This window comes from Neofelis nebulosa, chromosome 3, assembly GCF_028018385.1.
Source record: "Neofelis nebulosa isolate mNeoNeb1 chromosome 3, mNeoNeb1.pri, whole genome shotgun sequence".
In the NCBI taxonomy this organism is placed as follows: Eukaryota; Metazoa; Chordata; class Mammalia; order Carnivora; family Felidae; genus Neofelis; species Neofelis nebulosa.
Window position 1 is genome coordinate 62,133,948 of NC_080784.1, and position 72,089 is coordinate 62,206,036.

The window sequence follows — 72,089 nt, forward strand, 5'->3', positions numbered from 1 at the left end:
CCTCTAAGTAAAAATTCATATCCCATTTGGGAAATATTATTGGATGACTTGAACTGGAATTGTGTTATAAATACCAATATAATTTCTATATTGTATTCCTAGAAATGAAGAAACAGTTTAAAATTCAGAGTCAGTCTGAAAATTTTATTTTCTATGTTCACTTGTTATTCTAAACTCTTCCTCATCTTTAAAAATATAAGCATTACAAGAAGTCAGATTCACTTACTTCACCTCTCTCAACTAACTATATCAAAGGGTAGTAGAAGGTAGCCAAAAAAAAGAATAACTGTTTGAGAATTTATAAACTGGAACAAAATTATATTCCAGTGTTAGATTCCACAATCTAAACTCAAAATGAGACCGTTCACAATTATTACTAATAGTTAATGTTAATAATTAAACTTAACGCTTAAAAACCCAACAACATTAATGTTGGAAAGGATTTAAAAGAACTGAAACTGTCACACTTTGCATTAAGTATGCAGATCTATGATCACTTTGTAAAACTATTTGCATTACCCGTTAAAGGTAAACATATATCTACTTATGTCAAGGCAAAACCATTGCAAAAATTGTGAGTGTATTTCCACAGAAAACATGTGCATAAAAATATTCATAGCAGCTTTATTTATAATAGCACCAAACTGGATACTATTCAAACATCCATCAACTGTAGAAAACATAAATAAATTATAGAATATTAATACTAACACTGCTAGCAATAAAATGGACTTCTGTGAAACACATGCATACATTTTATAAACATAATGTTGAGCCAAGAAACCAAACACCAAAGAATAAATACTAGATATATATTCTGCTTCTACTGAGGATGGAAACTAAAAGAGGAAGGAGGAGGAGGAAGAGGAGGAGGAGAGTACAGCACTCAACCTAACAATGAGAAGAATCTTACTACAAAATTAGAACTTTAATTGAAACCATCAGAGATCTGGGTTTGCAAAGCAACCAAGTAACCAAAGTTCAAAAGAAAGATAGACATCTCCAAGAGATTTGAAACATGTAGTCTGGTACATGTGTGGCAGAACACAGAATAATAGGCACCAACTACCCCACAAGTAAGTAAGAAAAAATTAGCTAAACATTTAAAAATATGCTAAAAGCCAAATGGGCTAGTATGACAGTGTGGAACTTGTGGGAACCTATTCAGAAATAAAACTTTCATGGTTGTTCTCAGTGGTTCTGTAAATAGCCCTACTCTTCTGAGACAGAGAAATGTAGATGATGTAAAGATAGGAAATATTGCTTTTATTTTCCCTGAGAGTATTTTACTCTTCATATACCATTAAAATTAAGCCAGTAGCCATTTTTCTAGTTTATTGTCCTCATCCAAAAGGATAATAAAACATCTCATATATCTCAGAAAGACAAATGTTTACAACCTGGACTGGGTCACTAGGTTAAGCCACAAGGTGCCAGAAAGACTGAAGTGCTTGCTCCCTAGGTATTTACCTTTCAAATAGTATGTAGTATAAAGCTCCGAGATATTTTTCCATTATGAAAGCTGGAGATATCTGGAGCTTATCTGGCTCATGAACAAAATGTATTTACATTCCATAGGTAAGAGTAAGAATCCAAGATTCCATTTCATCCTGAAGAAGTAAAAATTCTCCCTTTTGGGGAGGAAAAAGGGACTTCTGTCTCTTATTGCATGTAAATAGAGACAGTCTGTCATTCTCCACCTTTCACATGTGGAGTGTTTGGATAGTCATGAGGAGGGAAACTACCCATTTGACTTTTATTTCATCACACCAAGGGTAACAATTACATAAAGAAGGACTGGTTCACTTATTTATTGTAAGATAATAAGAAACGGGTGTCTGAACAGAACATCATGTGTTCACATTCAGGGAAATATTAATAAAGATGAAAATTTCAAACTCAATAGAACTCCAAACACAAGGATAGTTCACCCTCACCCATAGGCTATTTTCCATGAAACTCCTTAAGGTGCTCAGAAAAAAGATTGGAGGCAGTGTAAGACACTAGAAAGAGCCTTCCTTTATGATGCTGGTGTACAGAAGATTAGAAGCTGCTGGTTGAAAGACATCTGAACTCATCCTTCACACAAAGCAAAAGCCGTAAAGTATTGGGGAACTGACAGCAAGCCCTCTCACTCTCAAAGGAAAAGATTGATTCCAGCTGCCAGAGTGTAGAAGGGGATAGGGGAATAAAAAGAACTCTGCCCAAAGGATGGGGAGAGGGGTAAAGGGCATAGTCTCAGACACAGTATCTTAAACCAATACCATTAAAAATCTGTCACTATTGTGGGAGATGTGAGAAACTTTCTCCTGAACAATAAAAAGATAAAAGTCAGGGGAAAAAGGCAATATTTGGCTACCATAGTAAGTAGGGCAGAAACAATGAATAAGCCCTATCCCCAAAGGTCCAGACATTCAAATCCCCCTTAAGACTGTGGCTAGATTAGTAAAACAACCATATCTGTGACCCATGACAAATTTAGTAATCATTCAAATGACAAGGAATGCCTTTTTTTTTTTCCAGAGGGGCAAGAGCATCCAGAGAGACTCATTTTATGGTAAAAACATATAGACATAAATGAAAACTAACTATAAAACATGCATACTGATAAATATACCCCAACATCCCAGCCTCCATTCCAAACTCAAGGCAATGACACCCAATATCATTAGCAAAATGTCAAGCACAGATACAGAATAACATAATTTCAGCTAAACTCCAGACCAGACTGATAAAACCACCACAGTGACTAAATGAAAGAAGTGTGCCCATTTTCAGGCATATATAATTTACTTAAGTCTCTACTACAAGTGATATTGAGGATTTAATAAGAAATTAAATACACACAAAAAATCAGGGTTAAAAAAATGTTGAGAACCAAAATAATAAACATAATAAGAAACAGAAATGACCCAGGTGCAGAGATTATTAGAAAAGGTCTTTAAAATAATGGTGATTAATAGGTTAATATAAACAACATGAATAAATAGTTTCAGGAGAGATGGAAATGATGAATTATGCTAAAATGTCAAATGAAATACTAAAATTTAATAAAGTATCAGAAATAAATCATTCTTTTTATGAGATCATAAATAGACTTAAGACAGCTAAAAAATAAATGGATTTGGAGATTTTAATACAATTTATCAAGACTAAAAAACATAAGAAAACAAAGCAAACAAAAGTTTAAAACACATGCAAGAACTGTGGGGCAATAGCCAATGATCTAATATATATGCAATTGGAGATCCAGAGGAAGAGAGTAAAGGTGACAGAGAAAAAAAATTGAATAGATAATGGCCAAGAATTTTTTTAAAAAATGATGAAAGACATCAAACTCTCAAAACTCAAGAGTACTACAAAAATGGTAAATGCAACAACACAGCTATAAACACATTATATTCAAACTGCTGAAAATCAAAAGTAGAGAAAATTTTGAAGGCCACCATAGAAAAAAGACACATTGCACATAGAAAAACAAAGATACAAATTACAGTAGAGTGGAGGGTAGCCAAGACGGCAGAGTAAGAGGACCCTAAGCTCACCTCTTCATATGGACACAACTAGATAATACTCACATCAGTGTAAATAACCCCCCAAAATGACTCAAGCCTGGCAGAACAAATTCCACAACTAAATATAGAGAAGAGGTCACGTTGAAGAGGGTAGGAAGGATGGAGACACAGTGGGGAATAAAACTATGGTATTCTGCAGGGTGGAGAGGGAGGGAGCTGCAAGTGAAGATAAGGGCAAGAGACAGACTATCACACCAGGGAGTCCACATGCGGAAGATGGGTCCCCATAACATTTGGCTTTGAAAACTAGAGGGACCGAATTTTGTGAGTGCTTACAACCAGCAAGACTTAAAGCCTGGAACTTAAAAAAAAAACAGAGGGTTCAGCTCTGGGATAGCCCAGAGAGCAAGACGAAGCTAAGTCCCCATCCTTAAAATAACAGCATGATAAATAGCTCAAGGATGTATAGCAACAGTTTGGAAAATGCAGGTGAACATGGGAGGGAGATTTATTTATGCACCACAGAGCATGTCCCAGGGACACAGTTATTGAAGGGACCTCCCTAGGAACAAAGGAGCTGGCAGATGCTGTCTCCCTCCCTGTCTGTCAGCATAAACACACAGCCACCTGCTGGATCCAGGGTGTTGCCCACATTCACTACCCAACTTGCTTACACCAAGTGTGCCTCATTGCACTTTGGCAGATCTACCCTTTCCCAATCACATTTGCCTCAGTCCAGGTGCATCTGTTCCTCTCCCCCAGAATACCAGCACAGATCTTTCCAACTCATGCATTTTTGTGGGACCTTGGTCCTAGCAGCAGTGGTCATGGGTCCTGTAGAATCCTGAGGTACACCTTGTTAAAATTGCACATCCCATCCATGCAGCCCTGGTTCTAGCAGAGGCATAGACAGGTCATATTTTGTAAGCACACTGTGCACACACCCTAGGTGAGGATAAAACACTGCCCACAAATGGCAAAGAGAACCTCTGCAGATGACTTATGGGAAGAGTGGCCAGGACTCTCAACAGCAATGCACACACAACACACATAGAAGACACCCCTGAAGGGTGAGGTTCAGGTGAACAGGAGATACTACACTGCAGGGCAGTACAAGAACTTCTTTATGAGCCCATTACTTTCAAGAACAGGAGATGTAGCTGAACTTTTTCTTTCTTTCTTTCTTTCTTTCTTTCTTTCTTTCTTTCTTTCTTTCTTTCTTTCTTTTCCTTCCTTCCTTCCTTCCTTCCTTCCTTCCTTCCTTCCTTCTTTCCTTCCTTCCTTCCTTTTGATAATTTGAGAGAGAGAGACACTGGAAGGGGGGGAGAGAGAGAGAGAGAGAGAGAGAGAGAGAGAGAGAGAGAGAGAGAATATTAAGCAGGCTCCACACTCAGCACAGAGCCCAATGCAAGGCTTGATCCCACAACCTTGGGATCATGGCCTTAGCTAAAATCAAGAGTTGGACGCTCAGAGTGCCTGGGTGTCTCAGTCGGTTAAGTGTCCGACTTCAGCTCAGGTCATGATCTCGTAGTTCGTAAGTTCAAGCCCCGCGTCGGGCTCTGTGCTGACAGCTCAGAGCCTGGAGCCTGCCACAGATTCTCTGTCTCCCTCTCTCTTTTCCCCTCCCCCTTTGCCCTTCACCCACTCTCTCTCTCTCTGTCTCTCTCTGTCTCTCTCTCAAAAATAAAGATTAAAAAAATTAACAACAACAACAACAACAACAACAACAACAAAAAACAGTTGGATGCTCAACCAACTGAGGCACCCGGATTCCCCATAGCTGACTTTCCTAATGTACAGAAACATACAAAATGAAGAGACAGAGGAATCTGCTTAAATGAAAGAACAGAACAAAACCACAGAAAGACACCTAAGTGAAATGGATACAAGTAATATGCATGATACAGAATTTAAGTAATCATCAGAAAGATACTCAATGGACATAAGAAGAGTGGAGGACCTCAGTAAGACCCTTAACAAAGAGATAGAAAACATAAAAAAGAAACAATCAGAAAAGAACACAATGAGTAAAATTAAAAATATATGGAATAGCATAAATAGCTGGCTAGAGGAAGCAGAGGAATGAATTAGCAACGTGCAGGACAGAGTAATGGAAAGTAATCAAGCTGAGAAGTTGAGAGAAAAAATATGCAAAATGAGAATAGACTCAGAAAACTCAATAACTCCATCAAGCATGACAACATTTGCATTATAGGGATTCCAGAAGAAGAGAGAAAAGGGGGCAGAAATTTTACTTGAAGAAGTAATAAGTAAAAACTTCATGAATCTGGGGAAGGAAACAGATAGCCAGATTCAGCAAGCACAGAGATCCCCCAACAAAATCAACCCAAGGAAGTCCACATCTACATATAGCAATTAAAAAGTAGTGACAAAGAGAGAATTTTAAAAGCAGCAAAAAAAGACAGCTACACACAAGGGAAAGCCCATAAGGCTATCTGTGAATTTTTCAGCAGAAACTTGGCAGGCCAGAAGTGAGTGGCATAATACATTCAAAGTGCTGAAAGAAAAAAATCTGCAACCAAGAATATTCTATCCAGAAATGCTATCATTTAGAATAGGAGGAGAGAAAAAGAGTTTCTCAGAAAAACAAAAGCTAAAGGAATTCATGACCACTAAACCAGAACTATAAGAAATGTTAAAAAGGACTCTTTGAATGGAAAGGAAAGAACGTAAGCAAAAGTAAGGAAAGTAGGAAGCACAAAAGCAGTACAATTAAGTGCATAGATAAAAATCAGTCAAAGGATTCACAAATAAAAGAATGTAAAGTATGATACCATATCAAAAACCTCAAAAAGAGGAGTAGTGAAGAATGGGCTCAATTGCAATAAAAGGAGACAGAGTATAAGAGCAAAATTAAAAAAAAACATAAAATAGAAACAACTAGCATGATGACAAATATAAATATACCTATATCAATAATTAGATTAAACATAAATGTCTGAAAATCTCCAGGTATAAATGGTCTAAAATACAGAAATTGTCTGATTCAATTCAAAATCAGGATCTAACTCTATGCTATCTGCATGAAATATTCTGGATATCAAGATATAGGCACATTTTAAAAGTAAATATATGCATAAGATGCACTATGCAAACACTAATCAAAATAAAGCTGACATAGATATATTGTCTAATAAAGTGCACTTCAGAATAAGAAATATTGCCAGGGATAGGCACAGACATTATTAATGATAAAGTGGTGAGTTCATTGAGAAGACATGACAATTTTCAATGTGTATGCACCTAACAGCAGAGCTTTAAAATACATGAAACACAAAATGATGGAACTGAAAGAAGTATAGTTGAAAAGTCAATATTCTGCTCTCATTAACCAACAGAATAAATAGATAATGTTGGGTATAGATAGTCCTCGACTTATGGTGGTCTGACTCAACAATGTTTTAATTTTACAATGGTGTGAAATAAACACATATTTAGTAGACATCATATTTTGAATTTTGAATTTTGATATTTTCCAAGGCTAATGATATGCAGATCATACTCTCACGATGCTGGGCAGTATCAGTGAGTAGCAACTCCCACTGATTATGAGCGTAAACAACTGATAAAAACATTTTTTATCCATATGACAATTCTGTTTTTTCACTTTCAGTATTATATTTAATAAAGTACATGAAATATTCAATACTTTATTGTGACACACCTCAATAATAAGATGACAAATAATGCAATAAAAATGAACAAATATTTGAATAATACTTTATTAAAAAAACATATAGAGACAGCAAGTAAGGGTGTAAAAATGTCCTCAACATCATTAGTCATTCAGGAAAATATAATTAAAATCACAGTGATATACCATTACATGCTGGTAAAGATGCAGAGCAAGTGTGACCCTCAAGAATTATTGGTGAAAAAATGCAAAAGTTATTATTATTTGGAAATCAATCTTATAATTTCTAATATAGCTAAACATATTTATCATATTAACTAGCAATCTTTCTTGTATACCTTTTTTTTTTTTACCCAGGAGAAATAAAAGTACATATTTCTGTAGTTAAATATCTAATCCCTGAAGAAATTCTTAGTTTTGAAGAAATCCTGTTTTTTGTAATTTTTTACTATATGTTGTGTTAATATTAACTACCCATTTTTTTTCAACATTTATTTATTTTTGAGAGACAGAGACAGAAGATGAGCGGGGAGTGGCAGAGAGAGAGAGGGAGACAGAATCCAAAGCAGGCTCCAGGCTCTGAGCCGTCAGCACAGAGCCCCACACAGGGCTCGAATTCACAAACCTTGAGATCATGACTTGACCCCAAGTCAGACATTTAACTGACTGAGCCACCCAGGCACCCCTTAACTACTCATGGTCTTAAAATCATGATAGGTTTCTTTTCTTGTGTGGATTAGACAATTATGTAACTTCTGAGTTGGACAATAATTTTTTCAAAGAGGGCAAAATATTTGTTTATTTACATGTAGATATGTTTATGGAGGAAATGACAGTAAAAATTAAACTTTCATTTATAAGCCTGAACTTCACCAAAACTTCCCTATAACTCAACATGCCATTAATAGTTTGTTCTTTCTCGTTAAGGAGTAAATAGAGTTAGCAAATTCTTATGATTATATTTTGTTTAAGAAAGCAAAACTAAAATTTCTAAGCATCTCTTTGGTAAGACTATGTATATATATACATATATATGTGTATATATATGTATATATGTATATAAATATATATACATATACTCAGACAAATATATATATATATATATATATATATACACATATATATCTATCATGATTACCAATTTACTGTGGAAAATATGGTTTTTATTGAGTGTGCTTGTTTACTATGTAATATTGCTATTAAAATATAGAAACTTGATTAAAACTGCCAAAAAAAGTGGTAACATAACTAAAACTGTGTATTACAAATGGCTCATTTTCTCTGCTCTGTGACACACACACACACACACACACACACCACATACCAAACAACCAACAGTCCACTTTAGAGGCAATAGCCATATTCTTGCCTAAAGAGTGGACTGTAACTTGTGAATAAAGTAGATTTGAGGAAAAAGCTTGCACTCAAATTAATGATGTTAATTCAATAATATCTAAATTTATTTATTCATCTATGTAAAAAATATTTATAGAATGCTTACTGTGTTCCAATGTTTTGAGAAGTAAATAAGTAAAGTAATTTCAGATGGTGCTAATTTCTATGATAGAAATAGAGAAAGGTAAGAGTATAGAAAATGACAGAACAACTCACTGAGAGGAGTTTTTAAAACAAAGAGATGAGTGATGAGAAGAAGCAGTGTTTATCTCATCAATATTTTTAGTGGAAATTGGTTGACTATATTCAACTAAATATCACAAATTTAGGGGCACCTGGGTGGCTCAGTCGGTTAAGCTTCCGACTTCAGCTCAGGTCATGATCTCATGGTTCGTGAGTTTGAGCCCTGCATCAAGCTCTGTGCCGACAGCTCAGAGCCTGGAGTCTGCCTCAGATTCTGTTGTCTCCCTCTCTCTCTGCCCCTCCCACACTTGCACTCTGTCTCTCTCTCTCTCAAAAATAAACATTCTAAAAACTAAAAAATATATATCACAAATTTAACATGTCCAAAGACAAAATCTTTACCCTGCAAAACTTTCATTGTCAATTACCTCCAACTGCTCTCAATTCATGGCATCATTATGATGCGATTTCACATTATTAAGCCATTAATCTGACAACTATTAGGTAAAAATAGCATCATGGGTACAAAATAGGGTAAGATAAGCAGTAGTGTCTGTGGGGTAATTTAAATATGAAATCAAAGGCCAAGTGTAGTGATAATTGTTTAAGAAAACCATATATTAATTGTCTCTAATATTATTTTGCTTATGGTTAATTCATACTCTCTGAAGGGAAACTAATGAAGTAAGAGACATGTTAGTGTAATGCCCCCGATTTCGAATCCGAAAGACCACCAAGGAGCCAATACCGATGCAAACGGATGAGGGTTTATTTGCAAGCTCGAGCTTGGGCCCAAGTATACCCAACACAGCAGAGCAGGGACTTGGACCCCTAGGTTAAGAAGCATAGCAGTTTTATAGGGGCCAGTGGCCAGTGAGATTGTAACACACACAGAAAGTTGCATAGTCATGTCAGTCCACACGCAGGTGGCCAATTGAATTACAATTTACCCTATAGTAACTGTTTGAACTAGCCTATCACTCTGGTCAGAATTGGCGCGCAAGTTTGGCGGGCAAAAGGCGGGGTTTACATTCTTTGGCGGTTAGGGGTTCCGCATTCCTAAATGAGCCAGTTTCCAGTAAGGGTGTGCTCAGCGGCTTGACTAGGGTGGGGGAGTGTCTTAAGCAATAAGTAGATCATGTGGGGGTTATACGTGAGATGGTGAGTGTAGCACAAAATGGAGTTAGTCTTGCTCTACCTGTCCAGGGGTAGGGGATTTTTGTTAAATTCCTTGGGTCCCACAGTTAGGAGTAACTCTAGATTTGTAATTGCAATTAAAATCTTTAGATTTGTAATTATCTTTTAAGCCTTTAGAATTTATATGACCATTGCTCTCTAAAAATGCCTTATACTCAAAATTTAGGTGTGTAAATTTAAATGACATTCTGAAATGAACTTTTTTAAAAAGACTGAATCTAAGATTCAATTAAAGTTAAAATGTTTATTTACATGTATAACAAATTTGCAATACCTATTCACCTGATCTAATGAAATAGCTATTACTTTGATAAAAATGTGTTAATAGAAAATTATATCACTTGCTTTAATGTTTACTTAGAACTAAAACATCTAGTTTACTTAGAACTAACCTCTCCAAAAGCATGTCCATTTTAGTATTGCAATCATTTTAATCTTTATCTTTTCAGAAACCTGATTGCACATCTGTGCAATATGTTAGGTTAGACTTAACTTTCATTTACCAACGTGTCTATCGGCGAAATGCAAGAATATTTATCTCTTTGCCCCATACTTTAGAATTTTAATAAATGATTGCACCACGATTTGAGGGTTTAACTTGTTAAGTACATGCATGCACACACGCACATAAATGGATTCTGAGTCACATGTAGAAATGTTTCTATAAATATGCTTGAGGACATTTTGGTTTTCTACAATCTGTTATAATTAAAACACATTGAATGTTAACATAATTGTTGTGGCATATGTTTTTGGGCTACCTTAATCAAGAATTCCAAAATTGGCCCAAGTCTTAAGTAATAGTCAAGCTCCATGAGATCAGAATTAAACTCAGGATACCAAAGCCAATCACCTGAAAATGGTCTTCATGAGTCAAGCCCAACTGATATTTCATGGATTTTTTTTTATTGCTGCAAATGTTTAATAATGCACTACTTTCTAGATAGCATGGCTCTGTGTCCTGTTAAGGCTATCAAGGGATACAATTACCTTAAAAAAATAGTCTTGCTTGATAGCGTGTTTTTACACATAAGCAACATCACTGGATTCAATCAGACTAAATCAACATACTCCACATAGAGAAATATCCATAATATGAAATCAATGGTCAATGCTATATTCTCTATTGGGGGAGAGGAGCCTTGTTGAACCCATGACTGAACACTCTTCCCATGCATTTGAGCCAAGGGTAGATTCTTCAGAGGGTCTAACTTTTAGGCAGTGATTTTCATAACATATTTTTTCACAGTTCTATGAAAAACAACTCAGATTACATGGAGACTGAAAAAAAGAGGGAGAGATAATGGAGGAAATTAAAACAACCCATTTCTAACTATTTTGCATGGTCCTTAAATTACTCATAAATAATAAATTACAAGCTTAGAAAATTGCTTCAATCCTTTCTAGAGTATAAATATCCAAGAGAAACATTACAAATGTTAGGTTGGAAAATAAGCATAAGGCAGTTTTCCACTTAACATTGGATTTTATTGATCCAAACAAAGATTCAAGAAGATAGATTGAGTAAAGGCAGAGGAGAAGATAACTAAGAAATGAGGCAATCTTAAAAAATCTGAAAATTAGTTATTTTGAAATGGGAAAAATACAAGTAATAACGATGGACATTCTGGAATGTTTCAGGCACTTTAAATGGTTTTAATAATAAGGGCAGAAAAGAACTCTTCTACCCTTAGATGAAAAAAAAAGTCTTGCTAATAGTAGGTTTAATTATAATTTTCATGGTGGTTTCACAAAACCTGATCTTAGGACATGGCACTTATGCCATGATAGGAGAAGTTCTGAAAACAATTCTTAAATTAAAATGGTACCAATTCATCCTGGGAAAATTCTACAATATTAGGAAGTAAAATAAGAACAAAGGAAACTAATTTGCTATTCACACACATATATAGCTTAATTATTAGGTAATATAAGGTCCATGTGTACTAGAAAAGGAAGCAAGAATACAAACTATAGGAGATTTGGGAAAACCTTGGAATTTGTCTTGGTGTTAAATGGGTTTGTTTTCCATATTCTTTCTTATTTGTTTTTTGTTTGTTTATTTGTTTTTTTTTGTTTTTTTTAATTATCAATATTAGATATCCACACCTTTAGCAAGGAATGAAATTCCAGTAGAGACATCTAAGAGGAGACATACTGGAGTATTCCTACCCTAAGGCATTGATTAAGTGGGCTCAGAAGAAAGAAATATTCAGAGTCCAGGAAAATATATTTCTAGGTGGTAATATATTACATACAGTTTTTATACCTAATATGTGAACTGTATATAGTTCAATGTGGTATTTATTATATTAATATGCTTTGAAAGTCACCATAAATTGAAGTAGTCCAATTTATGTTCACTAAATGATGTCGCATAAGCAGTATCTACTTTTAATTACATACTAGCCACTTATATGTCAAACTTATCTTCTATGTTCAATGGAGCTAAATGGCCACTCAAGATTTTAGACTAAGTTAATAGTTATTATTTGACTGGGAATGTCAGAGTCAGATAAATTCTTTACATCTGATTACGGCTTCCTCCATTATTGACAAGAGAGATTAAGCTGAATCATACATTAAATCTTATTTCTACTTCTTTTTCTTCCATTTTGCTCATGAACACCTTGTCAGAGATTGAGACAGAGACCAAAATCTCTTTTGTCACTTTATCTCAAGCTTAGCTTTTCATGGTCAAATTGAAGTAGTGTATCTGGTAGTAAAGAGCTCTGTCACAAGAGAGCTAATAGGTCATCAATAAGAAAGACAAGTAACCTGGATTCAAAATCTGGATTCAAAGAGGATTAGAATGGATTATGCTAAGTGAAATTAAGTCGATCAGAGAAAGACAAATACCATATGATTTCACTCATGTGTAGAATTTAAGAAACAAAATAGATGAACATATGGAAAGGCAGAAAAAAAAAGAGAAGGAAAGAAACCACAAAAGACTCTTACTAGTAGAGAAAAAAACTGAGGGTTGAAGGAGGGAGGTTTGTGGGAGATGGGTTAGATGGGTGATGGGTATTAAGGAGGGCGCTTTGTAATGAGCACTAGGTGTTGTATGTAAATAATGAGTTACTGACTTTCTACTCCTGAAGCCAATATTGCATCGTATGTTAACTAACTAAATTTTAAATTAAAAAAAAAGAGCACCTGTGTGTGTTTGGAAATAGGAACTAGACCAATCAGATATTAAAACATACTATAACACCCTATAATTAAAACAGTGTGGTATTGACTGAAAAAAAATTTTAAAAACACCAAAATGATGGTAATATACTATATAATGTAAATTACATCTGAAATTGGAAGCAAAAATTACTTTCAAATAGATAATACATTGAAATATATAAAATTTATCCAATATCTGAGAATGTATTCCAAATGAATAATAGATCTATATGTTTAAAATGGAAACATCCAAGTATGTATTAAGCAGTGGTTTCAATTTTATTGAGGTTTTGACTATTTTTTTTTTTAGAATCTCTTCACCATGAACTGGTTAGAATTGACCAAAAGAAAATGTAAGGCAATATCCAGAAAGATAGGTGGTCTCACTTTGTAACTAAATATGATCGACTTATTTCATTATTAGCCTCCAAACTCCGACTTGTCCATACATGTAGTATTTCAAGAGGACTCAGTGGTGACTTTAAAAATAAAATGGGTGGCATTGATTTTGTGATGAGAAAGTTGAATGAGGCAGAGAAAGTGGCAAAGAAACTGTTAATAAAGTTAAAAAAAAAAAAAGGTAAGCTAACCGTTCAAAGACACTGAAAAGGCAATGGATTGTTGTAGCAAGTAGGAAGAATGGTGACCTGTGTTTGTAGTTGCAAAACAATTGGAAAAACTGTTATCAACAGTAAACTGGGAAGACAGAAAATTGTCTAATAAAATCTGTCATCCTGGAAAGATGATTTATAGGAAAAATATCTGCAAGTGTCAATTCATTTGTTTTAATGTCTATGATAAGATACAGAAAGAAAAATAGAACTGAAGAATGAAATATTTAGTTTGCAAGCAGAATTTAGAGATACTAGAGCAGTACCAAATATGATTAAGTGAATCTGCTTCTTATCTTCAGACTCTAGTCAGTAAAAATCTCCCCAAATAAAATATTAAACAAGGTCTAAGGGTAAGATCAAATCCATGGATATAGTAAGACTTTTAAAGAGCTCTACTGAATTTGAGTTAGTGTCTAACAGCCCTTTAAATCTGACAACAGGACTTAGTATTTCCCATGTTGTTCCCCTGAAGATTGATATAATTTTGTAAACAAAGTTTTTTCTTCTAAAGAATACAGAGGTGGCTTTGAGCACATGAAATCCACTTGAATCAGATTCACAGAGAAGTGATAGTTTTTAAAGGAATTGTACTAATGATTATACAACATACTTGGTCTACAATCGATCGAAATTCTTTAAAAAGAAAAAAAAAAGTTTGGGCCCACAATTTTCTATAATCAGGAAACAGGTGGAAATGTTATTCAGCTTTTGTTTTGGTTACCCAGGTGGATGTAATAAATTATTCAAACTTATGCACTCATGGTTTTGTTAGTCCAGAATTAGGATGGAATTTATCTAGGTGCTTTTCTCTTCCCTATCAGGTTGACTGGAATAAATAAATCACTTGACAGCATTCACCTTGTAGTCGCACTGGTCTGGAAGGACCAAGAAAGCTTTACCAAAGTATCTGGCACCTTGTTGCTCCTACACATGGCATCTATCTCTATATAGTTAGGTTAGGCTTCTTCACATGCGTATTGGGACTTGTCAACTTGATGATCTTGCAAAGTCTTTGACTCCCATCATACAAAACAGCCCAAGCTAACCTTCTGATGGTGAGAAACATGGGACTCAGGGAAATTCACTTCTAATCCATTCAAAGCTTATTTTTTTCTATTGGTTATTTTTTTGCCAATATCCTCAAAATCAAAAAGTTCTAACTACCTCCTTAGTATCTTAAAATTCTAAAGTATTTGTCTTGGCTTATCCTTAAGAAGAAAAGTAAAAGCCATATCTCATGTTGTTTATATTCATTTTTTTACAGAGTTTGGTTACCAAGGTGACTATTCCCATAAGAAACCTTAATATGAAATATATGGAATAATATTGCTTTCGTCTAAAAATTACTTCTATGAGAGAGTGAGAATATTTTCTTTAGAAAGGAAAAAGTTTTCATGTTTATAACTATTCCTTATTCAAGTGTACTTTAAATAAAATAAGAAATCTCAAAGCATAATAACCCGTAAAATTTCTTCAAACTTCATTTTCAAATATTTTAAGTTATTAACTTTATAGCATCATATTCTAGAGATGTCTCACTTACAGTATTGCATAACTTATGCTCCAGTAGAAAATAATTAACTGTGAAGAAGCTATTGCGAGGCTAATTCAGAACACTTATAGATTCCTATGTAAATCTATTTTTGAAAAGGTTTTACTTAAAGATAGGCTTTTTAATATATTTTCTGAAACATAATATCCAACTACTGTGACTTCTTGACAAGTTACTCAAATTTTAATTATATAAAACAATCATCATTATGCTTTTTAATTCTATGGGCCAGAAATTTTGACAATGAACAGTGGAGATGCCTTGCTTCTTCTCACAGTATTGGAGGTGTAAGCTAGAAAGCAAGATGTTGAGGACTGTAATCATCATAAAGCTGGTAGTTGACAGCAGCTATTGGCTGAAAACTTACCTAGGACTGTTGGCCAGACCATCAGGAAGATATGTAGACAAACAAATAATCTGATAGGTGAGAAATGGTATCTCAGTGAAGTTTTAATCCTTATTTCTTTCATTATATGCAAGATTGATAATTATTTTTACGTTTAAGGGTAATTTTTTACTTATTACTGATAACTTACTTTTTTTTTCTTTTAGAACCTATTAATATCTTGCTTGTCTTACTTTTAGAATCTCTTTATATACTAGAGGTATATATTAACTCTTTATTAGTGATATCATTTGAAAATATGTTTTCTTATTTTACCATCTGTCCATCATGAGAAATACTTTTATTTTTATGTTATCAATTACCATTTACTTCCCTTACATTCTCTGAAATTTTAATCATAGACAATTTTTTTCTTCACTTACAAGAAAGCAACAACTCATATTTTCTTCCTGTTATATGTATTACAAAGCTTTTGCTATGTAACAAAGCACCCAACATTGAGTGGTTTAACATGGATTGGTAATTTTTTTTTTTTCTGTAAAGGGCCAGAATATAAGTATTGAAAGTTTTGTAAGCTATTTGGTCCCTATTTTGACTGCTCATCTCTGTCATATTTTGCTGACTCCTGCTCTCTTCCAACACCTTGATTTTGCAGATAGGGAATGTGGCATTATGCACATGCTTATTACAGCTATTTGCTTCTTAGATGAAAGGAGACAGGAGGCTGAGCAATGAGCAATGGAAAACACTGGAAGAGAGGATCATGCTCAGAGAACAGAATAGTAGTACAATAAACTAAACTCATCCTTGATGATGCAGAGGTCAATTAACTGTGAAGTCACTTCTAGGAATAAAATCTGAGTCCCTCTCTAAATAAGAAAATACTATTCTTCAATAATGCATAAAGTAGAATAACAAAATTTTAATAGTTTAATATTGTAGAATTTAAACTGCTTATTTTAAATGAACTTATATTAAGTAATATATTAGAAAAATAAAGGAAACTTATTGTTCTTACTGAGCCTGAATAGAATAGGTTTACTGATTTTAAATTGGTCATATTAAAATTGAAAGTATTATAAATCTAATGTTTAAAACATTTTGCATAAAGCAAGGTTACACTAAATATGTAAAACTGACAATGAAAGGCAAAAAAGCCACGTGTTATTTTTGAAGTAAAACATAAATAAATTTAAACATAAAATTTGATAAGATATTTAAGAAACAAGAAGTGTGTTAGCAATATATTAGAATGAATAATTTTATAAGTATTCCATAAACGTTGAAAGGCACTTTTCTGGCACATGTTCTGAAAAATAATCATAATATTTTTGGGAAAAAGAGCTGTACTATAAATCACATGAATAGGACACGATTCCAGATTATTAACTTTCACAGAGGCTATTACTCTAAAAATTCTCATAGAAGACTATTTATTCTGAAATCTTTATTTGTTTCTAAAAGCCTAGGTAGTCATTTCTGAATGCAACCAATACATTCAGAAACTATCATGTTTTAAAATATATATATAAACAATTTCTATGATATAGGGATCACTGTCTACATCTATCCTTTAGTGATAGCGTGTGTTTTTGTTTGTGTGTTTATGTATGTGGAGAAAGAGGGAGAAAGAGAAAGAGAAGTTATGCAATTCTCTTTGGTAAACTGACATTTCTTTTACTGTGATTTTAAATCTAGTAGTTCTGTAAATTTCTATAATGGTACCTTTATTTTCTCAACTGGAAATAATGTCCAGCTGCTCTCACAAGCTGAGAATTGTCCCAGTTAAATTCTGTAGTCAGTAATAACACTTAGCACTGTGATTATTATACCTTATGATCCATACACAGTCATTAAATCTCAGTTTATATGATAATCTTGGTGTTAATGGGAAATACTTCAGTCAATTTAATTTTTCTCTGCCATATTGAGAAAGATACTAATACCAAGGTTTATTCTGATTATTCACAGTGACTAAAATTATAACTAATTTTGATAGAAGAGATAGCTCCCCAACTGTGGCTCATTTTACCAAGGGGAAGAGGGCCTTTGGTTGAATTTATTATCTCATGGAAAAAGTAAGACCTAATATCTAACTTGAGACATGCTTGTCACTTATTCACCAATGTCATGATCCTTCTGTGGGGCATATCAAGGACCCATAATGCCAAACATAGTTTACATGGATGATGAGTGCATTTGCTTAAACAAAGGGACCCACTGTTTGTCATGTGGACTTTTGTTTGAAGAAACTATGAAATAATACAAATTATTTTTTGAAAACCTCATCAAAAATATCTACATTATAAAACAACTTTGTTGCAATTCCACTTATACTACAATTGCTAAAACATTATTTTTAATATCACCTTTAGTGTCTACCCAGTGTGGGAGCTGGCTGGCACTAGCTCAAGAGTCATTCGCATTCACCCCTTTCCAACTCTGTGTTTGCTAATCCTTCATATTGGCAGCTTAAAATTGGCATTTGTAGGGGTATATATACCTCAGAAATAAATTGTAAAATGCTGCAAATCAAGGTTCCTATGGAGATCGCATTGTTAATAGTCACCACCATAGCATACTGGGTCAACTTGCTTGTTTCTTTTTAGTTCAGTCTATTTTCTTAACCTATTTTTTTTTTCCTATGTCTTTGTCTTTTCCTGGTTTTCCAAGTTTGTTTCGTTGTGTTTTGTTTTGTGTTTTCACCGGGTGTATTCTGTGCCAAGTCATTTACTTAGGGTTATATACTAATGACAGATTTCCTTACTTTTCATGTATCTGATAATGTCTTGGTTTCCTCTTCATTCTTAAAGGTTATCTTTATCTAGTAAAGATAGAATTCTGGAATTATAATTATTTTATAACAGCACTTGAAAAATGTTATGTCGTCTTTTTCTGGTTGACATGGTTTCTGGTGAAATATCTGCTGCCATTTGAATTTTATTTTCCCCTCTCAGAAAGGTACTATTTCTTCCTCACTGCTTTCAAGAATTTTGTGTGTGTCATTTGTTTTCAGTTTAATTGTGATAAATCTTGAGGTGGATTTCATTAGAATTATCCTGTGTGAGTTTAATAAGCTCTCAAATCAAGTTAATAAGCTCTCAAACATAGGTTTATGTCTGTTGGTAAATTTAGGAAATTTTTAGCCTTATTCTTTTCTTCTCCTTCTGTGACACCCATGATACAAATATTAGATCTTTTGATATAGTCTCCTGGGCCACTAAGGCCTGTTTATTCTTTTTTTTAAATCTATTTTCTTTGTTATTTGGGTTGGTTCATTTCTTTTTTTAATTTTTTTTTATTTTTAAAAATTTATTTCTGAGAAACAGAGAGAGAGAGAGAGAGAGAGAGAGGGAACAGAGTGTGAGTGGAGGAGGGGCAGAGAGGGAGACACAGAACTAGGAGGAGGCTCCAGGCTCTGAGCTGTCAGCACAGAGCCCCTTGTGGGCCTCAAACTCACGAACTGAGATCATGACTGGGGCCAAAGTCAAATGCTCAACCGACTGAGCCACTCAGGTACCCCTCAGAGGTGATGAATGTCATAGATACTCATGTGTCCATGTTCATGGCTAATATGTTAATTCACGAACAGAACATTGCAGAGTATTGGGGATAGGTTTAAATTATGTCTTAACTCACACATGTGATCATAGTGTATTGATTTTTGTTTCTTTTTTTATATGTGTGAAGATGTAGATAACTATATATCTTTCATTCATAATAAGAATATTGAAATATTGGTAATTCTATGACATATTATCATCTCTATAATCACATCTTCTCCTCATTTTCTTAGTTCTTATCATTTCAGTGGCAGCCCAGTTGGCTGGATCAATGGATGAAGGGAATCACTTGATTGCATCTGAGTTTATATTTCTGGGACTCACTCATTCATGGGAGATCCAGCTTCTCCTCCTGGTGTTCTCCTCTGTGCTCTATATGGCAAGCGTGACCGGAAACATCCTCATTGTGTTTTATGCGACCATCGATCCTCACTTACATTCACCTAAGTACTTCTTACTGGCTCGTCTCTTTTTCATTGACTTAGGAGCCTGCTCTGCCAAGATGCTTCACCCAAGATGATTTACGACCTTTTCAGGAGGCGCAAAGCCATCTCCTTTGGAGGCTGCAGTGTCCAACTCTTCATCTACGTCATTGGTGGTGTGGAGATGGTGCTTCTCGTCACTATGGCCTTTGACAGATATGTTGCCATCTGTAAGCCTCTCCACTACTTGACCATCACGAGCCCACGAATGTGCATTTTGTTTCTGGCTGCTGCCTGGGCTCTTGGTGTCAGTCACTCACTGTTCCAACTAGCATTTATTGTCATTTTACCCTTCTGTGGTCCAAATGTATTGGACAGCTTTTCCTGTGACCTTCCTTGGCTCCTCAGACTGGCCTGTACAGGTACCTACAGATTGCAGTTCATGGTCACTGTTAACAGTGGGTTTATCTGTGTGGGTTCCTTCTTCATACTCCTCATCTCCTACATCATCATCCTTTTTACTCTTTGGAAACATTCCTTAGGTGGTTCCTCCAAAGCCGTTTCACCCTGTCAGCTCACACCACTGTGGTCTTTTTGTTCTTCGGTCCAACCATGCTTGTCTCTACATAAAAATATGGAATGCTTCATGAATTGGTGTGCCATCCTTGTGCAGGGGTCATGCTAATCTTGTCTGTATCATTCAAATTTTAGTATATGTACTGCCAAAACAAGCGCCGAGTTGGTTAATTTCTTTGGTTCTTCTTAAAGTTTACAGATTTTTCCCCTGCCTTCTTCATTTTGCTATTGAACCTATCTGTTGAGATTTTTATTTGATTACAGTATGTTTTAGTTCTAAAATTGCTTCTTCTATCTTCACTTTCTTTCCTGAGACTTTATGTTTTGTATTTTTTTCAAAATGATTATAATTGCACATGAAGCATTTGATATGATAGCTGGTTTAAAATCCTTTTCTGATAATTCTGACATCTGAGTTATTTCAAAATTGGGATCTATCGATCATTCTTTCTCATTCAAATAGAGACTTTCCTGGTTTATAGTTTGATGAGTGATTCTCTCGTTTTCTGGATATTTTGGGCATTATGGTTGAAAAATTGCGTCTTATTAAAATCTGTTTTAGCAATTCTCCTAGGATAGTGTTCCAGAGAGGGAAAAGAAGCACTGTTTTTTATTGACAGGTGGAGGTGAGAGTCCAGATTCTTCTTTCAATCTTCTTTGATACCACAGTGGGAGAGAGGATGCCTCATTACTGCTGGAATTTCAGGCTTTGAACTAGATATCCACTGACATCATCTTGACTGAGAGGAAGAGGAATGCATCATTGCTGTTCTCCATGCGGCCTCCACGAGATGATAGGGAGCAGGTAAGAGTCCTGAATCTCCTCAGAGCCTCCTCTGACACCCCAATGGGGAGAAAGGATGCTTTGTTGCTACTCAATGGTGGTAAAGACTAGGTTCTCCACATATTCTCCACTGGCACCAGAAGAGAGGAGCATATTACTTCCAAGTAGGGGTAAACATCCTGAATTCCCATTGCATTTAGCCTTTTCTGACACCACTCTACCAGAGAGTAGGTGGTTAGGAGTTTCTTATAATAGCTTGGTGAGGATGGAAGTCTAGTCTCCTCACTCAGTCTTTGCTGATGGGGGTAGGAGTAGCACTACAGTATTTTTCTTTGGTATTTGTCTGAAGTAGGATGGTCGCTGCCTGAATTTTTTATAACTTGCTAGGCCATCACTTTCCTGGTCATTGAGCTAGAAAAAGTAGGTTTTTCATGGGTATTTTGGCTTATGACCATTGGCATTTCCATGTTACTGACTTCATCATCAAGTCTGGGATACATAAGGCAAAAAAGGAAACTCAGGAAAGTCACTGCTGTGTCATTCCTTGGTTATCACAGTTTCTAACAGCCTGCCTCCTTCTCTCCACATTTTAGAATCTTCTTATATTTATTCTATATATATATATATAGTTTCTAGGATTTTTAACTCTACTAACTAGAGAAATAAGGAAAAGTATGTCTAGTTCATGTTATTTAGAACCACTTTCATCTGACTTGCCAAATCCAGCGAATCTGCAGGCAAGTGTGTGTGCTTGTGTATATGCATGTGTGAAAATGTTATTCAGATTTAACTCTCATGTATTGACACAGAGAATGAAGTGGGAAAGTGTCTGTGATGCAATATCAAATATGGAATTTTCAAAACGGCTTGAGGTATGATAGCATTACTTGAAAAAATGCATTATATGCTAATTCATTTTTTAAGAATCACAATATTCAGAGGCACTTGGGTGGCTCAGTAGGTTAAGCATCCGACTCTTGATTTCAGCTCAGGTCATGCTCTCATGGTTCATGAGTTCAAGCCCCACATTGGGACAGTGCAGAGCCTGCTTGGGATTCTCTCTCTCTCTCTCTCTCTCTCTTTCTCTCTCTCCCTCTGCCTGTCTCCCACTTGCTCTTTTTTTTCTCTCTCTCTTTCAAAATAAATAAACTTAAAAAGAAGAATCACAACATCCATTTAGGTGTTTAGATTGTGTATTACAAAATATTATTAATTCATTGCTCTAAAATCTCTAAACAATCTCATTATTTTAGAATTTTGCACTTACAAATTCACAATTTTGTGAAGGCCTTATCAACATTAATATGGCCTCTAGTTATGGTTCTTTTGCTATGGGAACACCTGTCCTAAAATTTTATAATGTAACAGAATGATATCCTCACAACTATATTAGTCACTAGGTACAAGGAGGGACCAGAGTAGAGGAACTGAATCAGCTCTTGAATTAGCTCTTGAATCAAATTGACTAAGTATTTGGACATTTATCTCCTATCAGAATGATGCTGGGGAAGTTCCTTAAAATTTCCATCATTCGATTGCCTCATCTGAAAAATGAAGATAAAAGTATCCTCAAAGGATTTATAATTATATATAAATAAGGTAATATATATAAATTCCTTAGACAAGTTACTGGCACATAGGAAAAACTCAGTAAATATCAGCTACTAATAAACATTAACTATTAATGTTATTATACTTAATACAAGCCAGGTAGTTTTTATATAACTTACATTGACTAGTTTCATTCAAAATGGTACCCTTGTCAAATGAAGACATCATGAGAGAGTGTATTACTGAACACTTTGTGCTTTTTTTTGGTATTTTACTTTCTTTATTCTATAGTGTAGTCTCGGTCACAGAATAGAGATATAAATGTAAATGGATTGCTTTATTTTTCTCATTTTATAGTAAAATGGTTACACTTATTGGGTGCTTATTAAACGCTAGAGGTTCTTCTAAGTGCTTTTTATGGTACTGTTATCTTAATTGCGCGGATTAGGAAACTGAGGCAAAAAAAAGTAGCGACAAAAAGTTACATAGCTGTTATGAAGTGGAATTAGTTTGCCACAGAGATCATTTTTTTTTAATGTTTATTTATACTTAGAGAGAGACAGACAGAGAGACAGAGACAGGGACAAAATGTGAGCAGGGTAGGGGCAGAGAGAGAGGGAGACACAAATTTGAAGCAGGCTCCAGGCTCTGAACTGTCATCACAGAGCCCGATGCTGGGCTCAAACTCATGGACTCAGAGGTCATGATCTGAGCTGAACTCAGATGCCCAGACAGCTGAGCCACCCAGGTGCCCCAAGATCATATTTTTGAGAAACACAATAAATATTTTGTATGTAATTTTAGTATAATCTGAAATCCTTTAAAGTTATAAATAAGGAAAAATTAATAATTATATATGAATTTAAATCATCACTACATCATACTGCACAGTAAAACCATTCACATTGGAGTAAAATACAAAAAGTCTAAGAAATCAACACAAATGAAGATCATTACATATATTTAATCCATCAATGAAACAGAAATATAACAAAAATTGTCAAAATTGAAAAACATTCTCAATATAATAAAAAAGGTAATTGTTAAAATTTTTAAATAAAACTATGAGTTTCAAGAAAACAAGTCATTTCTTATTTTTTATATTTATCTATACAAATTTACATATATATGTGTGTGTCCATATATATTATGTTCTTTAAAAATACTACAACAAAATTACTATTGTTATTATTTATAATAATTTTGTTGTATTTTTAAAGATATCACCAGAATAATATATATATATATATATAATTTATTATGTATTACATATATTTTAAAAACCTCAAAAAATAGTGTTCTCTTGTTTATTTCTAACTTGTGAATCTAGAGTGACCACAACGGTACCATTGTATTTCATTAAGATATGTATACCTTAAAAAAACAAATATATACAATTTTCAAATTATTTTTAATGTCTATTTATTTTTGAGAGAGGGAGAGACCAGAGCACAAGTCGGGAAATGACAGAGAGAGAAGGAGACACAGAATATGAAGCAATCTCCAGGCTCTGAGCTGTAAGCACAGAGCCCGATGTGGGGTTCGAACTCATGAACCATGAGATCATGACCTGAGCCAAAGTTGGATGCTTAACCAACTGAGCCACCCAGTCACCCCTGCAATTTTTTCTTATGTTTAGTATTTAAACTTCCCTAAACTTAATTTTTTCACCAATTTGCAGTGAAATGTGGAAATCTACACAGCAGTTTTTTTTCAGGGCTCTTAAAATTTTTCACTTGTATACCTAGGTATTTAGAATTGAATAATTCAATAACCATGGCAATGGTAAAATAATTAAGTTGACAGGTTACCATAATTATTTTGTTATCATAAAAATTATCACTTATTTCTTTATATCAGTTCGTTGTATATCTCATAGTTTCAGCATCAGCTGATGAACTGTTCTGTCATAGTCTGAAAATGATTTATAACATTTTTTGATTTAAATAACTTTCATCATAGTATTTCATGAAGTTTTATCAACCTATAATATCAGCAGTGCAAAATATTTATTTTGAAGTGTGCTAATTTAATTAAAATGCCTAGTTAAATTACCTTGTTTAAAAGTAAAAATGTTTTTATTCAGTTATTCTAAGATTATTTGAATTACATTTTTTTGAGAAGGAAGAGATTCTTTAGAGCCTATATATTTTTTTCTGTTCTTACTTTATGTTGTGTATATAGTATCTATTTAATATTTTTGTTTCGAGAAATAACACTGAGCTGGGAAAACCATCAAAATATGGAAAAACATCAGGTACAGAGCTATGAAAATCCAGTTCATAATGGCACCATCATAACAATACTGACATTAATATGGTAGTGATGGAGACAAAAAGAGCCAAGGGGATATTTAAAAGGTTGAAGGTTGAAACAAAAGATTTTTTTTAAATGATCCATATTTTTGGATCACCTGGGTGACTCAGTCAGTTAAGCATCTGACTCTTGGACTTGGCACAGGTCATGATCTTGCGGTTTCATGAGTTCTAGCCTGCATCAGGCTCTGCACTGGCAGCACAGAGGCTCCTTGGGATTCTGTGTCTCCCTCTCTCTGCCCCTCCCCAATCACACTGTCTCTGTCTCTCTCAAAATAAATAAATACACTTTAAAAAAATAAAAATAAAATTATGAATATTTTTAAGTGGCCTAGTCCAACATCTTGGTTTTACAAATAGGAAACCCGGCACTGGGTATGGTTTATCATGGCCTTGGCTTAACAGTAAGCTTTATCCTTCAAATTGCTTATCTGTGCTAGTCCAATTACTCATTTTTCCTTCACCTTGGCAATGTCTATGCTGCACAACAAGAAGAAGTTGTATGGTACTGGATTAAGAATAACTAAGTAAACTCCAAACAGCCTACTTGGAAGAAAATAAGGTTTTTTCTATACCCTTTTCCACCTCTATGTATGCAAGAGCAGCAACAGGGAGGGAAGTCAGAAGTTTGATACAAGTCCAAGTGAGTGGTGATGCTGGCCCTCATAAGAGTGATACAATTATATGGAAAGAAGGGATAAATTTGAGATGTGGTCTTGAGGTGGAAGGGGAAAATTTGCCGACACAATTAGATGAAGGGGAATTAGGGAAGAGGAGGAATCAAAGATGATAGGCTTCTTACATCTGGCATGGCCAATTGGTACCACTTTCTGAGACAAGAAGACTGTAAGTGGATTCATTTTGGAAAAGGGAAGAGCTCAATTTTAGTCATAATTTAACGAGTATTTATAGTACTAAGAAGGAGAGATCACTTAAATTGTTGGATGATTTAGCCTAAAGCACAGAGAAGTGGTTTTATCTAGAGCATCTATTCAAGTGTCCCTAACCTAATGATATATGATTCAAAGTCATGGCGGTAAGTATGATCAATTAAAAGAGAAAATGTAGATTGTTCTCCAAATGCCAAATATCAATACTATTAATGAAAATCACAGTAAGGATATTATCTTAATAATTATATTATTATTTTATATTAGTATTAATACTGAATATTAATTTGCATGCTTATAAAATCATAGTATTAACACTATTGATTTTAATTATTATTAAATATTAATAATAAACCCTAATGTTTGATATAGCTTGGTGGAAGGAAATTGAAGTCTTGAGGATAAACAGAAAATTCTTAATAGGATCTAGAGGTAAGATTTATATATGTCAACAAAAAGCCTAAGGAGACAATAACTTTACAATTAATCTGTTTCTAAAAAAATATGAATAAACTATAGCAAAACAAAAGTTGGGTCTAAGAAAGAAAAAACTCTAGACCTCAATAACTTCAGGTATACACATTTCATAGTAGAAAAACGCTAAGAATTATTTTATATTGGCTAAGGTATAATCTATCTTTAAAAATGAAGAGTCATTATTGTATCTTATCTCATATTTCTTGATTGTTTCACCAGAAAAACAGAAATGTAATGAAAAACTGACATGTACAAAATGAGAGTGCAGAATTCAAACTACATCGCTGCCATGAAATACTTTGTTGATATATGAAGTCACCAATATTTTACTATTTTGATCCATAAAAACCGGCAAAGTAATCAACAAAAAAGAAATACTATGAAGTGTTTGAAGACCATATTTAAAACCTCACTTTGTTTAAAAGTAATAAAGACAAAATCCCTACTTTCACCAAGCTTACATTCTAGGAACATAAATAAGCTTGACCTAATAGATGTTGAAACAGATTAGAGAGACAGAGGAAGATAAAGTTTTCTGAACTCCTCAGTATTTCTGCAAGAAACCCTAGCCTCCTGAAATGTGTATGATATATAGATAGATAGATAGATGATAGATAGATAATATTTGCTTTCATTTCCCCCAGAAATATTTCACTCATAACATACTATTAGCATTAGATTGGTGACCATTTGTCTAGTTTATTGATTTTATTGAAAGGAATCATGAAATTTATCTCCCAGAGAGAGTGGAATTATTACAGCCCAGATTAGGTTCTTAAGGTAAACCCTAGCGTGAGTGCCAAGGAGACTGGGACATTATCTTTCTAGATATTGACATGATGAGAAAAAAAAAGAAAGAAAGAAAGAAAGAAAGAAAGAAAGAAAGAAAGAAAGAAAGAAAGATAGAAAGAAAGGAAGGAAGGAAGGAAGGAAGGAAGGAAGGAAGAAAGAAAGAAAGAAAGAAAGAAAGAAAGAAAGAAAGAAAGAAAGAAAGGCCTAGAACAGAGAAACATCTTTAAGTAAGAAAAGATTACACAGAGAGATTATCTGTCTCCTGGTTAGCTTTTATTTAAGCAGATGATTATAGTTAAGATTCAAGTCCCTTACATTTCCAAGGAGACCTTTTCAGGAAGGGAGAAGGACAACTGTGTCTTTCCTTTTTATAAGCAGAGAGTAATAAGTTTTCTTCATCTTTTGCCTATGGGGCATCCAAGGATCACGTAAAACAATTGACCTGGCACTTACCCCATTGCCCTAGGGATAAGGACTAGGGCAAGTGGAGGGTCAATAAACTATTTACAGGGAAGCATTTAAGAGTAAATCAGGTTTTGACCCAGAATACCTCATGCGATCATGACAGAGTGAAACTGAAGAGATTCCACAAATAATTTCTTTTTTTTTTGCTCCTTTTCCTGATTTTATTCTTGCTAGGACCTGCACCCCCATCTTATACATGTCTTATAGTACAGATAACGTATGTCTTGTCCTCCTTGTAAGGGTCAAGGGATTAACAAGTTCTTTGGAGGCTTCCAACACAACAGATAACATCTAAGAAGTGGCAAGGTGTGGTGATCATCTGTTTTCCAAGACAAGACTCCAGACATTTTGACACCAAGGCCCCTAGATCTAATGCCTGAACAGTCATCCTTGTTTTGGCCAGTTTCTGGATGCCTGAGAGGAACATGCACCAGACTACAATCGTCAGTAAAACTCTAGACCTGAAGTAAAGATGAGACTCACTCTTCTTTCCTTTCTGTGTCCCCAAAACACTGGCTGCATCTGCACTCTCTATAATCTTTAATAAGCTCTGTCTCACTTTATCTTGACTCATGTTTGATTTCTATTCTGCACAAGGCTGAGGACCCTTTTGCTTGGTAGTGCAGGAACCCTTCTGGATCATCAGACCCAGCCAGCCTACACCAATCATTCAAAATAAAATTAACAAAGATAAATATTAAAAATCAACAGATAACTTTGTATACAACAAAAATATACATAGCATTTAAACAGCTTTGAACTATTTAATGTTTTTTGATTTGTTTTTTATTTTTTATTTAATTTTGAAGGAGAGGGAGAGAGAAACAGAGCATGAGCAGGGGAGGAGCAGAGAGAGAGGGAGACATAGAATTCAAAGTAGGCTCCAGGCTCTAGGCTGTCAGCACAGAGCCCGATGCGGGGCTCGAACGCATGAACTCTGAGATCATGACCTGAGTCAAAGTCTGACGCTTAACCGACTGAGCCATCCAGGCGTTCCAAACAGCTTTGAACTATTAAAAAGATAAATCTCAATAGATTCTCAAAACAGATATTATACAGTTTTTCCCCTTACCTGAGGACAACATAGAATCATTAAGAGACTTGATTGAATAAATTTTGAAACATCAGCACAATAGCAGATGAAGTATATTTTTTAAAAGTTCTTATGTCTCACATTCAGGTCCTTTATCCATTTTGAGTTTATTTTTGTGAATGGTGTAAGAAAGTGGTCTAGATTCATCCTTCTGCATGTTGCTATCCAGTTCTCCCAACACCATTTGTTAAAGAGACTGTCTTTCTTCCATTAGATATTCTTACCTGCTTTGTCAAAGATTGGTTGGCCATATTTTTGTGGGTCCAATTCTGGAATCTCTATATTCCATTGGCCTATGTGTCTGTTTTTTGTTTTCTGTCTTTTGTACTTCCACACAAATTTTAGGATTGCTTGTTCTAGCTTTGAGAAGAATGCTGGTGCAATTTTGATTGGGATTGCATTGAATGTGTAGATGGCTTTGGGGAGTATTGACATTTTCACAATATTTATTCTTCCAATCCATGAGCATGGAATGTTTTTCTATTTCTTTATATCTTCTTCAATTTCCTTTATAGGCTTTCAATAGTTTTCAGCATACAGATCTTTTACATCTTTGGTTAGGTATTTTATGCTTCTTGGTGCAATTGTCAATAGGATCAGTTTCTTTATTTGTCTTTCTGTTGCTTCATTATTAATGTATAAGAATGCAACTGATTTCTGATTGATTTTGTATCCTGCGACTTTGATGAATTCATGTATCAGTTCTAGTACTTTTGGTGGACTCTATCGGATTTTCCCTGTATAATATCATGTCATCTGCAAAAAGTGAAAGCTTGACTTCATCTATGCCAATTTTGATGCCTTTGATTGTCTGATTGCTGATGCTAGCACTTCCAACACTATGTTAAACAACAGCGGTGAGAGTGGACATCCCTGCTGTGTTCCTGATCTCAGGGAGAAAGCTCTCAGTTTTTCCCCATTGAGGATGATATTAGCTGTGGGCTTTTCATAAGTGGCTTTTATGATGTTTAAGTATGTTCCTTCTCTCCTGACTTTCTTGAGGGTTTTTATTAAGAAAGGATGCTGAATTTTGTCAATGCTTTTACTGCGATTACCAGGATCTTTTCTTTTCTTTGATGGTTCTTTGATGGATCAATCAAAAGATTGATGGCTCTTTTCTTTTCTTTCATTAATGTGATGGGGAAACCACCAAAACCCTAGAGGAGAAAGCAGGAAAAAACCTCTCTGAAGTCAGCCGCAGCAATTTCTTACCAGACACATCCCAAAGGCAAGGGAATTAAAAGCAAAAATGAACTATTGGGACCTCATGAACATAAAAACTTCTGCACTGCAAAGGAAACAATCAACAAAACTAATGGCAACCAATAGAATGGGAAAAGATATTTGCAAATGACATATCAGACAAGGGGCTAGTATCCAATATCTATAAAACTCCCCAAACTCCACACCTGAAAACCAAATAATCCAGTGAAGAAATGGGCAGAAAACATGAATAGACACTTCTCTGAAGAAGACATCCGGATGGCCAACAGGCACGTGAAAAGATGCTCAACGTCGCTCCTCATCAGGGAAATACAAATCAAAACCACACTCAGATACCACTTCAGGCCAGTCAGAGTGGCTAAAATGAACAAATCAAGAGACTATAGATACTGGAGAGGATGTGGAGAAACGGGAACCCTCTTTCACTGTTGGTGGAAATGCAAACTGGTGCAGCCATTCTGGAAAATAGCGTGGAGGTTCCTCAAAAAATTAAAAATAGATCTACCCTATGACCCAGCAATAGCACTGCTAGGAATTTACCCAAGGGATACAGGAGTGCTGATGCATAGGGGCACTTGTACCCCAATGTTTATAGCAGCACTTTCAACAATAGCCAAGTTATGGGAAGAGCCTAAATGTCCATCAGCTGATGAATGGATAAATTGTGGTTTATATACACAATGGAATACTATGTGACAATGAGAAAGAATGAAATATGGCCTTTTGTAGCAACGTGGATGGAACTGGAGAGTGTTATGCTAAGTGAAATAAGTCATACAGACAAAGACAGATACCATATGTTTTCACTCTTATGTGGATCCTGAGAAACTTAACAGAAGACCATGGGGGAGGGGAAGAAAAAAAAAGGTTATAGAGGGAGGGAGCCAAACCATAAGAGACTTAAAAACTGAGAACAAACTGAGGGCTGATGGGGGGTGGGAGGGAGGAGAGGGTGGGTGATGGGTAATGAGGAGGGCACCTGTTGGTGTGAGCACTGGGTGTTGTAAGGAAACCAATTTGACTATAAATTTCATATTAAAAAATAAAATAAATAAAATAAATAAAAATTAAAAAAGAAAAAATAAAATTTAAATGTAAAAACAAAAAAGTTCTCATATTTCAAACATTTTATTATGTAGAATTTTTAGAGACATAGACAAGTATAAGGAATCCTCATGAACCTATTATTTAGCCCTCAAAACATTAACACATAGGTGATCTTGCTTGTTCTAAAACCAATCCACTATTTATCACTAATTAGGGATAATGAGTGTACCTGCCTCCCAGAAACGCTATTTAATGTAAGATGGAGTTACTATAGGGAATACTGTACCCACCCCAAAGAATGAATTCTAGGTACTAACTTCTTGTTTGCCTTGGCATTCACAAAGCTGAGCCATGTTCTACCGGAAGCCATTACTATCAAAGCACCCAAGGATACATTCCTTCTGATAAAAAGCTATCCTTTTCTGGAACATGCAGTAAGAAGTGGAGAACTGAACAATTATTTGCATTTCAGTCATCTCTTTTTTATTTATGTAATTAACACAAGATTTTTTTTCTTATATTTTTTAGATGTCTGGTGTTAAAGGATCCTTAATCCTTATTTGCCTCAAAAGTCACTATGCAGTGGTGCTAGGTTATTAGACAGAAGTGTTTAAGACATCAACCTTTGAAGCCCAAAGATAATAAAAATCCACATTTCTTATGTTAGAGTAAATCCCCTCAATATAATAATTTTACTCTCAACTTTTAAACTTGATTGGTTTATAGAAAACATTATACTGATAATAAACACCATTTATGATCCCACATACATGATAAACATTATCTTGTATTTTTATTTAATATTTAATGTATAAAAAGGCTGTGAAATGATTCTTCTGGTTACAGGTCATATTATTTAACTTCCCCTTAAATAAATATATTTATTTAAAATATTCATACATATATGAGTGTGGTTAATTTCATTTAAATTAGCACTTAAATATCATGATAGAATAAACTACATATTATTATTCTAGTGATAAAATAATGTAGGTCTAAAATAATATTACTTATAATAATCAATACCGGAGAAATCAACTCAAATATTTTGAAAGAAAACAAATGTCAAGCACAGCAACAAAGGAATGAGGCAAATAATCATTTACATCAAATCTACGACCTAGCTTTTGCAGCAGATTAAGTTTGTCACAACTCTAAATTAATGCTAATTTATTATTGTGAAAAACAAAGCTGCATTGCAGAAACCACTAATAAGTTTTCTAATGCTCAGGGCATCAATCTTAAGAATTAAAATCTCAAGTCACAAGAACCAACCTATTCATTTAAGTGAATTGGTCTCCATGCTTCGTGAACTTTCTAACCAAGCACAATCAATTGAGCAAAACAGTAGAATCAATGTACTTTCAGTACCAAAAAGGGGTTGATCATATTAGCTAATAGTTTACATGATTTAAACATTTATTAAATGAGTCTTTACCTGTAATCACTTAAATGTTGATAACAATCTATAAGCCAGTATATTTTTATGCAAAACTTTTGCTTTACCAATCAGTTATGACTCTTAAGTGTTGTTTGCTCAAGAAAGAAATAACAGGCCTTTACAATTCACCCTGTCTTCTCGTCTTTATCTTTTCTACTCCCCCACCCTTATATGCTTTATTTATTAAATAAACCACAGCTTTGTTTCCACTGTTCCAGCAAAACACTCTGTGCCTTACTGTATCCAGTCTTATTTAAGCTCTTCTCTCTCTTATAGGAGGCAGAAATCAGAGACAAGTGTGATTTTGCTATTGTTCTGGAAGTGGTCTAATTCTCACAATTAAGAACAGAAGATAACAAATAATCCAGCATTAAAAGCAAAATTTTCCTTATGAATAACATTTATCACATCTTGCAAAACTTACTTGAAAAAAGCACAGGTTCCTAGAACTGGTCTACCCCACATCTTCACACTAGTCAATTTAAATCTGGTAAGTCTGAGAAGAGAAAGGTTGACCTTCTGAAGGATTTCAGGTTAGTTGAATCAAATATGTTCTCTTCCCTCACATCTTCCTGTTGCAAGAAGCAGAAAATCTTTTCCCTTCCAAGAGAATAATGTATAAAAATTCTACTGTAAGAGATGACTGGCACTTCTATTTCCATCTGGATATTTGCCTAGGCAGTGGTTCATTAATAGCTCCTAAATAATTAGGGTTAAAAATTTGCAAATGACAGTGTGTCAGGTGATGGACAAGAGATACAGGGGTAGAACTTCATCCTTGGATTCAATTCCTAAGAGGCTGGTAAGACAGATTCTGTGTCTAGATGAATGCTCAAGAATTAAAAGCAATTGTTCAACTCTGTTGCAGAGGGGTAAAACAAATCATGTACACTAATAAAATTAAGTAAATTGACACAAGCAGGAATCAGGGAAACAAATGACTGAATTTCACAAAGGTATTCCAATGCCTAAGGAAGTTGTTAGATATAAACTCTTATAAGTATTGATTCTTAATATTTAATTGCCTATTTAGAAACAAGTTGGAGATTAACTTCATTTCTAAGGAAACACATGCATTTCTTTTGAATCTTCATTTGAAAAATCTTTTATGACTTTGACCTCCATTATAGGAAGTGAAGAAACTTTAAATTTTTTTTTAATATTTATTTTTGAGAGAGAAAGAGAGACAGAGTGCAAGTGGGAGAAGAACAGAGAGACAGGAAGACACAGAATCTAAAGCAGGTCCAGGCTCCGAGCCGGCAACACAGAGCCCGATGTGGGGCTCAAACTCATGAACCATGAGATCACGACCTGAGCTGAAGTTGGACACTTTACCACTTTACCGACTGAGCCACCCTGGAGCCACACCTCAAGGAAGTGAAGAAACTTTTTTTGAATCCATTCTAAATTGGGAGTATTTTTTTTTTTTATTTTCTGAAATTGCTGTTGTAGCAAACAGCAAATCTCTGAAAGATAAAAACAAAGTGTGTATTACAATCTGATCTCTGTTTCTCCAAGCATATATGTCTCTAAACTCTATGAAAAGACCTTTCCCTAATGGAGCTAGTAACTTACCACTAAACACAATTCCCAATCATGGAAGCATTGTCACATTTTCTGAATTTATCTCGAGTTGATTCTCACCTCCAGACTCTTTCTCACACCATTTTTTTCATCAGTTATATGGATAGAGTGGGCAGCAAAAAAGTAGTTGCTCCCTGTACTAGTTTTCTGTTGTTGTTGTGACATGTTACCATAGATTTAGTGGCCTAAAACAACAACAAAAAAATTATTGTCTTACAGTTTTATAGAACCAAATTTCAGTATGGATCTCAATGAGCTAAAATCAAGGTGTTGGCAGGGTTATGCCCCTTTCCGGGTGCTTCAGAAAAGGGATTGTCTCCTCTTCTTTCAGATTGTTGGCAGAATTCAGTTTCTTGTAGGACCAAGAAGCTATCATTTATTTGTGGACAATAAACAGCAAATAAATAAACAGAGTTATTTTCAGCTTCTGGAGTCTGCTGTATTTCTTGTCTGTGGCCTCCTACTCTGTCTTCCATGCTAGTAAAAGTGGTAGTTCCTTTCATGTTTTGAATCTATCCTGCCTCTTCGTTAGTCTCATGTGTTTTACTTCATCTGGAAAAGAGTCCACTGTTCTAAAGGCCTGTGTAATTAGATTAGACACACCCTGATAATCCAGGACAACCTCCTTATCTGCAGTATCTCTTTTCCAAACTAAGTACTATATCCACAGGCTCCTAGGATTGGGAAATGACTCTCTTTGTGTGTGGGGGGAGGGGGACGGGGGAATGTCATTATTTTGCTTACCACAATGCTTGTGAATATATACTCCAAAAGAGGAAAACTTTTAAAAACATTAATATGTTGTCATGATAGTTGTTGTCACTATGATGAACATACATTAGAAGACCAACTATAGGGTGCCTGGTTGGCTCAGTTGCTTCAGCATCTGACTTTTGATTTCAGCTGGGGTCATGACCTCAGGGTTCATGAGTTCCAGCCCCACAACAGGCTCTGTGCTGACGGTGTGCAGCGTGCTTGGGATTCTTTCTCTCTCCCTCTCTCTCTTATCTTCCCCACTCATGCTGTCACCCTCTCTCTCTCTCTCTCTCTCTCTCTCTCTCTCAAAATAAATAAATAAACTCACAAGAAAAGAAGACAAATTATAAAAGCAAGAGTAAAATGTGTTCAGTACAGAATTTAACCAGAAGATAGAGCATGACACAACACAGAGCTGGTATTGATCCATTTCTATGTGCTGGCTTTCCTGATATTCTTTACAGCGTGCCTCCTTCTTCTTGCCTTTCTTGTCTCTTGTGGAATTTTCATCTTTTAATGTTTTAAGTAAAAATTTTTACTTCAAATAATATGAAGCTATGAAAGCTAAGAAAAGTTTTTTCAAGTATTCCAAAACAATCCAAATCTTCCTGAAGTACTAATGTTGACCATCCTTTCTACCAAGAATTCACTGAGGTGTGTTTTTATGATTGGGAGGCTCACAGAATCATATACAGTGTAAATGCCATTTTGATATGAGAATATCCAGACATTATAACATGCCAAATATTTTCCAAGGTGAGAGATGGTAGTCTATTTCTGGAAGTCTCTAAAATATAGTTGATAAGATAGGTCAAAGATCCTGATAATAATCAGTAAATGAAAATTAATGATCCATAAGTACTCAGTAGGATAGAATAGGAAAGCAGGATGTGGATTGATGTGAAAAGAGAACCAAAGGAAGAATACGAATGTACAAATGCTACTTTTATTTCAAAGAAGAGGTAGATTTGGTCACTTTATTTTGCTTGTATTGTGATTATTGAATGCTAAATTTTTGGTTGGTTCAAGTGCTGGTGAATTGAGGTAAACACAGAATGTTTAAATTTAAATGTTCCAGATGTAAAGGAATTTATAAGGTTAAAAATCACAAATGAGGAATTAAACTATACAACTAGAAATTCACTTTCTATAGTAAAAGTTATTTCAGTTACATTAAGTATCTTCTAAGGACAGATCATTTCGCCTATGTACAAATGATGATGTTTGGAGAGGGAACCAATTCCCTGTTCTTATGGGTAATCCTTGAAATGTCTACCATTTTTTTGTTTAAAGAAAAACTATTTTGTGCTTCAGTTTCCTTACAAAATTATAGATCTAGTGTCTTTACTACCTATTTTAAATATTGATGGGGCAATAGAATGTGAAGATTTTAAATGGTCAGACAAATTCAGTATAAATTTTAACATTTATAATGCATGACAATAATATCTATTACCTTTTATAATTAGAAACATCTTACAAAAATATCTTATCAACTATTCCCACCCTTAAATTCTGTCCGCTTTTTCCTTGAAAGCTTATCTGGATTTGAAGTATTTATTACCACCTCCATAATCGTTGGTCTCAGCCATCATCATTGTTTGCTGGAGAGTTGGAAATGCCTCTTGGTTGGTCACTTTGCTTCTGCCCATATTCACTTCTATACAAATTTTCCAAAAAGATGTCAAAATAAAAACATTAATACATAAATCAGATCATAACATTCCTTCCCATGACTTCCCATCATGCTCAGAATAAAAGCCAAAGTCCTAGATATTGTATAAAAAGGGACCAAGCCAAAATTACCTCTCTGACTTCACCTCTCACTGATCTCCTTTATTAGTTAGTAGAGCATTTTGTCTTCCTTGTTGTTCCTTGAGCACAACAGGGATGGTCCACCACAGGGCATTTGTACTTGGTATTCTCTCTGACTGGACTGGTCTTCTACAAACATCAACATGACATGGTTATCTTACTTCCCTCAGGTCTTCACTCAAGTCATCTTCTCAATAAATCCTCCCTAACTTAATTAAATTATAGAACCTCAGCCTTGTACTTGCTATCCCCTTGCTGTGCTATAATTTTCTCCTTAGGGCATAACACAACTTTAAAAATTATATATTTTATTTATCTTGTGTAAGTATACTTTTTTCCTCCATTGAAATGTCTGCTATATGAGAAAAAAACTTTGCCTTTTTATTTTCAGCTACATCCTCATCACTTGGAATGGTGCTTCACAAAAAGTAGTCACTCAATAAATATCTATCGAATGGTGCTTGAAAGAAAATAAGCATGAATGCATGAGTATTTTCATTTATCGTTCCTACTATAAAATGAGATAAATTAAGGTAATCACTTCAGATTCTAAGTATCCTATATAAAGTAGCAACCTCCTCAAAACACATAATCTAGTTTACTCTCTATCATATCACTGTGTTTCTTACCTAAACCTTATCACAGTAAGATATAGCTTGCTTAAATGTACAATGAATACCTTCAGGACAAAAGCCTTACCTTTCTATTTCAAACTGTAACTTGAAATATCAGACCAGTTCATGACAGTTCATAGAGCTCATCAAATGTTAGTTATATGAAGAAATAAGTAATTATGAATGAATGAATGGACTTTGTATCTCGAGGGCCCTCCTACTTTTCAGTGATGGCAAGAGGCCAATAGCTTAGAGAGGAAAACAGAAGATGCGAAGTGCACTCTCTTTCAGTGCTAAGGAAAAAAACAACATTCAAATTTCAGTATAAAGACAAAACAAAAAAGGATCAGTGAATGAAGCTCAGATATTTACATTAAATTAAATGGTTATATCTCCCTCCCGTACCAAGACAAGTAAATGAAACTATCTGCTGTATAAACCACTAACACTATATATATGGACTTTTTGATGTTTTCTCTTTCCAGATTATTAAAGATGTTCCATTTTTGCTGATTTTATCTGTTTAATAATGTACAGGTTAGGTGAGGCATGAAAGGGACATAGTGTGGTATGGCCAGGAATTAGGACCAGTTCTGCTTCTCACTGCCTTGGAGATGGTCCATGGGGTCAGTTAATGATCCTACTCTTGTGCTCCATTACTTACCTGTTTCAGCCTTTTTCCCATGACATTTTGGATTTGTTGTTACCATGCACAAGATTTGTAAAGGAAGAGAATACACAATAAAATTCACTATTAACATTATGATTAGGAATTAACTAGAAATTTTGATTCTGACTTATAGTCTTAATTCAACCTATAAACTAATTTATTTAGTAAATCTGCAATAAATGTATTAGCTAGTGCTCTTCTTTAAAAATAACACATCAATTTAAGCAAAAAATGGATTTCATTATTCTTTATTTGTTCCCTGACCAGGACCAAAATTATAAGTTCCTATCAGAAAAAGACAGGTGACTATTTGACAGACTGGTCTGCAATATCACCATTGCCCAAAATTCTCAATCTTTTGATATACTTATCCATCACTGCCAAGCTCTGGAATAATGTGATTGCAGTAATAGAATGAAATGGTTGTGCTCTTGAAGCAGTAGGTGGCTTTGCCTAGTGTCGATGAATTACTGCCAAGGAATACATTGGTCATGCACAAAGCAACTGTATTTTGCTTCCTCAGACTTAGTTAAACTACACTCTGAATCAGTGGTGCTCAAAATTGGTCAAAAGTCCCATCAAATACAGCAGCAATACCAACAAGTTTAACTCAGCTTGCAATTTGCAAACTGAAGTTAAAAGGTTGCTTTTCAAAATGGGATTATTCAAAAAAAAATTTCCCCATGTGAATCTTTAAAATATAGTTTCAATGTTTTTAATGTTTTACTAAACACCATATGGTAAAATTGTTTGCCACTCCATTATTGGCATATAAATTGAATAACATCTATTTGTTATTTCAAAAAATGTAACAAATGCATAGCAGGCACTAGGGAATTTTCTGCTCATTGTGAACAAGGAGGACCAAGTCTTACCCCTTGAGAGGCTTATATCTTAATGAGGAAACTAGACACTACACAGATTATCAGTTTTTTAAAAAAAAGATCTAGTTTCAGTTGGAATAAAGCACTGCATGAAGACAAAATAATGACTAAGAGTGACATGGGTACAGAATGACTCACTGAGGAAGTGACATTTGTTCCGAGACCTAAGAAAATGAGGAGCAGAGCCATGCAAATATGAAAAGGGAGAATATACCCTGATAGCAAGTACAAAGCTCTGTTGTGAAATGAACTTGACTTGTTGAAGGAATGACAAGGGCAATATGATGCAGAAGGATGTGTGGGGAGAGAAATTAGAAAGTGATATTGATGGAAAAGAGCTAAGACTATCTTTGTAGAGCCCTATAATCCATGATGGTCTACTGAAGGATTTTCTATAAGTGAGTTGAAAGAAATAACTTTCAGAGAGTGGAGCAACTAGGAGATCCTTTCATTAATTTAGAAAAGAGACAGTAATTGTGAGGAATACATGGACAGGTGGTAAGAAATGTTTGAATTTGGATTGATTTTAAATGTAGTTCCAACAGAATTTGTCAATATTAAGTATGAAAAAAGAGGACTTCATAATGACACTTGAATTTGAGGCCTTTTTATTTGGGTGACTAGTAATAACTTTGAGGGCAGTGAGGGAGCCTAGAACAGAAGCAGATTTGAGATGGGGAAATTCATCATACATACAATACAAGCATAGGTTGGAGGTATTGTGGGTTTAGTTCTAGACTATTATAATAAAGTGAATATCACAATAAATCAAGTCAAATGAACATTTTGCTTTTCTGGTACATGTAAAAGCTATGTTTGACTCCACTGAGGTCTATCAAGTGTGCAACACCATTATATTTAAAGCAATATGCATACCTTGATTAAAAAATACCTTATTGTGAAAATTTGCTAACCATCACCAGAGTTTTCAGCAAGTCATGCTCTTTTTGTCGGTGGAAAGCCTTTCCCTGGTTGATTAGCATGGTGGTTGCTGAAGGTTGGGTGACTGTGGCAATTTCTTAAAAGAAGGTAACAATCAAGTTTGCCTTAGTGATTGATTCTTCCTTTCATGGTGGATTTATCTGTAGCCTATAATGTTGTTTGATAGAGTTTTACCCACAGTAGACCATCTTTCAAAATTGGAGTCAATCTTCTCACACCCTGCCTCTGCTTTTAACAACTAAGTTTATGGACTATTCTAAATATTTGTTGTCATTTCAACAATCTTCACAATATCTTCACCAGGAGTAGATTCCACTTCCAGAAAACACTTCCTTTTCTCATCCATAAGAAGCAACTCCTCATCCACTCAAGTTTTATCACGAGCTTGTAGCAATTCGGAAGCCTCTTCAGGCTCCACTCCAAATTCTAGTTCTCTTGCCATTTCCACCACACCTGTGGTGCCTTCAGGTCTTGAACCCCTCAAAATCATCCACAATGGTTAGAATCAACTTCTTCCAGACTCTTGTAAATGTTCATATTTTGACCTTTTCTCATGAATCACTAATTTTCTTCATGGTGTCTAGAATGGTGAATCCTTTACAGAGGTTTTCAATTTATTTTGTCAAAATCTATCAGAGAGATCACTGTCTATGGCAGCTGTCGCCTTACAAAATGTGTTCCTTAAATAATAAAATGTGAAAGTTAAAATTACTCCTTGATTCATGGGATGCTGAATGGATTTTGTTTTAGCATATAAATGGCATTAATCTCATTATCCATCTCCATCAGAGTTCTTGGGTGACCAGGTGCATTGCAAATGAGCAGGCATATTTTTAAGTGTCTTTTACTCTAAGCAGTAGATCTCAACAGTGGGATTAAAATATTCAGTAAACCATGTTGACAACTGATGTGTTGTTATTCAGCCTTTGCTGTTTCAATTACAGCACAAAGGCAGAATAGATTTAGCATAACTCTTAGGAGACCCAGGATTTTCAGAATGCTCCGTGAGCACTGGCTTCAACCTAAAGTCATCAGCTGCCTTAGTCCCTAACACGAGAGTCAGCCTGTCCTTTGAAGCCGAGCAGTGACTTTCCTCTTTACCTGGCACATTCCTAGATGGCATCTTCTTCCAATAGGCAACTGTTTCACCTATATTAAAAATCTACTGTGGAATGTAGCCACCTTCACAGATGATCTAAGCTAAGTCTTCTGTAGAAATTGCTACAGCTTCACCATCAGCACTTGCCATTTTACCTTGCATTTTCTTGTTACAGAGATGGTTTCTTTCCTTAAACCTCATGAACCAAACTTTGCCAGCTTCCAGCTTTTCTTTTACAACTTCCTGACCTCTCTTAGCCTTCATAGGATTGAAGAGAGCTAGGCCTTGCTTTGGATCAGGAATTGATTTATGGGAATGCTGTGGCTGACTTGATCTCCTATTCAGACCACTGAAACTTTCTCCCTGTCAGCAATAAGACTGTTAGGCTTTCTTACCATTTTTCTGTGTTCACTGGAGTAACACGTAATTTTCTTCAAGAACGTTTCCTTGGCAATCACACAACTTGGCTAACTATTTGGTACAGGTGGCCTAGCTTTTGGTCTATCTCAGCTTTTGACACACCTTCTCATTAAGCTTAATCATTTCTATCTTTTGACTTTAAATGAGAGATGTGTGACTCTTCCTTTCACTTAAACACTTAGAGGCCATTGTAGGGTTCTTATTAGGCCTAGTTTCAATGGTGTTATGTCTCAAGGATTAGCGAAGCCTGAGGAGACAGAGAGATAGGGGAATAGTCAGTCAATAGAGCAGTCAGAGCATACAATATATATCGATTAAGTTTACTATTTTATAATGTCTCAGTTTGTGGTGCCCCAAAATAATTACAATAATAACCTCAAAGTTCCCTGATCACAGAACAAATATAATATAATGAAATCAAATATAATCAAATATAATCTTAATGAAAAATTTTGAAAATACTATAAGAAATACCATAAGGTGACACAGAGACACAAAGTGAGCAAATGTTGTTAGAAAAATGGCACTGGGAGTCATCTGGGTGGCTCAGTCAGTTAAGCATCCGACGTTGGCTCAGGTCATGATCTCACAGTTCATGGATTCGAGCTCGGCATCAGACTCTGGGCTGGCAGCTCAAAGCATGGAACCTGTTTCAGATTCCATGTCTCCCTCTCTCTCTGCCCCTCCCCTGCTCATGTTCTGTCTCTCTCCATCTCTCAGAATAAATAAATGTTAATAATAAAAAAAAAAAAAGAATAGAAAAATGGCACTGGTAGACTTCCTGTGACACTGGTAACAGAAAAGTGCAATAAAGGAAAGCTTTATCATAAAAAGAGGTATGCCTGTTATAACATCTTTATGAGAAAAGATAAATATAAACACTGATATAGCCAAGAGTTTTAGAAAAGGCACTAGCAGCCCTCAGGATGTTTTAAATAATTGCAACACTGTCTATTCTGAAAACAAGATAAGTGTTTAAGTGAGAAATCAAGATAGCAAATAGTAACAAAAAACCCTTTACATTTTTAAATATCATAATGCATTTATAAGAATCTCATGATTAAGTCTCAAGTAGATTTTTTTTTAATTATAAGCAAGCTATAATTTCAATAGTAAAATATCAAAACTTGAGGTATCAACTAAGGTAGTATTCAGGAGGGGAAGCTTAGCTTAACTCCAGTGCCCCAAATATCAAGACCTCAAGTCCAAGGGTCAGCATTGACTCCTTTCTTGCTTATTACACACTGGCAACATTTAGAACTTGTTTTAGAAAAAACACGGAAAAAGTTAAATTAATAAACTAAGCAGCCACATTAAGAGACCACTTAAGCTTCTTAATTTATAAAAATATTTGGTGCTAGTTTTTTTGTTTTGTTTTGGTTTTGGTTTTGGTCAATGTAAGTATGTGAAATGGTGTCTCCATATTTTAAATTGCATTCCTCTGATCAAGTTTAAATCTCTTTTACTTTGTTAATCAGCTTTGTGGGTGCCTTCCAAGAGCTATTCTTCTACTGGATTTTCTGTGCCTCATGGATTCCTAAAAGCTCTTTATATATTCTGGAGACTAATACTTTGTGAGTCATGTGTTTTTTTCAAATAACTAATTCCTCTATTTATTGCTTGTCTTTCCATTTTGTCATGTTGTCATTTAGGCATAGAGACATTGTTTAATGTTTTATTTAGTAAAATTAACTATCTTCCCTTTTTAAAATGATTTTAAAAGGTTTATCTTATTGCTATTTAATAAATTATTTTCTCATGTGTTCTTGTAAACTTTTATCATTTTGTTTTTCATATTTAAGCCATTTTCTAGATCTAGAAATTTTTGATACATGATAAGAGGCAAAATTGCAAATTTTATTATTTTGTAAAGGGTAACCACATGCCTTTTTGTGCTATTTAGTGAATAGTTCTCTTCCCACTATTTATCTGTAGGATCATTTCAAAATATACAAATCTTGCCAATATATGTGACAAATGCTTAGGCTCGCTATTTTGTTTTCATGACCAATAACTTACTGTTTCAAGTACTATCCTTTATAACTATCCCTGGATATCAGTAGCACTTGAACGTCATTCAAAAATGTCTCCAGACATGGTCAAAGGTGCTCTAGGGTGGGAAAATTACTCCCAGATAAAACCCTTTTCTGGACCAATTAATTTAAAACTATAATATTAAAGTATGTTGAAATGTTATAAAATCCCTGATATTTATTTTCATGTATCAACTTGGCCATTTCATGAATGGCAAGGAAAGCACTATGAGTATTGATTTTGGGGTGACAAATTCTTTTTAATGAGTAGACAAATGCACAAATATGGAATCTGTAAAACATAATGGGGATTGATTGTCTATCCTACTGGTTTTGTTTCTCTGGTGGAACCCTGGCTAATTTATTTCATACATATTCATAAGAAACAATTTATTTGTGAGATGAGAGGAAGAAAAGACTTCTTCAATACAAAATTATTCTAAAGTACAGTGATGAAAAGTTTAATAGTAAAAATGAGACTGACATTAATAAATAAGAAAATAATTGTTGACATTTTCCTTTTTATAAGTTGTTTCCTGTGTGTGCATAAATTATACTCTATATAAGATGACCTTTGTGTGTGGTGGTTGGGATAAAATTCATAAATCTGATTAACTTACAGAGATCATATCTTTTCTTTAAATGATTTTCATTTTGACAATAATTTATCTAAACTATCGAATATTTGTTTTCCTTTCCATTAAATTTCTCCCTCATTAAAACTGAGCTAATCACCAGGACCAATTAAAACCATAGATTTCTCAAAGTCATTATATATGACAGCCAATGCAAACAAAACTGTAAAATAAGTTTAGGCAATTTCTGGATCTTCCCTGACTACTTCCTAATTTCTCATTACCACCCCCACCTTCTAAAAATGCTATGGGGCTCCTGGGTGGCTCAGTCAGTTAAGCCTCCGACTTCAGCTCAGGTCACGATCTCCCGTCTGCGAGTTCGAGCCCCGCATTGGGCTCTGGACTGATGGCTCAGATACTGGAGCCTGCTTCCGGTTCTGCCTCTCCCTCTCTCTCTGCCCCTCCCCCATTCATGCTCTGTCTCTCTGTCTCAAAAATAAATAAAACGGGTAAAACAAATGTTTTTAAATAAAAAAAATAAAAATAAAAATAAAAAATGCTATCAAGTATATAATACTAGTACTTATAAATGTAATTGCATGGCCATAAGTAATAGTTGATACCATTAACATCAATGTTTGAATTATCATAATTTATAATTTTTGGAGATTATATGAGAATGGAAAGTCTTAACACACTCTTAAAATAATTTTGTAATTTATTTTCTGTGACGTTAGGAAAATTACTTAACCTCTCTGAGCCTTGGTGTCCTAACCTGTATGTAACCTAACTTATAATTTCTCATTCTCAAGGAGCGTTACTGCCAGAAGTTGGTTTCCTTCAATAAGCCCTTTCAGCCCCTTCTATTGGTTCCCCAAGTTTCTGAGTGACATGGTCAGGAAAAGGCTTAAGTATTCGCTTAATCCAGCCCCTCCTCTTTCTGCTGGAATCCTAAATCAACTACCCGAATTTCTTGATACCATTACTTGCCTAGGTATCTGTGTCCCGCACCCCCAATCATAACTGTTTCCAGTTTACTGAACTTTGACATCACAGAATGGCTCCTCTTTATCCACATTGTCCTATGTTGAGCAAGACCTTTTCCTTTTATTCTCCACAGCACTGCAAAGATCATGTGTGACAAATTACAGTTCCGAGGATTCGATTAAAATGAAAAGAATGGCAACAATGTATTAACTTCTAAATGTTGTAGGGGTCTACCCAAATCAGGATTCTTACTGAGCAGCAACCTCCATTTCTCCTGCCCACCTCACAACATATAATTTATAAAGCTCTCCAGGACCTCAGAGTCTATGTCAGAGAAAAAAGGATGGAGTTTGTCCTCACATTTTTATAACATGTATCTCCCTTCATTTACTGTCCTAGGATTAAAATTTCCTAGGTTGATGGGCTTTGATAATTTTTTCCTTCCTTTAAGACAACCACTGATTTTCCTCATATGCACACAAACTCACAAACAAAAGGTGTTTTAGGCATAAACATGAAACAATATAATCAAATGTAAGATTGTAGCAGCCTATTTCCAAAAGTCTGAATTTTTCAACCATAAGTAATTTTTCAGGGGGGATATCAGTAGATTGAGCTACACTCTGATTAGTTCAATTTTTGTCAGTCTTTTCATTAAGAGTTAAAAAGTATGAGTGTCAATGTCACTGAAGAATAACTTAATAACTGTGAAACGGGCATAAAATCAACTACACCAGGGAATTTTATGAGGTAATATGTGGAAAATACCACATCCATAATCAATTGAGAACAAATTGACCTTATGATAATGATAAAATTATAATGATGAAAATAATACATTAACAAAATAGTTAATAGTTAATAAAATAGTTAATAATACATCTCTCCCCTCAAGTGTGAAAAATCTTATTCATCTTTTCCTACATGTGAAGTTTAAGTTTTATTCTAATTGTGAAATAAATAGCTTTGTCTTCTTTTATAAAGGATTTTCAGCTTATAGAGAAATAATTTTGCTTATGCATAGTGTTTTAATTGTGATTTAATATTTTGCACTCAGTCTTTAAGCTAATTTATCATAAGAATAAAAATAAAAATTCTGTTGTTTTTGTTTGAATCACGATATATGGAGTGAAGCAGTAATTGATAAGAAATGAAAATTTGAGAATATAATTGCATCTCGCTCCAAAATAATCTCCCACACACAGTCCCCACTTCATCCCCGAGGAGTCCTGATATGAAGGAAATCTCTTTTCACATTTAGAAAATCAAATGGTAATCTGAGAGAGTGGAAGTGCATGGGAAGGGCAGATATTATATGTCCAGTCATATGGGTCCAGTCTAGACCTAAGAAACAGAATCAAGAAAGATCTTGGCTAATACATGGTTCAGAACTACGTATGAATTTGAGCCAGCTTTTTATAACTTACAAGTCATTAATCCTCCTCAGGGGTACTTGACGAGTCCCATTCTGTGGTCAATTGTTTCTCAACAAGTATAGTTCACATATCAATTGCAGACTACACAGTAAACATTCTCCAGAAGTAGACTCATTGTGCTTGGGTTATAATATACAATATGTAGCAACTGCAATTGGACTCTCATTTACCTTAAATCTAGTCTATTATCATCAGTCATCTCTCAAACCAGGGCAAAACATTACTGTTCAGATAGTAATATTTTTCTTGCAATATTACACTTAATTGCTGTTATACACAAATCCAATCAACTAAAATATTGTGGGTTTTATCTCTAACAGAAAGAATAGTATTACAGACATAATACCTAGGTAATAATAGATGATTGATTTAATTAAGGATACCTGTCTCCAAATTAAAAGTATTGCATGATAACAATATCAGTTTGTCAAATAAGATAATTGCCCAATTCCAACTGGATCAAATGATATACTTAAAACAATTGGAAATTAATCAGAAAGTTTTGATTTTTATAATATACTTTGAATTAGGTAAAAGATTTTAAAAAGTGTCCTAATCAATCCCAATATACACAACATGAGGATGAAAATTGACTAAATTTACTCTCATAATCCATCATTAATGTGATAGGTTAGGCTGCCCAGACAGTGAGAATATTATCTGTTAATTGGCATTTCTTAGAGTTAATAAAGAAGGTTTTTCCATACACTTTTAGTTTAAGGTTAAACTATTGGAAAAATAGGAAAAAAATTAAGAGTAATACACAATTTACATGATAACTGACTTCATTGCCACTTTATCGCCTGCCAAAAGCAAACAGGTCCAAGTACCTTTGAATTCTGAATAAAAACCTACAATTCCATAAATACAACATCAAGATAATAAACTGCTGCTTTTCAATTGTTACTTTGCCAACTTAGAATTTTAGAATATTACTGGGAAAATTTCAGTTGAGAAAGAAATTAAAATCGTTATTCTAAGAAATTGAGATGTAGTATTTTTTGTTCTAATCTGTTCATATCGTGGGCAATTATATAGGCACATATTTGTATTTCTTATTCATTATCAAATACTTTTCAAATTAAATGTATAACCTATATTTTAGAAAAAATACTTAAAATATTTAAATTAGCAACTGTTTTCCAGCACTTGACATGTAACATTGATATACTAATTAAAAACAGACTTGAGGCTGTCTGTTAAGCACCCAACGCTTGATTTCAGCTCCAGTCATGATCTTATGGTTCTGAGTTTGAGCCCCACATCAACCTCCATGCTTGGGATTCCCTCTTTCCTTTCTTTCTGTCCCTCCCCCACTCACTTTTGCTCTCTCTCTTAAAATAAATAAACTTAAAAAAATTAAAAGTATACTTTAAGTCTCTAAGTACCAAGTTACTGTAGAAGCATAGATCCTCATAACAAGCTCTTGACAATGCTATTAACCTAACATTATTGCAGGTGCCTGAGGATAATATAACCAAATTCCTTTTGGAATTATGATATAATATAAACAACTTTCATCATTAAGGAGCAACTATTACAAGTATTTGAGATTTCTATGTTTTTTAATATATTCAATTATTTAGATTACCACAACATTCTAACTGCTTCCAAATGCTAATATCTTACACAGAAAATTAGGTCTTGGGGAATATAGTAACAACTAAAATACAGTAATTATTGGTTTCATAGTCATCATCATAACATTCCTGGATCTTCAGTATTGTTCCACCTGTTGATTGGCAGGGAACACAAGCTGTACAGCCATAATTTATGAGACAACAAAAACAAAAAAATAGTTTAACTGCATTGAATGCTTACCATGTGCCAATCTCTGCACTATAATTGTAAGATACATTATCTCACTTAATCCTAAAATTAGCCTCGTATATTGAGTTTTATATCCCTACTTACTGACAAAGTTATTGAGACTTAAAATATCCAAGGTTACACAGCCAGTTCAACCATTATCTTGTTAGACCTTTACCCTGATTTTTCAAATGTCTATTTTGGTGCAATTTCCTTCTCAGTGATTGATATAAATGCCCAATTTGAATAAAATAAATTTTTCATATATAAAATTATATTATAGACATTATGACATATAAACTTGAGAAATATTATTTTGAAGTGGATGTCAATTTTAATTATGGGAATATTGAGTTTTTTGTAAAGGTAAGTGATTGAACCCAAGTCACCTTTCTAGCATATAAATGAGCCTGGATTTGAAACTAGTAATTATTGATTTATCATTTTTCCCCTATAAGGCATCTGTCTTTTCAGAATTTAAGGGACGAATTATATTTTAAATTGTAATTAAATAAAAGCTAGCTTTATAAACTTTATTCTCATAAAAATGAGCCTTACCATTAACAACACTTGTAGACGGAAAAGTTAAAAAAAAATGGATATACCTGAAACTAATATTACACTGTATCTTCACCAAATGGAATTTAAATACAAACATTAAAAAAATTGTGGGCAAGGGCGCCTGGGTGGCGCAGTCGGTTAAGCGTCCGACTTCAGCCAGGTCACGATCTCGCGGTCCGTGAGTTCGAGCCCCGCGTCAGGCTCTGGGCCGATGGCTCGGAGCCTGGAGCCTGTTTCCGATTCTGTGTCTCCCTCTCTCTGCCCCTCCCCCGTTCATGCTCTGTCTCTCTCTGTCCCAAAAATAAATAAAAAACGTTGAAAAAAAAATTTAAAAAAAAATTGTGGGCAGAATTTGGTTTATAAACTAGTGTGATAGATTCCATTATTTGATTACATCCACTAGAATACATGTACATATGATGCTAAGAATGAAGATGAACTAAATCATGCATATTGCAAAGAGAAAAGAAATGAAAGGTAAGTTTTTCTATGAATACTTAGAATTTCTCCAGTTTTTATTAAAATTCAATATTTTGTATGTTAAACTAAAAAATATTTGAAGTTCTAAAAAGCAAAATAAACCTTTGACTCACACATTATGAGAAAAGACCAAAGGGAGTATTTATACTTTTCTTACTTTTCACTGACTTTTAAAGAAGGAAATATGGGCCATCTAGTATTATAGCTTCTAGAATTCAATGTCAAATAACAAGAATCAGAGTGTTAATATTTCAAGTCTTCTAATTACTACCTTAAATATGTATTGTAATTATATTAAAAAATGAACTCTGAGAAGAATATTCTGGACTTTATACCCTCTCCAATTATCCTCACTTATTTCATTCACAAAGGTGAAGTGGTATAAAGCTGATAAAATGCAGTGACAGAGATAGAAAAAACTATTTGAAAAGAAAATGAGGCTCATCATATAAGAGTGAGGGAGTGAGCAGATAAGAGTGATAGAAAACTTTTTTTAAAAGAAAAAAAAAAAAGCAAAGACATGGAATATGCTGGACAATGTGAGTCCAGGGAGGTAGTTTCCACAAAGTACATCTCTATTTAGTGAACTAACTGTTCACATACACAAATACACAGTCTCTGTCACAGAAGCTTTGGTTTAAAATTCCTTTTGGTTTAAAATTAGTTAAACTAACTAAAATATTGTGAAGAGGAGCAAACATATTTGCATTTCCTTCAGTTTGTTTTTAAAATGCATTTACTACCTAAAAATGTATAGTGGATACACAAAAGATAATGAGAAAGGAATATAAACATAAAACTAAAAAGTCATCAAAAGTGAAGAGAGCAAAAGAAGAAAGGAACAGAGACAAACTTCAAAAACAGCCAGAAAATAGTCAACAAAATGGCAATAAGTACATGACTATCAATATTTATTTATTTTTTTATTTTATTTTATTTTATTTTATTTTATTTTATTTTTTTAACATTTATTTTTGAGAGACAGAGCCAGTCAAAGCATGAGTGGGGGGGTGGGGGGTGGGGCACAGAATCCAAAGCAGGCTCCAGGCTCTGAGCTGTTAGCACAGAGCCTGACGCGGGGCTCAACCGGTGAACCGTGAGATCATGACGGGAGCCTGAAGTTGGATGCTTAAGGACTGAGCCGCCCAGGTGCCCCAATAATTAATTTAAAAATAAATATACTTGGGGCACCTGGGTGGTTTTGAAATGGAAATACAAATTCCAAATTCTATGGGATGCAACAAAATCAATTTTAAGAGGGGAAGTTTATACCAATACATGACTGTCTCTAAAAACAAGACACACCTCAAAAATTTAAATTTATACCTAAAATACCCAGAAAAAGAAGAATGGACAAAGCCAAAAGTTACTAGAGGGAACAAAATAATGAAAATCAGAGCAGAAATAAATAAAATAGAGGTTTAAAAAACAATGGAAAAGATCAATGAAACAAAAGCTGATTCTTTGAAAAAATAAACAAAACTAACAAAACTCTAGCTAGATTCACCAAGAAAAAAAGGGGACTCAAATAAAAGCATAAATGAAAGAGGAAAAGTTACAACTGATACCACAGGAATACCAAATATAATAAGCAATTATATATCAACAAAGTAGACAACTTAGAAGAAATGTATAATTTCTAGAATTGTACAAATTACCAAGACTGAATCAAGAAGAAACAGAAAACCTGAATAGGCTAATTACTATTAAGGAGATTGAATCAGTAATCAAAAACCTCCAAACAAACAAAAGCTCAGGACTAGAGGGCTTCATTAGTGAATTTTGCCAAACATTCTCCAAAATCTCTAAAGAACTTATCAAACTCAACACCAAAAAACAAATAATCCAGTGAAGAAATGCGCAAAAGACATGAATAGACACTTCTCCAAGGAAGACATCTAGATGGCTAACCGACACATGAAAAAATGCTTAACATTACTCATCATCAAGGAAATACAAATCAAAACCACAATGAGATATCCCCTCACTCCTGTCAGAATGGCTAACATTAACAACTCAGGCAACGACAGATGTTGGTGAGGATGCAGAGAAAGAGGATCTCTTTTGCATTGTTGGTGGGAATGCAAGCTGGTGCAGCCACTCTGGAAAACAGTATGGAGGTTCCTCAAAAAACTAAAAATAGAACTACCCTATGACCCAGCAATTGCACTACTAGGCATTTATCCATGGGATACAAGTGTGCTGTTTTGAAGGGACACATGCACCCCCATGTTTATTCAGCACTACCAACAATAGCCAAAGTATGGAAAGAGCCCAAATGTCCATCAATGGATGAATGGATAAAGAAGATATGGTATATATATACAATAGAGTATTACTCAACAATCCAAAAAAAGAAAAAAAAATGAAACCTTGCCATTTGGAACCACGTGGATGGAACTAGAGGGTATTATGCTAAGTGAAATTAGTAAGTCAGAGAAAGACAAGTATCATATGATTTCACTTACATGAAGACTTTAAGACCACAGAACAGATGAACATAAGGGAAGGGAAGCAAAAATAATATAAAAACAGGGAGAGGGACAAAACATAAGGGACTGTTAAATATGGAAAACAAACAGAAGGTTACTGGAGGGATTGTGGGAGGGGAGATGGGCTAAATGGGTAAGGGGCATTAAGGAATCTACTCCTGAAATCATTGTTGCATATACGCCAACTAATTTGGATGTAAATTAAAAAAAAACACACACACATTATGGTACTGGCACAAAAACAGACACATAGATTAGTGGAACAAAATAGAAACCCTACAAAGAAACCCACACATATATGTTTAATAAATCCCCCAAAAAAGGAACCAAGATTATACAATGGGCAAAGTACATTGCTTCAGTACATGGTGTTGGGACAGCCCCATGTAAAAGAATGAAACTAGACCGCTATCTTATACCATATACAAAATTTTACTCAAAATGGATCAAAGATTTGAATGTAAGACCTGAAACTATAAAACTCCTAGAAAAAAACATAGGCAGTAATCTCCTTGATATTGGTCTGGGCATTTTATTTTTGATATGACCCCAAGAGCAAAGGCAATAAAGTCTGAAATAAACAAGTGGGACAATATCAAATTAAAACGCTTCTGCAGAGAAAAAGAAACTGTCAACAAATTGAAAAGGCAACCTACTGAATGGGAGAAAATATTTGTAAATCATGAATGTCATAAGGAGTTAATATCCAAACTCTAAAAGAACACATACAACTCAATGGCAAAATAATAATAATAATAATAATAATAATAATAATAATAAATAGGTGGAGCATCTGAATATATATTCTTGCAAAGAAAACATACAGATGGCTAAGAAGCACACAGATATGTTTAACGTCACTAATTATTGGGAAATGCAAAGTAAAACTACAATGAGTAGTTGTAACAAACTCACACTTGTTAGAATGGCTATAATCAAAAAGACCAGAAATTACAAGAGTTGGTGAGGATGTGGAGAAAGGGAACACTCATACACTGTTGATGGGAATGTTAAGTTGCACAACCAGTGTGGAAAACAGTATGGAGGTTCCTGAAAAAAATTAAAGTACAAATACCATATAATCCAGCTATTCATTTGGGAATTTATCCAAATGAAACAAAACCACTGAGGTTCTGGTCAAAGATGGTTACTTAAGAAGACCCTGAACTCACCTCCTCCCTGAAACACACCAAATTATACCTATTTATAGAGTAATTCTCTTCAAGAATAATGGAGGGCTGGGGCACCCCGGTGGCTACCAACTTTGGCTCAGGTCATGATCTCGCAGTTTGTGGTTCAAGCCCTGCATCAGGGTCTGTGCTGATAGCTCAGAGCCTGAAGCCTGCTTCAGAGTCTGTGCCTCCCTTTCTTTCTGTTCCCCCCCCCACCACCACTTGCTCTCTCTCTCTCTCTCTCTTTCAAAAATAAATAAAACATTTAAAAAAAGAATAATGGAGGGCTGACTGAACAGCTATTGGAACTCTTTCTGGGTCAGAGGGACTACAAGTGACATGGTTTATGCTCCCTCTCTACCTTGAAAGTGCGAACTGCAACAGGGTCCAGATACCATAGCTCATTTGATGCTTCAGTAAGACCTGGGTCCCTAGCCCACACAAGCTCTGAACACTCAGGCACGGAGAATAAGTCATGGTTTAAAAGACCAACTAGTATATTAAAAAGCCAGCCCTAAGACTCTGCCAAATGTTGAGGGAACTGGTGGAACTCTCACAAGGTGAAAGGCCTGGTGGACATGTTCAACACTCCCTCTCTCCCCCTTGAAGGCACAGACTACTGCAGGATTCAAGTGGCCTAACAAACCTGCTGCCTTGGTGAGCCCCAGGTACCTATCCCATAACTATCCCTAGCTGTCCCACCAAAACAGTCATAGCACAGTTCACACTGGGACACCCCTGGTTAGAGCTCTTTGCAGCTTTAGCCTTTGCACCAAGGTGACACAGGTGAAAAGCACCCAGGAGCCCTCTAGGCTCATACCACTTCAGTTTCGCATAGCTTACTAGGGCATACTTGGCACAGAGCTCTCTGGAAACTTCTAGTTGAAGTCTGCTTCAGATAAAGCAGCTCTACCAACGTGTCCCCTATGTGGAATGCCCCTGGAACCCTCAGTTTGCATCCACTTTAGCTTCAGCTATCCTGCCAGGGCACACATTACGCAAAGAGACTAGGGACCACACAACCAATGCCCGCTTTAGCTATACTGTCAGGGTGCTTACTTTGTGGACCCTAGGACTTCCCGGCCTAAGCTCTAGTCACCCTGCCATGGCACCCTCTGTGAGAGAGCCCCAGGAAACCATGGCTTATATACATTTCAACTTCATTTATGCTTCCAAAGTACCCTCTGTATACAGAGCCGTGGCACATTCCAGCTTATAACCACTTCAGCTTTAGCTAGCCTGCTATGGTGTCCACTGCATGGAAAGCACTAGGGACCCTAGCCAATTCCAGCAATAACTCCAGATATCCAGTAAGAGCCACCAAGCACACACAGTCTACATAAGACATGACCATATGTAAGATTATTCCTTCAAGTTTAGGAGAAGCAGCTGTTCTGCTTATTCCATAAAAACAAACACAGAAAGCCAAGCAAAATGTGGAGACAGACGAAGAGTCTCCAAAAGAAAGACTAAGAAAAAACCTCAGAAAAAGAACTAAATGAATCTGAGATAAGCAGTATACCTGATAAAGAGTTTAAAGTAATGATTGTAAAGATCCTCACTGAGGTGGAAAGAATGGAAGAACTCAGTGGGACCTTTAATAAAGAGATTGAGAGTATATAAAATATCCCATCAGAATGAAGGAGTATAATAACTGAAATGAACAATACATTAGAGAAAATTGGTAAAAGAATAGCAGATAAGGTAGAGCATGTCAGTGATCTGGTAGACAAGGTAATGGAAAGCATCTGAGCTGAACAGCAAAAACAGAAATAAATTTAAGAAAACAAAGTTAAGGAATCTCTTGGACAACGTCAATCAAACAAACATTCACATTATAGAGGTTCCAGAAGAGGAAGAGAAAGGGGAAGAGAACTTATTTCAAAAAAAATAGCAACTGATTTTTCAGTAGAAACTTTGCAGGCAAGAAAAGAGTGTCATGATACATTCAAAGTGCTGGAAAACACACACACACAACAACAACAACAACAACAACAACAACACAAACCTACAACCAAGAATATTCTACCTGAGTCAGTTATCATTCAGATTGGAGAAGAGAGAATTTTTAGACAGGCAAAAGTAAAAGGGATTTATCACCAATAAACAATAGTTACAAGAAATGTTAAAGGAAATACTTTAGGTAGAAAAGAAAAGGCCTTAACGGAGTTTTTAAAAATGTAAATAAAATTGTGTAAAATATGACAGTTTATACATAAAATGTGGAGGAAGGGTAAAAAAAGGTTTTTTTGGAATGTGAACTAAAATGGCTATCAACTAAAATGATGATTAACAAATGTGAACTAAAATGACTGCTGTATACTTAGGATGTTATATATGAACTTAACGGTAAACAAAAACCCAAAACCTGTAACAAATACACAAAAAAGTAAAGGGAAATAAAGCCAAACATAACATTACAGAAACCAAAGAAAAAGCAAGAGAAGAAGAAAGGAAAAGATAAGAGCTACAAAAACAACCAGAAAACAATGAACAAAACAGAATGAATACATACCTATCAATAATTACTTTATAAGTAAATGGCCTAAATGCTCTAATCAAAATACACAGGGTGGCAGAATGGGGAGCAAAAGACCCATTTATATGCCTCCTACAAAGGACTCACCAAAGACCTAAAAACACATACAGATTGCAAGCGAAGAGATGGAAGACTGTTAACCACGCAAATCAGAGTGGAAAAAAAAAGGTAGCAATACTTCTATCAGACAAAAGTAGGCATTAAAACAAAGACTATAACATAAGACAATGAAAAGCACTGTATTATGATAAAGGGATCAATCTCTTAAGAGGATCTAACAACTATAATATTTATGCACTCAACATGAGAACTAAAGACATAAAGCAAATATTAATGGACATAAAGGGAGAAATTGGCAGTAGTTCAGTAATAGTAGGGGACATAAACACCTCACTTACGTCAACGGATAGATTATCTAGTCAGAAAATCAATAAGTAAACAGTGTCTTTGAATGACGAATTGTTTGCCAATTCAAATGGAAAAAATTGGTGAAGGGGAGTCGGAGATACAGGCTTCCAGTTATTTATTCCAGTTATTGAATAAATCATAGGAATAAATGGCACAGCACAGGAAATATAGTCAATGATATTATAATAGTGTAATATAGTTTGACACACAGTAGCTACACGTATGGTGAGGGTAGTATTACATATACAGTTGCTGAATCACTGTGTTGTACACCTAAAACTATTTTAATATTGGGTGTCAACTATACACAGATTTTTAAAAAAACACTAGTTCAAAATGATATATACTCATTGCAGTATTAATTACAATAGCCAAGATAGAGAAACAACCTAAGTACATATCTTTGGATAAACGAACAAAGATGTGGATATATAAACAATGGAATGCTCTTCAGCCATAAAAATGAAACCTTTCTACCTGTGACAACATGTGTGAACCTTAATGGTATTATGTTAAGTAAAATAAGTAAAACGAAGAAAGACAAATACATTATGATTATACTGATATGTGGAATCTGAAAGTCAAAATCTCATAGATACAGAGAACAGATTGATGATTATCAGAGGGCAAGAGGGTTGAGGCAGGTAAAATTGGTGAAGGGTTCAATCGTATGCTGACAAACGGTAACTAGACTTATTATGGTGGTCACTTTGTAGTGTATACAAAAATCACATTTTTATGTTGTACAACTGAAACTAATATAATGTTGCATACAAATTTTACCTTAATAAAAATATCTTTAAAGCATTTAATATCTACGTATTATAAGGATTGTGCTCTCTTGGTATCTGAAAATATAATGCGATATAATAAACATATTACAAACCATAATAAACATCCTTCTATACATATAAAAACTGCATTTTAAATATGCATTGGTGTAATGTACAAATTTGCTTTGTCACCTGGGCCAAGTTTGACCATAGAGAGTAATGCCAACATCAGTTTGAAGCGGTAACATTGGCCTCATGGGGACTGGGTTTTAATAAGTAAGCTAAAGCAATGCAATATGCATATTGCATTAGTGTGGGGGGAAAGGGCTATGCTAAATAAATAAAATTTATGTAACATATTCAGTGAATTTTTGAAAAATAAAGTATTAGCAATGAAAAATACAACAGCTATGACTATTCATTTTATTTAATTTTACTCATTAAGGTATCCTTTCTGTCTGATTAAGGGTCCATTAAGTAAAAATAAATCTTCCTGAGATCTGTGGGTTTCTATCCTCTTTTCATTAAACTCTAGTTGGCAGGGCAAAGAGAAAGATGAGAGTCTTGAAAGCAGAAGAGAATTGTTCTGTCTGAGGATGCATTTGCATCCACCTTGGGATAGAATCCAGTTAATGTTAACTTATTTCCATTTCAGTAAATCCAAACAAAATCCAGGCCAATGCCCCAATTTGGGCAGCAAAAATTGTAAAATATTGGAAGTCTTCAGCCAGCTGAAGGGACTCACTCCCTGTATACTAAAATATTAATATACTGATAATTACAAAACCTGCTAAAATGAAGAATTTTTTTATTAGAATGTAATGCCACAATGTGTAGTGGGCATGAACAATGCATAACAATATTAACTAATTAAGGTCTGCCCTAAGAAACTGGTTGCCCATAACAAATGCATATTTCAAAACAACGGTGGAAGGAAAGACACTTAAAGTTCTCCAGATAAGCTCTATAAGAATAAATCCAATGAAATTATTTCATAGAAAAAAAAAATGGGCACTGAAGAATCTCAATTGCAAAACCCCAGCTGGTAATATCAACACAAATTACCACTTATTGTATTCACCTATTATCATTTATCTCAGAACCATCAAGTAGTCAACCAAGGAGTTGTCTAGCAATCATCCAAGGGAGTTAGGAAGCAGCTTTGTTAAAAGTTTAAAACGTTACAAATAGGAATAGGCTAAAGTATAGTATACTATATAAGATGATTAAATATTTACAGGATATGTATGTATAACTATGTATATATTAGTTTGTCCTTAGAGTATTTGGTTATTTCTACCAGAATCTCACCTCATTATTGCAAAATCATCTCAGTAATAGTCACAAAATTAGGTGAATTGTAATAATGACAAGAAAAAAAGGCAGATAGTGAAAACGTCGTGAAAACCCAAAATAGGAAACACTTCAGTTTCCTCTTTTTCATCAGAGAACATTTAACCTTCAACAAGAATTTGGGTGGTGATTTTGCCACAACCTTCCTAGGTACAGCCCTAGCAATTCAAGGCAACAACTTCATCCCCTGACTCACTTTGATATGTGTGGAAATTAGGTATTTTGAAGACCTGACTAAAAAACAAGTAATACAGTTTAAAAAAATGTTGCTAAAATTTTTCACTTTTTTTTGAGACACTTAATTGATCTGGAAACCTCTATTATAGCATCCTTTTAATATATCTACTCAATTGCAGTACCAGGACAAGCTGTACTGTGTCCTTGAACATAAGCTATACCAGCCCACTCACTGCTGCTATATACTTATTTATTAATCCCTCAAGTGACATATTTACTAAGACTTAGCTGATAGGAACATCACTGTCTTTTCTTAAAAAGCTGTCCACCTATGAAAAAACCTCTCCATCAAACCTTACTTTAATCTCTATAGTTAAGAGCTTGCTTATAGTTAATGGCTTGCTTCCCTCTCTTTTTCCCCCTTTCCCTATGTTCATCTGCTTTGTTTATTAAATTCCACAAATTCCACTTTGTTTATTAAATTCCAATTCCAATTTAATTCCATTAAATTCCACAAGAGAAATATGTCTTTCTCTGACTGACATATTTAACCTAGCATAATACACTCTAGCTCTATCTACAATGTTGCAAATGAAACGATTTCATTCTTTTTGATGGCTGAGTAATACTTCATTCTATATATTATACAGCACTTATTCTTTATCCATTCATCAGTTGATGGGCATTTGGGCCCTTTCCATAATTTGGCTGCTATTGGTAATGCTTCTATCAATGTTGGGATGCATATTCCCCTTTAATTATTTTTTTTTTTTTTTTTTTTTTTTTTTTTAAATTTTTTTTCAACGTTTTTTATTTATTTTTGGGACAGAGAGACAAAGCATGAACGGGGCAGGGGCAGAGAGAGAGGGAGACACAGAATCGGAAACAGGCTCCAGGCTCCGAGCCATCAGCCCAGAGCCTGACGCGGGGCTCGAACTCACGGACCGCGAGATCGTGACCTGGCTGAAGTCGGACACTTAACCGACTGCGCCACCCAGGCGCCCCCCCCTTTAATTATTTTTGTATCCGTTGAGTCAGAACCTAGAAGTGCAATTGCTGTATTGTAGGGTAGTTCTTTTTTAACTTTTGGAGGAAACCCCATAAGTTATATGGAGGCTATACCAGTTTTACAGAGTGGCTATACCAGTTTGCATTCCCACCAACAGTGCAAGGGTGTTATTCTTTCTTCACATCTTCCCAACATCTATTCTTTCCTGTGTTGTTAATTTTAGCCATTCTGACAGGTGTGAGGTGGTATCCCTACCTAGTTTTGATTTGTATTTCACTGATGATGAGTGATGTTGAGCATTTTTCCATGTGTCGGTTGGCCATCTTGATGACTTCCTTGGAAAAATGTCTTTTCGTGTCTTCCACCCATTCCTTAACTGGATGATTTGGGTTTTGGGTTTTGAGTTTGAGAAGTTCTTTGTAGATTTTGGATACTATTCCTTTATCAGATATGTCATTTCCAAATATCTTCTTCCATTCCATAGGCTGCCTTTTAGTTTCTTGATTGTTTCCTTTGCTGTGCAGAAGTTTTTATCTTGATGAAGTCCCAATGGTTCATTTTTGCTTTTGTTTTCCTTGCCTCTGGATATGTGTCTAATAAGAAGTTTCTATGACCAAGATCAACTGTTTTGCTGCCTGTGTTCTTCTCTGGGATTTTGGTGGTTTCCTGTCTTACATTTAGATCTTTCATCCATTTTGAATTTATTTTTGTGTATGGTATAAGAAAGTGGTAGAGTTTCATTCTTCTGCATGTAGCTGTCCAGTGTTCCCAACACCATTTGTTGAAAAGACTGTATTTTTTACATTTGGTATTGTTTCCTGTTTTGTTGAAGATTAGTTGACCATATATTTATGAGTTAGTTTCTGGGTTTCCTATTCTATTCCATTGATCTATGTGTCTGTTTTTGTGTCAGAAACATACTGTCTTGATCATTACAGCTTTACAATACAGCCTGAAGTCTGGAATTGTGATGCCTCTAGCTTTTTCTTTTTCAAGGTTGTTTTGGCTATTTGGATCTTTTCTGGTCCCATACAAATGTTAAGATTGTTTGTTCTAGCTCTGTGAGAAATACTGGTGGTATTTTGATAGGGATTGCATTAAATGGGTAGATTGCTTTGGGTAGTGTGGACATTTTCACACTATTTGTTCTTCCAATCAATGGGTATGGAATGTTTTTCCATTAATTTGTGTCATCTTTAATTTCTTTCTTAAGTGTTTTATAGTTTTCAGAGTACAGATCTTTTACCTCTTTGGTTAACTTCATTCCTAGGGAATTAAGTTATGGGTTTTGATGCAATTGTAAATGGGATTTATCCCTTTATTTCTCTCTCTACTGCTTCATTGTTGGTGTATGGAAATGAAACAGATTTCTGTACATTGATCTTATATCCTGTGACTTTGCTAAATTCATGTATCAGTTCTAGCAATTTTTTGGTGGAATATTTCAGGTTTTCTGCATATTGTGAAAGTTTTACTTCCCCCTTGCAGATTTAGATGCCTTTTATTTCTTTTGTTATCTGATTGCTGAGGATAAGACTTCCAGTACTGTGCTAAATAACAATGGTGAGAGTGGACATCTGTTTTGTTCCTGACCATAAAGGAAAGCCTCTCAGCTTTTCCCCATTGAGGATAATGTGAGCTGTGGGTGTTTTGTATATGCCCTTAGTGATGTTGAGGTATGTTTCATTTCTCCCTAATTTGTTCAGGGTTTTGTAAAGAATGGATGCTGTATTTTACCAAATGCCTTTTCTGCATCTACTGAGAGAATCACATAGTTCTTTCCTTTCTTTTATTGATAGGGTGTATCGTATTGATTAATTTGTAAATGTTGAACCACCCTTTCAGCCCAGGAATAAATCCCACTTGATTGTTGTGAATAATTCTTTTAATGTACTGTTGGATTCGATTTGCTAATGTATTGTGGAGAATTTTTGTATCCATGTTCATCAGAGATATTGGCCTGTAGTTCTGGGTCTTTGTTTGGTTTTGGAATCAACATAATGCTGGCCTTATAGAATGAGTTTGGAAGGTTTCCTTCCATTTCTATTTTTTGGAACAATTTGAGAAGAATAGCTATTAACTTTTCCTTAAATGTCTGATAGAATTCCCCTGGAAGCCATCTGTCCCTGGACTTTTTTTGTTGGGATATTTTTGATTACTGGTTCAATTTCTTGCTGGTTATCAGTCTGTTCAAGTTTTTTATTTAGTCCTGTTTTAATTTAATTTTGGTAGTTTGTATGTTTCTAGGAATTTATCCATTTCTTCCAGATTGCCAAATTTGTTAGCATTTTCCCATAATATTCTAATTGTTTTATTTCTGTGGTGTTGGTTGTTATCTCTCCTCTTTCATTTGTGATTTTATTTATTTGGGTCCTTTCTCTTTTCTTTTTGAGAAGTCTAGGTAGGTTTTTATGAATTTTATTAATTTTTCAAAGAACCAGCTCTTAGTTTTGTTGATCTATTCCACTGGTTTTTGTTTGTTTGTTTGTCTATATCATCTACTTCTCTAACCTTTATTATTTCCCTTCTTCTGCTGGATTTAGGCTTATTTGGTGTTCCTTTTCTAGCTCCTTTAGGTTTAAGATTAGGTTATTTTAGACTTTTTTGCTCTTGAGGTAGACCTGTATTGCTAAATACTTTCCTCTTTGCTGTATCCCAAAGTTTCTGGACTACCATGTTTTCATTTTCATTTGCTTTCATTTTTTTTTAACTTCTTCTTTAGTTTCTGGTTAACCCAGTCATTCTTCATTGGGACCATTCTAAAGCAGTTCTTTAAAACTACTGTGGTCTTTTCAATTTTTTTCTTATGGTTGACTTCAGGTTTCATAGCGTTGTAGTCTGAAAATATGCATGGTATTATTATCTCATACTTTATGTACTGGTTGAGGTCTCATTTGTGACCCAGTATGTGAGCTAGAGACTGTCCCATGGACATGCACTCCGAATAATGTGTATTCTGCTGCTTTAGGATGAAATGTTCTGAATATATCTATTAAGTCCACCCTGTTCAGTGTGTCACTCAAAGCCATTGTTTCCTCATTGATTTTCTGCTTAGATGATCTGTCCATTGTTGTAAATGATGTGTTAAGACCCCTACTATTATTGTATTATTATCAATATCAATGAGTTTATTTATGTTTGTTATTAATTGATTTATATATTTGGGTGCTCTAACTTGAGGGCATAAATTTTATTTATTTATTTATTTATTTATTTATTTATTTATTTATTTTAGAGAGAGAGCACGAACATGGCGGAGGAACAGAGGGGAGAGGGAGAGAGAGAGAGAGAGAGAGAGAGAGAGAGAGAGAGAGAGAATCTTAAGTAGGCTCTATGCTCAGAGCAGAGCCCAATGCAAGGCTTATTGCACCACCCTTGGATCTTCACATGAGTTGAAATGAAGAGTGGGATGCTCAACTGATTGAGCCACTCAGCTGTTCCAGGGTTATAAATATCTATAATTCTTAGATCTTCTTGTTATATAGGCCCCCTTACTATGATATAGTATCCTTCTTCATCTTTGGTTACAGTATTTGTTTTAAAATCTAGTTTGTCTAATATGAGTATGGCTCTTCTGTTTTGTTTTGTTTTGTGTTGTGTTGTGTTGTTTTTTTGATGTCCATTAGAACCGATGGGTGGTTTTCCATCCCCTCACTTTTCAATCTTCAGGTGTCCTCAAGTCTAATATGAGTCTCTTATAGGCAGCATATAGACAAGTCTTGTTATTTTAATCGATTCTGATACCCTATGTCTTTTGATCAGAGCATTAAGTCCATTTACATGCAGAGTGATTATTGATAGAGATAAATTTAGTCCCACTGTAAAATTGGTGTTTCTGGGATTTTGTTTGCTCTTTTATAATCTTTGTTGCTTTAAGTCTTTCTTTCCCACAAGGGAATCCCTGTAATATTTCTTTCAGGCTGGTTTAGTGGTCACAAACTCCTTAAGTTTTTGTTTATCTGGAAAAATCTTGATCTTTCCTTCTATTCTGAATAACAGCCTTGCTATTTAAAGTATTATTGTCTGCATATTTCTCCCATTCAGTGCATTGAACATATAATGTCACTGCTTTCTGGTCTGCCAGATTTCTGTGGACAGATCTGCTACTAACCTGATTTGTCTTCCCTTGTAGGTTAGAGTTTTCTTTTCCTTTGCTGCTCTCAAGATTCTTTCCTTATGCCTGTATTTTGCAAGTTTTGCTATGATATGTCTTGGTGTTGGCCAGCTTTTGTTGATTTTGATGCTAGTTCTCTGTGCCTCCTGGACTTGTATGTCTGTTTCTTTCCCCAGCTTAGGGAAATTTTTAGCTATAATTTGCTGAAATAAACATTCTGCCTTTTTTCCTGCTCTCCTTCTTCTGGGACTCCTATGAAATGACTGTTATTACACTTTATGGGGTTGCTGAGTTCCCTAAGTCTACATTTGTCATTCAATATTTTTCTTTCCCTTTTATTTCCAGTTTCATTATTTTCCATATTTTTGTCTTCTATATCACTTATTTCTTCCGCTCCTGCCTCCATTGTGTGATCATTATATCCAGTCAGTTTTGCATCTTAGTTATAATATTTTTCATTCTGGCCTGACTAGTTTCTAGGTCTTTTATCTCTGTGTTAAGGGCCTCTCTGGTTTCTTCTATGCTTTTATCAAGCCCAGCTAATATCTTTATAATCATTATAATCTTTATAATCATTGTTTTAAATTCTGGTTCAGGCAGGGGCGCCTGGGTGGCGCAGTCGGTTAAGCGTCCGACTTCAGCCAGGTCACGATCTCGCGGTCCGTGAGTTCGAGCCCCGCGTCGGGCTCTGGGCTGATGGCTCGGAGCCTGGAGCCTGTTTCCGATTCTGTGTCTCCCTCTCTCTCTGCCCCTCCCCCGTTCATGCTCTGTCTCTCTCTGTCCCAAAAATAAATTAAAAAAAAAAAAAAAAAAAAAAAAAAAACGTTGAAAAAAAAAAAATTTAAATTCTGGTTCAGGCATGCTACTTAAATCTATTTTGATTAGTTCCCTGGCCATGGCCTCTCTTTGTTCTTTCTTTTGAAATGAATTCCTCTGTCCTGGCATTTTGCTCAGGTCTCTGTCTTTTGTGTGTTAGGAAAGTCTGTGCTTGGTCCTATTTCCATAAGAGTTGAAGCTTTGCAGCACTCTATGATCAGTACACCTGGTGCAGGAAGCAGGTGTTTGTGCTGGTCTTCTGTGAGAGGGGCCTCCTGCTGCTCTGGCTCTCAATCATACCTGCCCTATTAAAAAAGACATCTGCAGAGTGCAGGGAGACATGGCTTTGTATAAGCAGCTCAGGCCTTCACTCTGTGTGCTGTACTGCTCAATGAAGTCAGTCCCTCCTGATGGGAGGGATGAGAAATGGCACTGGCTCACTCTCCTCTCCAGTGAGGGGAGTTGCGTCTGCCAATGTTCAGGAAGCCCTCACAGAAGAGCAAATAATGTACCCTCTTATGTTCCAGGCATCCTTCAGATCCTTGCCTTCACCCTGTCTGGGTCCTAGTTTTCTGCCCACTTGGTGATACAGTGCTCCTATATTTTATCTCAGGCATGCAGCTGGGTTTAATAGCTCCAAATATTAGGGACCCAGCATGGCACCAGACCCACACTGATCTTCTCAGGGAGGGTCTCATTGAGCTGTGGCTGGTACAGGTTTGTCCCAGAAAATTAGTCACACAACCATGCAGCTTCTTGGATTTTATGCTAAAGTGTAGCAAAAACCCAACATCCTGTTTAGCTAACCTCAGTAGGCATCTCTGCTCCTGTGCTAATGAATGGAGCAGCTCAAGAGCAAGCAGCTCTTTTGTCCCCTGAGAGGCAGTCCTCTCCAAAATGCACTCCAAGAAGGGGAATGGTCTATCCCAGCTCAACCCAGGGAATCCTCAGAGCACACTGTTTGCTCCTTGGCCTCCTGCCCTCCTTCTCCACAGGAGCACTGCTATGCACACCACACTTGACCCTGGCAATGTCATGGACTTCTAAAACTTCAGGCTTTCAGCTGCACTGTTTGTAAAAACTTGTGATTTTCCCAGTCAATGGTTTCCCAGTCAATGGTTTTGGGAAGTATTTTTCTTGTCCAGGCCCCTGCACCCCTGCGGCATACTGCTTTCTCTCCTTCTCTCTCTCTCTCTCTCCCCCACCCTTTCTCTTTCCTGCTCTGCCCCTGTAATCAGGGGTCCCTCCCCTTTGGAGTACCCATGATTCTTTTCTCCCCCAAATCATGTCTCCATACCTATATTCCACGATGTGGCATCTTTTCTGTAGTTGTGCAGTTTGTTCTCAGTCTTCAGATCAGTTTCCTGGGTGTTCAGAATGATTTGATCATTATCTAGATGCCTTTCAGGGATGAGGCAAACATAAGGTCCTCCTACTATTCTGCAGTCTTAACTTATGTTTTCTTATTTTTGTGTTTTAAGGATTCTACTTATATTTTGGACACCGTCCTTTATCAGACATTTCATTTGCAAATATTTTCTCCTAGTCTTTGGCTTGTCTTCTAATTCTGTCAATATTGTCCTTCACAGAGCAGAAGTTTTAATTTTAGTAAAGTCTGGGTTATCATATTATTTTTTCATGGATTGTATCTTTGGTATTGTATCTAAAAAGACATTATCATATCCAAGATCATCTAGTTTTCTCCTATGTTATCTTTTACAAGTTTTATAGTTTTACATTTTACATTTAGGTCTATAATCCATTTTAATTTTTACGAAGGGTGGAGGTCTCTTGTCTACATTGTTTTTGCATGTGGATGTTCAGTTTTCTAGCACCATTTGTTAAAGAGACTAACTTTGCTCCATTTTTTTGCCTTTGCTTTTTTTGTCAAAGATCAGTTGACTATATTCATGAAGGTCTATTTCCAAGTTCTTTATTCTGTTTAATTGATCTATTTGTCTATTCTTTCACCACTATCACACTGTCTTGATCAGTGTAGCTTTATAGTAAGTCTTAAAGTCAAATAGCATCAATCTTTCAAACTTGTTCTTCTCCTTTACTATTTTGTTGTCTATTACAGGTCTTTTGTCTCTTTATATAAACATTGTATTTACTTTGTCAATATCTATAATATTAGTTTTTAAAAATATTCTTCTATATGGTATACAAACAGCAGATTTTAGTTTTCATGGAAAAGTCAGCAAATTCAGAACATTATTCTATTAAAAAAAAACTTGACTAATCTTGAAGTGTTATAATTCCTATAAATATTTTATCTGAAAATCACCCTTAAACATCTATGTGGTAAAAATATCTCTTCAGAATTAAATAAAAAAATAAATTTTGCCATATACATGGAATCCAATACAGACCGCCTTTGCTTTGCATGGTGAAGAAAGATCATAAGAGGATCAGAATCATGAAAGCAGCAACTGTGCAAAGTAGTGGTAATTATCAATAAGAAACATTAGGATTGGTTCATGACCTTCACAAAGTTGTATCAACATTTTAAAATGTTACTGTTGGCTACACATGCATAGGAAAATGAAACAATAGTAAGACTGATATTTATTTTGCACACCGCAATTTATATAATTTTTAAATTTTTTTAAAACGTTTATTTATTTTTGAGACAGAGACAGAGCATGAACGGGGGAGGGTCAGAAAGAGAGGGAGAGACAGAATCTGAAACAGGCTCCAGGCTCTGAGGGGTCAGCACAGAGCCCGACGCGGGGCTCGAACTCACGGACCGGGAGATCATGACCTGAGCTGAAGTCAGATGCTTAATGACTGAGCCCAGGCGCCCCTACACACCGCAATTTAAAATGTTAGATATTGAGAATTACAGTGGTTTTTGTGTAAAAGGCTTATCATAAATTGTTTGAATAGTGCTTCTTTCTTCTCTTCCTATACCTTACAATATAGAATGAACATTGTTTCCATGCCTTGGTGAATTGTCATAGCCCTTTCTAACAATAGATAAAACTTTATCTTTCATCCTTTGAGTTTTCAATGTCATGACATTTGTCTGAGAGTTCTTTTAATGTGAAGATTTTTCTCTGTCACTTCCTCTGGGACATCTCCATCCTTCCATAACCATTTTTCTCATTTACATCGTTTGCGTTTATTTGTTCCTGTGGCTGGAATGGCAGCAGTGTCATTTGCTAGTAAGTTATTCCTCCTACAACTCCATTTACATTCTATGTGAATTCTGCAGTTGTTTTCCCCATATTGTAAAGATTTCTGCCATATTGCATGCAACTTAAGTTCAAAATGTACTTGTTTTATACTGTTGCAGTAACAAATTAAGTGGCTTGAAGCAACAAACCTATTGTCTTATAGTTTTGCAGGTTATAGTCTGACACAGATCTGACTGGGTTAAACTCAAGATGATTGCAGGGTTATGTTCCTTTCTGGAAGCCCTAGGAGAAAATGTTTCCTTTTGTTTGTTTGTTTGTTTGTTTGTTTTTGTTGTTGTTGTTGTTTCCAGCTTCTAGAAGCTGTTAATTTGCCTTGGCTCAAGTCTTATTTCCCTATCTTCAAAGCCAGCAGAACTGTATCATTCTGACCATTCCTCCATAGTCACATCTCCCTCTGACTACAACCAGGAAATATTATCCACTTTTAAGGACTCATGCGATGAGATTGAGATCATCTGGAAAATCTTTCTTTGATCCTTATACCTTCCTTCTAGGAAGCCCCTGCGATTATATAAGGCCCACCTAGATAATCCAGGATATGCTCTCCATCCTTGATTTAATGACATATGTAAAGCCCCTTTGCTAGGTAAATTAAATTTTCATTAGTTGCAGGGATTAGGACATTGACCTATTTGGGGGCCATTAATTCTTTCTACCACAATAAATAAATGTTCCATTTAAACTATAAGCAACTTTCCATTCCTAGGGCAATTAAAAGATATTAAGAGACTACATTTTAGGGGTGCCGGGGTGGGTCAGTTGGTTAGGCTCCTGACTTTGCCTCAGGTCTTGATCTCACAGTTCATGGGTTAGAGCCCCATGTGGGCTCTGTGCTGACAGCTCAGGGCTTGGAACCTGCTTTGGATTCTGTGTCTCCCTCTCTCTCTGCCCCTCCTTTGCTTGTACTCCCTCTGTCTCTCTCTCTCTCTCTCTCTCTCTCTCTCTCAAGAATACATAAACATTAAAGAAATTATAAAAATAAAAAAAAATTAAAAGAGACTACATTTTAAAAATACAGTCATCATACTTTTCAGTATAGTCTACATTATAACTTCAGGCAAGTTTATGTTTCTTTCCATTGCTGGTTTGGTATTGTTAATTTAAAATCTTCTAATCACTAATTTTCCTTCCGGAATTCTGACTTTTCTTTCCTTTGCTCTACTTTTGTCTTTATTGGATAATTTCCTCTCAGTTATGTTTCTTTTCTAATATGCCACATGGGTTTATCACTTTGAGTCAAGAAGGTAACACAACTGTGCACTTTGCTATCTGTGCATGAACCAGATAACAGATGCACAGTGAGCAATTTGAAAGAAGGACTGACCATTTGGTCAGTGACCATGATGTACAACTGCTATTTACATAATAATTTGCATACTGAAGACATAGCAGTGAAGTTTCTACTTTATGCAAATACATTTAATATACCATGGAAATGGAATATGAACTCTATTGCTGGGGAGTGTTATCTAACTAAACTATGATAATAAATTTGTGTATATCAGAACCATGCCTGAACTATATAACAATGACAATAAACTAGTATTACAGGCAAAGAAAACATGTAATAATCACACAATGTAGAATTGAACGAAAGAAACACAAAACAGGATAGGTTTTATCTTTGTGGTGAACAGTGGGTTGAACTGGGAGTTGCATGAGGGGGCTTAATTTTTTTTTTTTTTTGGTATGGTGGGAGATTACAGGGGTGTGTTTACTGTGTGAAAATCTGAGCTGTGTTCTTATAACTAGTACACTTCTCTGTGTATTTTTAAACTTTAGTAAAGTAGTTCATTTAAAATTACACAGCTATGTCAGTAAATTAGAAAGACCACTGGACTTAGAGTGAGGAAAATGGAGTTCTAGTCCTAATTTATCTAACTTATATCTGACATTGTAAAAGCCAATGGATTTTTATGGACTTCTAAACTTCAATGGTAAAAAAGAAAGAAAGAAAGAATTTGGACCAGGTGATAATAATATTCCTTTCAACACTAAGTTCCAATAATTCTTTGACTAAAGATAATATATTATCTTCAGACAGGAAGATAGCTTATATAGTGTCATAATAGGAGATATTTTTCACTTTACACAAAGGGAACAATTACTAGGAATGTTTACTTCAAAATAGATAATAACTGTCATGCTTATACTCTTTGATGCAAACTGTAGCTCTCATAATGGGAATGAGAAGTCTGAAATGTTCTAACTTAAATATTAACAGTAAAACAATATTAAAATTTGACTTCCTGACATATCTGGCTGGTGTACTTGGGAGAAGAAATTGAACATCATGCTTAGTCTCTTTTGGTTTGCATTTTAGATGCAGACCACCTGTTGAAATGTTCTCTGCTGCTCCTCCATTCCACATTTACTGTAAAGCAGTCTTCACCTCCTAGGCAAGGCCTACAGTGTTAGAGAGCATCCATCTAATTCAGGAGTGGCTGTGAGTAAATCCCTCTGTCTATAGATAGAAAACCATAACCTCAATCTGCCTTATTACTAATAACTGCTTATTAGCATTTGGGTCTCCTTCTTTTTTCTGTGTCATATTTCTCAATGGTTCTGAACTAAGGAGTAGAAAGAAATATTATTTATTTGCTCCAAAGCTCCTCAAAATTAGTGAATTTCCCAAAGTATACAAAAAAAGAGGGATGGGTTATATACTACATAAAAGTTACTTATATTTTTAAGCTGAAAAATTAAATCAAGGAAATAAAAAAAATGTTCATGAAGCTATGTTTCTTTTTTTTTTTTTTTTTTTTTTTTTTTTTTTTTTTTTTTAAATTTTTTAATGTTTTTTATTTTATTTTTGGGACAGAGAGGGACAGAGCATGAACGGGGGAGGGGCAGAGAGAGAGGGAGACACAGAATCGGAAACAGGCTCCAGGCTCCGAGCCATCAGCCCAGAGCCCGACGCGGGGCTCGAACTCACGGACCGCGAGATCGTGACCTGGCTGAAGTCGGACGCTTAACCGACTGCGCCATCCAGGCGCCCCATGAAGCTATGTTTCAAATATGTTCAAATATTTTTGAGAAGGAAACATGCCTGCTTCCTCTGTATTTCCAGTTTTCTCAGAGGGTAAGTTCTTGGAGCACGCGTAAATATATTATTTTTATTTTATCAAAATTATCTAAAATAATACCATGTCTATAATAAATGTGAATTTGTGAGTTTTTGCAACCAGCAGGGCTTAAAGCCTGGAGTTTTAAAGGTCAACGAGCTTGGCTGGAATAGAGTCCAGAGGGCACTGTGCTACTCCTGACAAATCAGGCAAACAACCTGGAAACAGATAGTGTGGAAACTAAACTGAGAAACACCTTTGAGCACACAGTGTGGAGTTTATTCACTATTCTAGGAGTGCTTCCTTGAGGCAGCATCCACAGGGATGGTTCCCCAAGAACAAAGGAGCTGCATGGTGTCATCTCTCTCCTCTAGCCCTGAACACAGAGACACTGGTGGGAAGCAGCACAGCAATGACATTGGCTGCATAACTTGTTCATACTAAGTCCCAACCTCTATGCCCTGGGGAGACTGCTCTTCTCAGTCATGCTTGCCTCAGTCCCAGTGTGGCAGGAACTCCCTTAGAAGACCAGCACAACCCTTACTTACATCAGTTTTGGTAGAGCTGGTGTCAGGTCCCATTTCACAAGCAGACCAGAGAAAACCTAGTTAAAACTCGCCACATTCAGGCCAGAGTCCAAACACTGTCCACAGTTGGCAAGGAGAACCTCTGCAGATGATTGGCCTAAAGGATAAGGCAGTCAAAATTCAACAATAGAGTGCATGCAGCATACACAGGAGACACTCCCTAAAGAGCCAGACACTGGGCACTACATAACCTTTTCTTCATAAGGCCATAACTTTTAGGATCAGGAGACATAACTGGCTTTTCTAACACAGAGAAGGCAGAGACTTAGATAAAATGAAAAGAGGGAGGAATTCATCCCAGAAGAAGGTACAAAATAAGGTCATAGCAAGAGAGCTAAGCAAAACAGATGTAAGTAATATGCCTGATGGAAAATTTAAAGAAGCAATCATAAGGATACTTAGTGGGCTTGAGAAAATAATAGAAGAAATCAGGGAGAACCATGCCACATGGATAAAAGAGTTAAAAAAGAATAAATCAGAAATGAAGAAAGCAGTAAATGAGATGAGAAACAGACTTGATGCAATAAAATAGTAGGCTGGAAGAAGTAGAGGAAAGAATCAGGGGCTTAGAAGATAAAATAATGGAAAGTAATGGAGATGAACAAAAGGGTGAAGGAAGTATTATGCAACACAAGAATAGACTTAGGAAACTCAGTGACTCCATCAAATGTAATAATATTCATATTTCAGGATTTCGAGAAGGAGAAGAGAGAGAGAAAGGGGAAGGAAATTTATTTCAAGAAGTCATAGCAGAAAACTTTCCTAATCTGGTGAAGGAAACAGACATCTAGATCCAGGAGACACAGAGAACTCCCATTAAAATTAACAAAATCAGCCCAACACCAAGACATATAATTAAATTTGAAAAATATAGTGATAAAGAAAACAATCTTAAAAACAGCAAGACAAAAGTAGCCCTTAACTTATAAAGGAAAACCTATAAGGCTAGATGGTGACATTTCAACAGATTTTTTGCAAGCCAGAAGGGAGTGGCATAACATATTCAAAGTGCTGAATGGGAAAATCTGCAGCCAAGAATACTCTATCCAGCAAGGGTATCTATCATTTATAATAGAAGAAGAGATAAAGAATTTCCCAGACAGGAGTACAAGGGTGGTTCAGTTGGTTAAGAATCTGGCTCTTGATTTCGGCTCAGGTCATGATCTCATGGTGGTGAGATCAAGCCCCACATTGAGTATGGAACCTACCTAAGATTCTGTCTCTCCCTCTCCTTCTCTCCCACTTGTGTTCTCTGTTAAAAAAATCTTTAAAACAAAGAGCTTCCCAGACAAACAAAAGCTAAAGGCATTTGTGAACACTAAACCAGCCTGGCAAGAAGTATTAAAGGAGACTCTTTGGCTGCAAAAGAGGGACTAGAAAGGCACAAAGAAAATCAAGTGGCATGTATTCCCAGGTTGCAAGGATGGTTCAATAGTCACAAATCA

At 35.2% G+C, this 72,089-nt stretch overlaps 1 non-coding gene and 1 pseudogene across 1 annotated transcript; one reads left to right on the forward strand and one right to left on the reverse strand.

Moving 5' to 3' along the window:
- Positions 1 to 19,468: 19,468 nt before the first annotated feature.
- Positions 19,469 to 20,249, forward strand: LOC131507982 (olfactory receptor 4F3/4F16/4F29-like; annotated as a pseudogene).
- On the reverse strand, positions 20,248 to 20,354 carry LOC131508165 (U6 spliceosomal RNA). Its single transcript, XR_009259876.1, has one exon. It is a non-coding gene; the product is annotated as a U6 spliceosomal RNA (small nuclear RNA).
- Positions 20,355 to 72,089: the final 51,735 nt, after the last annotated feature.